We start from the raw sequence: 72,089 nt of genomic DNA, 5'->3' as shown, positions 1-72,089 counted from the left end.
ATATAGGTTCTACCTCAAAAATCAATTCTATAAAATGATCTTAACCCTCCAATCTGTAGAGGTTTTTATTTTAGAATCATCCTATGTAGCATGTTATTTTACACATCTTTCAAATGAGCAATAGGACCAGAAGGTACAAAACCATGTGGGTTGCCTCATGATGGTCTACATAGATCAATGGTCTAAATGAAACATACATGTCTCCAAGTGGGACCCAAGACCTGATCTCGACGGTGACAATCAGCCTAGTCCGTCCCTTATTTTGATCGACTATAAGAAATACTGACCTATACAATATAACTGAGTAGGTGAAGAGACCCAACCCATTTACACTTGAAATTCCATCAGTTGAGACATTTCGATTGTGTGGAATGGCTTTGGAAAAGATGGAGTTCGAGCAGAGAACTTTCCAGAGATGTGTTGCATGGGTGGCCGAGTTTGTGGATTTGCATTTACGCACACGAGTGCCATTGATACTGCCAGAAAAACTTCATTTCCAACTTGGTCTTCAGGATTTGGGAGCCGTGGGTCTAACACATCCTGTAGCCGTAGAGTTTGGCCAACTTCAGATGATGATGTTAACAAGGAGGAGATGATATCTCCAGGGTGCCTTCCCATTATCACTTCAAGTGCTAAAACCCCAAAGCTATATACATCGCATTTCTCCGTCACTCTCATTGTGTAAGCAAGCTCTGCCAGACAAAAAAAGAAAGAAAAAGAAGTCAAATGACATAAAATTTCTAGGTTAAACAATGCTCTTACCATTCAAAAGAGAGAGAAAATTCTCTTAATTGTATAACATGAAACAAGTATTTCATCAAAAAGAGACTTCCATGTAAAATGAGCGTAAAACGAATTTTATGCCCATTTTTAAGTGGGGAAAAGGAGGTAAAATTTGTTTCACGCCCCTTAACATTTGCTAAGGCACATTGAAACCGTACATTGGCAGACCCTGACGAGAGATGTTTGTACATGAGTTTTACTTTGATTCTCGCCTAACCGTTGGATCAGGTCAGTGCTGGCTAGCAACTTATCATCTGGCCAAAATATGCTGAGAGATGGCAGATGAAATGTGACCCATTAGTCACAATCGAGGTACAATAAAAAAAATAGGGTAATACTTTGTCAAAAAATTCTAAATCTAAACACTAGAAATTAAGCTAATCCATTTCCTAATCTACCATTTTGAAGTTACAAAATTTACAAAAATCATGTTGGATAAAGTCTCCTTGTAAGGAATACCCAAAATTTTGGATAATTATTAGTCACCAGTAACTTGCTCAGAGTGACTTAAAGAAAAATTTCCTCCGATTTTAACATAGTTTTTTGTTTTGGTTGAGCAAGAAATAGGCCTTGTTTATTTTGGACTTTTGAGAACCGATTGTGAGACCAAAAACTGAATATTGGACTTAAATGTAAGTGTAATTTTGAGTCCAATAATAAAATAATGTAAGTGTAATTTTGAGTCCACAAACAGAGACTTAGGATATGGGGCCAAATGACATAACAATAAAATAAGACACAATTTTCTAGACAATTATACCGCAACAATAAAGGAGGCACAATATAGGAGGAACTAACCTGGAGCAACATATCCACGAGTGCCTGCAAGTTCTGTCCAGTTGGATGAATCCGGCATTAGAATTCTAGCAGTACCAAAATCAGATACGTGAGCCTCAAATTCTGAATCCAATAAAACATTTTTGCTTGAGATATCTCGATGAACTATTGGCGGGTCGCAATCATGGTGCATGTATGATAAAGAATGTGCCACAGCTTTAATAATATTAACCCTCTTCACCCAATCCAACTCCATCGCCCCTTCGTCACTGCTTAGTATATTAGCCAAATTTCCTCTTTCTATATACTCATAAATGAGAAACATACATCGACGGTGGGAGCAAAACCCGTAAAGCTTGACAACATTGCGGTGACGGATTTCTGTTAATGCACGTACCTCATTTCTAAAACTTCTCTGATCAATTTGCTCGCCATCTTCCAATTTGTGAAGTTTTTTTACAGCTACTGTTTGCCCTATTGGCAGATATGCTTTGCAAACTCTCCCATATCCGCCTTCCCCAATGCAGTATCTGTCATCAAAATCCTCTGTTGCATCAATGATATCTTCATAAGAAATACACCCATCCCAATTCCATATCGAAAATAGGTCTTTATTCCTTTCATTTCTTTGTCCCTCTGCATTTCTTGTTCTGAGGCAAAAAAGGGAAGAAATGCCAAAAACTAGAAGTACAAGGAATAGTGCGCTCAAAAGAGGAAGAATGATCAATATGATAACGTTGTGTCTCTTTTTTGGTTCACCATTGTTTATTGGCGTGGAATTGCATGGTTGCAAACCTTGCGCTTTGCCGCATAAACCTTTGTTGCCGACAAATGTCCCTTGTTGGAAGGCTTTGTTGTTAGGAAGGCTACCCACCAAATTATTGTATGATAAATCAATCGATGTCAAGCTGAGCATATTTTCTAGAGAAGATGGAATTGACCCAGAAAGCTTGTTGTGGGAGAGATTTAAGATTTCCAGCATGTGTAATTTTTGCAGTTGGGGCGATATTTCTCCTGTGAGCATGTTAAAACTAAGATCTAGCATAATTTGCAGCTCTGCTAGATTGCCAATTTGAAATGGAATGCTTCCATTCAAATGATTTCTGCTTAAGTTCAAAGAATGCAATTTCGAGCAATCTTCTAGTTGTTCTGGTATCGATCCAGTTAGTTTGTTTGCTGATAGGTCCAGGATCTCCAAATTGGACAGTTTTCCCATTTCTGATGGTATCCGACCAGAAAGTTGGTTACCATTTAAACTCATCTTATATAAAGTTGTCAAGTCCCCCAATTCCTTTGGAATCTCTCCGACCAAAAGGTTTGAAGAAAGGTCGAATAGTGCTAGTTGAATCAACTGTCCAAACTCCGGTGGTATGTTACCAGCTATCAAGTTCCCTGAGAACTTTAAACTTGTCAAACTTTTACACTTGCCCCAACTTGGAGAGAGTTCACCAGACAAACGGTTGTGGCTCAAGTTAATATATGTTAGATTTGGACAAACTCCAAAGATTTCGGACATATTTCCGGTGAGCTGGTTTCCTTGGAGAAAAAATCTGGTTAAGGACGTGCAGTTTCTCCAGCTTTTGGGGATGTGACCCGAAAGTTGATTGTCGGATAGAGATATATTGGCTAGCCTTTTAAGATCACCCAAAGAGGATGGAATTGGACCTATTAGAAGGTTGAAGGCCATGTATAGTTCACCCAAAAATTTCAAATTTCCTATTTCTTTAGGGATGGGGCCAGAGAGATTATTGTTGTGGAGGTACAACGTGACAAGGTTGGTCAAGTTTCCTAATGTGGATGGAATGGAACCTGTTAGAATGTTATGGGACATTTCTAGATCAGCCATATTTTTCAAATATCCTATTTCTTCAGGGATGAGGCCAGAGAGATTATTGTTGTTGAGGTACAACGTGACAAGGTTGGTCAAGTTTACTATTGTTGAAGGAATGGAACCTGTTAGAATGTTATAAGAGATTCTCAGATTAGCCATATTTTTCAAATTTCCTATTTCTTTTGGGATGGGGCCAGAGAGCTTATTGTTGTAGAGGTACAACGTGACAAGGTTAGACAAGTTTCCTAAGGTCGAAGGAATGGTACCTGTTAGAATGTTAGAGTACATGCCTAACTCAACCATATTTTTTAAATCTTCAATTTCTTTGGGGATGGGGGCAGAGAGATTATTGTTACCTAAGTACAAATAGGTAAGGTTGGTCAAGTTTCCTATTGTGGAAGGAATAGAACCCGTTAGAATGTTATAGGACATTTCTAGATCAGCCATATTTTTCAAATATCCTATTTCTTCAGGGATGGGGCCAGAGAGCTTATTATGGTGGAGGTAAAACCTCACAAGGTTGGTCAAGTTTCCTATTGCGGAAGGAATGGAGCCCGTTAGAATGTTATGGGACATTTCCATATGAGCCATATTTTTCAAATTTCCTATTTCTTCAGGGATGGGACCAGAGAGATTATTCCTGTAGAGGTACAACGTGACAAGGTTGGTCAAGTTTCCTATTGCGGAAGGAATTGTTCCGAAGAGTGCGTTGTTGCTAAGATCAAGATTGTCGAGTTTTGGAAAGGAAGAGAATTTGAAGTTGTAGAGCTTACCTTGCAAACCTACAGCTGTTAGGTTTATTTGAGTGACACTTCCTTCATGGTTGCACGCTATTCCCCTCCAATTGCATGGGCTTTTATTGGTGGCATTGTGAAGTGACCATGAATTGAGAGGAGCTTGGTTAAGGAGGCTAGCTTTCCAGCCGATGAGAGCCTCTGCTTCTACTGAAATTGCCGTTGTTGAATGGCAAGAAAGCATCAGAAAGCAGAAAAGTAAAGAGAAGAGGGAGAGAGATTTCTCCAAGGCCATGGTTGTCGGTGGTGTTTGAGTTTTTTGGCTCATGTTGGATGTAGATTTATAGTGAAAAAGTCATGTGTCCTTCTATTCTTGTAGCAGACAAGATAATTAAGGTGGCCCCACTCGTATTTTTCTAAGCGTGTAAGAACCGTAGTCTTTTCTTCTTCTTGATCATTCACCACATAAACTTATCTTATTAGCTCACGCTGTGTTTTACCCTGAAGAGCTTGAGGACACATGTATGATCCTAGCCGTTTAATTTTTGGGACAAGTGGTTGAAAGATCGGGACGCCATTCCATGGAGGTCTGCAGATGTTGTAAAGGAGATTCTTGCCATACGGCATGTCTCGCTCCGTTCCAAGAAATAGAGAGCTGAGTCATCACTTCCCTAAATTCCAAGTGAGCCAGTGAGCCTACGTGGCTGCTCTCACATGCAACAACCAGCCACAAAATGCCTTCATGCAATGGACCCTAGCAAATCCCATTCTATTATTTTGTGATGACAAATAATAGAAATTTTCTATTATTTATACTCAGAGTGCCCCTCAACGTCCCATATTTGTCAAAAAGTACAGTGAAACCCACTTCATAGGACTAATCCAAACCATTCATTTGTTGGGCCACATTGTAAATAGGCTATATCCCATAGATCGTCTCCATAGGATGATTCTAACCATCTCCCTCTATAGATCAGAGGGTTAGGATCATCCTATGGAAACAATCTTGGGTTCCATATAGTTGGATGACCTAATCTAGCATTTGTTGGGCCCTAAAAATGATCATAATCAGCCCATCACTTATTGGTGAATGGCTAAGATTAATCTAACTGAAAAATAGGTTATTCAATCTCAGCCATTCACCAAAAAGTGGATTGGATGATTTTGGGCGAGGGCGAGGGCGAGGGCGAGGGCCAATGTACATAGACATTATTACCTTTGGAATGTCCGGTGTGAGGAGATAAGAAGAGACGACTAATGTGGGAGTGGTCCTCAATGTATTAAGTTGGATAAAGAATTAAAGAGCAATGCTAACTGAATATGATGAAACCATTATGGGAGGAGTCCATGCATGCTGCGTTTATAATGGCACACAAAAATGTTACATTAAATGAATAAAAAATGCTCTTCGGCAAGTTGGTCCAATGGGAGAACTCTTGTAGGTATTTTTTCTGGGGTGCCCTTCTGTTTAACATTCTTCTTATAATTATAAGTACAGAACGATTAAGCTATCTTTGGAATCAATGACTCTGATCAATTCTAGTATTCCAGATGGGAATCTGTATATATAATCAAGTATTCCATTGGATCCACACCACCAAAGTAGATTATTGGCCTCATGGTGGGTGAGTCATCAGATACCAAGTAAATGAAATTGTTTTCTCGGTAGTCTTACTCATCTCTTGGGTTGTTACTCTTCTCAACTACCTATCATCTGATCGGAAGACCCATATTAAAACAAAAGTGTACGAACGGCATCGATGGATGCGATTTGTCCCAAAAAGAGTTGCAAAAAGTAGGGAAGACGGCTGAGCATTTCTAGGAATATGAAATACCAAATGTTGTTTGGTTGTCATTTTTTAGCTCAAATCCCATTGGACTTCTAGACATGAAAGAGACATAATTATTAGCTTTTGGCTTAGGTGGCGCCTATGTGGCGGGATTGTCCCCTCCTCTACTTTTCCAATGCCAAACCTTGTTTTTGGTAAATTTTAGAGGGGAGAAGAGTAGAATATGAAATGCCATGTGTAATCATTACTTTTTTCTCTCTTTCTCTCACCTCTTTCTCCAAAACCATGTGGGTTGCCTAACGATGGTCTACAAAGATACATGTCCCCGTGTGGGACACAAGACTTGATCTCGAGGTGGCTATCAGCCTAGTTTACCTCTTATTTCTATCAAATACACTGACCTAATAAGAAAAAGTGAGTAACTTGCAAAGTGTTTTTTTTTCCTTTGCATAAAAGCAACTTAGCAAGATTTGAAAAGGTGAGAATTTATATAATGGCCGACCGTGAGATTTACAAGGGCAGGGTGGCAAAACCCTACCCTTTGGTTTTTTATCCAGTCAAACTACCTTTTTTGACTTCCCCTTGAGATCAAAAATCAAAAGGGCAGGGTTTTGCCACCCTGCCCTTGTAAATCTCACGGTCGGACATCATATAAAAACTCTGAAAAGGTTATGTAATGTGACAATAAATATAGTGACCATGAACAGAGTCACGTTAAATCTCTCGGTGGGCCTTGATAGATGTGCACAGTCGTGTCAAGAGCAGGAGCCATGTATTTACTTGGCTGAGGATTGGAATCATAAATAAATGTATCGATCAAATAGTACTAACTTAGAAATTATAATCAACACATCTTATTGAAACAACATATTTAACAACGTAGGTGATATATTCGACCCCTTTTCTTATTTGGGACAGCCCCTCTGGTGTATTTACAACTACGCTTTTACATTAGAGGAGGCTGTCCCGATTAAGAAAAAGGGATGAATATATCATTTCCCTCTAACTATAGTTTATTTGGAGGCCCCCCCTCACTCATTACTTTTCTTCTACATGCGTGACGCCTTCAAGGTAGAGAGATAGAGGGGGCATATCTTGCAATAGAATTGCTCTCGTTTCATTTATTTCCAAACCATGACTTTTCCAAGGCAATGGAGAAAATGGATAAAAAAAGGGGAGTGGTAAATCGACACCCAAATATCTTAAAGACACATAGGGAGTCGATTTGACCCGGCAAGTTTGACCTGTTTCTCCATGATTTAGAGGGAAATGATGTGATTATGAGAGACTTTATAGATAGTGTAAGTCCTTAAAGTGAGTATTGTTCTTCAAAAAACACAGTATGGCTTACATCTTAGGATGATCCAAACCGTCCATTTGATGGGCCACAATGTAAGTAGGTTGTGTGCCAAAATTCATTTCCATAGGATAATTACAACCTTCCAATCAATAAATGTTTCCTAAATATGCCGTTCCTCTATAGATTGCATGGCTAGGATCATCGCATGGAAATGTGTTTTTTGGAAACATCCTATTTACGATGTGGCCCATCAATTGGACGGTTTGGATAATCCTATGGTGTAAGAAATATGTTTTTGGTTTGCAAGCTTTGTCACAAAATTCTTGTTACAATACGTATGGTGTAAGCCCATGTAGTGAACTATTTTTTAATAAGCCGGTAGGGGTCCCCACAAAACCCCAACTTACCTATAAAAAATTGAGTGAATATTTTACCGCCTACACCATAGGATGATCCAAACCGTCCATTTGATCATTCCGAAATGATGATCGCATCCCCTACAATCTATAGATAAATCACATAATTTGGAAACCCCGCAACTGTGTTGGGATCATCCTATGGAAATGATTTTTGGCATACAACCTATGGCCTAAGTCTATACAATCAAGTATTTTTCAAAAGAATCGTACGCCTTGTATCATAGGATGATCCAAACCGTCCATTTAATGGGCCACAGTATAAATTGATTGTTCCAAAAAAATAATTACATATGATAATTCCATGCCCTTCTTTTAGAAAAACTTCATACTGTATCCTATTAGCTGGGGTCATTTAAGTCATTTTGATGCTAGAAGTTTCTCGGAATGAGAAATGATTTGAGGGTACAATTGTCAATTGCATACGAAAAGTACCGACATATGGTACCTGTCTACGACAATTACGAAAAAAACTACCAAAAAGAGGTATAGACATATGACAATGACAAAAAAACTACGTTATATGACGCAATCGGGACAAGTTATAAAAATTGACGGATGCCGAGCACCTGAAGAGGAACAACAATTATGGAAACCTCTATCGATTGGAGGGCTACGATCAGCCTATGGAAATGATTTTACGGGCACAACCGATTGATGTTGTGTTCCATCATATGAACGGTTTGGATCAACCTATAACCCTCTATAGATCGGAGGGTTAGGATCAACCTATGAAAATTATTTTTAGGGCACAACCTATTTAGGCAGTGGCCCATTTAATGGACGGTTTGGATCATCCTATGGTACGGGCCATACTGTACATTTTAACAAAGTGAGGAGTGCGATCATCAAAATACGGTGAGTAGTGCCATTATAAAATATGGCAATGAGGACATTAGCACTATAAACAATTTGAAACCATCGATGTTCTTAGATATTCCCACGCGGGTTGGGTTCAACCCGAATTTGGGTTGGGTCGGGTTAAGATTTTTGCAAATCGGGTTGGGTTGGGTTGGGTTGGGAAAAATCAACAAGAATTGAAAATCGGGTTGGGTCGGGTTGGGTTGTCGGGCAACCCAACCCGACCCGAAACCCGAATTTGGGTTCCATCTGAAGAAGTTTAGTATATGTGTTTTTCTTTTTCAACATTGAAATAGTTTCCACAGTCCACAATGGACGGTTTGGATAATCCTATGGTGCGGGCCATACCGTACTTTAATCAAGTGAGGACTGTGATCATCAAAATATAGTACTGCGGATAACATTTCCCTTTGTTAATTGTTAGTCCCTGTTTGTTTTGGATTTTGAGAACTGATTGTGAGTTAAAAACTAATTATTGGTGACTCACTATCGGTTCCCAAAATCCAAAACAACCCGGCTTGAGTTGAGGTGGTCAACAATTGGTACCATATCAAATTGGGTCAACCCGACCCAACCTTGCCCGAATTGGAAATTGGGTTGGGTCGGGTTGAGGAAATTGCAAATCGGGATGGGTCGGGTTGAACCCAGCCGGGTTGGGTCGGGTTGGGTTGGAAAAATGGGTTCCTTAGGTTGGCCTCAACCCGACCCGAGTTACATCTCTAACGATGATGAAAAAACTACTTTTCCTTATTCACTATGTGAGGGTCAAATTACGGAAAGTTTGATATTACGAATGTAGGACACTTGTAAAAATATTGACGAATTCCGAGCATCTTAAGAGGAACAACAATTATGGAAACCTCTATAGATTGGAGGGCTAGGATCAGCCTATGGAAATGATTTTACGGGCACAACCTATTTATGTTGTGTTCCATCACATGGACGGTTTGGATCAACCTATGATGTGGTCTGTACAATTCTTTGTCGGCCCGTGCAACGCACGGGACCCTTGCCTTCAATGCTGCAATGTCCCTGCCATTTCACTAAGTCGGATTTGTCTATGGTACTTTCGCCATTTCACTGCTGCAATGTCCCTGCCATTTGCCATGTTATTTGTGGGAATTCTTATTTCTGTATATTTTTTTATTTCTCAGTCGGAAATCCTGATCAGGTGCCTATGGTTTTCAAAAGAAAATCCGTATAGACTGTATAATATCTATTCTAAATTGATTTACATTTTATTTTTATCAATCTTAGTAGGTAAAATTGTTACTAAGAGCCCAGTCTCTCCGATGGATCAAAAGCTTCGGGAAGAGTTATGCGTGTTCTGCTGATGTTTTGAAATAGGGTTTGGAGATTTTTATCATGCTTTTTGTTCTTTGGTTCTTAGAAACCGCTAGATAGCGAGATCTTGTTCGATGGTGGAAACTGGCAATTGAAGAATCGCATGTTGATATGTTGCTGAAATGATAGAATTAGGTTCTGCTGGAACTATCATTATGATTTGATTTTTTATAGATTCGAGACTTGATGCAGATCTGCTTAGGTTTGTGATATGTATATGATACGTTTTCTGTCTTATCTCTCTGCCTCTCAAACACTCTCTCCTCCTTGCAAAAAAAATCCCCTTTCTTTCAAGAAGAATGCTGAATTGAAGGAAGCCTCTGGAAAAACTCAGTTTCAGGCAAACATTCGATCCATGCCACCCAACAACATTAAAATTTCTTCCTCTAATAAATCAGAAAAGTTTATTTGTTATTTTAAAGAAATTTTTTCCCTGTTTCTTCTACTAATTGATCATGTTGCCATTTCTTTGATTATTCTAATATAAAATTTCTTCTGAAATTAGCAATAATTATGTTGTAATATTGAACAATATTTTAAAAAAGTTATACTGATTCATTAATAAATATTAAAATAAATAAATTGTAAAATACCTTAGTGGCACGTGCTGTGCACGTGCATATTTTACTAGTGGATACAAAAAGGGAGTGGTAAATCGACCCCCAAATATCTTAAAGACACATAGGGAGTCGATTTAAGATATTTGGGGTTCAATTTAACACTCTCCTAAAAAAAACTAGCTACTTGCAATGTGTTATTTTCAACAAATAAAAGTGAGATTTGACAGGCGAAAGCAGTAGCATTCATCCGACGGGCGTCATAGTGAGTCGCCAATGTACATAGACATTATTACCTTTGGAATGTCCGGTGGGAGGAGATAAGAAGAGACGACTAATGTGGGAGTGGGTCCTCAATGTATTAAGTTGGAGTGTGTTTTTCCTCATCTTCTTATTGTTGTTGATGTGTTTTTCGTCCCTCTATGCCTGGTTTTTTTTCCATGGAGATTATATGGGACCCACTTGGATGATAATGCCTCATCAGTCCCATGCAACTAATCTGACTAGTTCTATTTTGTGTTGATTACCAGGTCTAATTAATTAAGTGAATGATGTGTGTGAGTTGGTGTGTGATGTGTGTTGAACAGATGGACGTTTCAATTTGTAAAGTAAATAACCAACATACTAAGGGCAATCGACTTCGGTCTCCTGGATTGGATTTCAGGCAATTGAGAAGAAGAGGACAACCAAATTTCTTTCTTGGGACCTAATGCCTTTTGTTTAACAAAATTAAGGACATTCGAAGGGGCAAGATGCCTGAGTGATGATGGCTTTATCCTCAATGCACACAAAATACAAACGACTCGACAGAGATTGACATGAATAGATTAAATTCTTAATAGATGCCAGTGCAATGGATAAAGATTAAAGAGAAATGCTCACTGAATATGATGAAACCATTACGGGCGGAGTCCATGCATGGTGCATCTATAATGGCAAACAAAAATGTTAAATTAAATGAATAATAAAATGGAGTTTTTATATGATGCCCGACCGTGAGATTTTCAAGGGCAGGGTGTCAAAACCATGCCCACTTGATTTTCCATCTGGTCAAACTACCTTTTGACTTCCCACTTGATGTTCCCAAAAGAGCCTATAAGTTTTTGGGGGAGGACTATGAGTCTTTTGTGAGTACGCGACTTTTCCACATCTTCTCCCATCCGATGGAGTCAATGTACAGCGGTTGAACATTCATGTCATGGGCCTCATGGTGGGTGAATCAATAATGTACATAAATGGTAGCGGTTGAACATTCATGTTATGGGCCTCATAGAGATTAATTGGGCCAAAGTACATAGATTTTATTAAGCTTCTATGCCGTGTGTTCATGGGAGTTGAAATATTGTCCCTCCCATATAAGATAATCCGAACTTATATTTTTCCACGAACATCCATCACCCTTATCTTTTCTTCTGCATCATTGAAGCTATAAATCCCTTAAATTACGTGATTCTACACTATATCATTATTTATTTAGGCAATTGATATTACCACTACCATGTTTTCATAATTACACTAACTCACTTCTCTTTTCTCTATCAATTGGCTTGTGACTGCTTTTTGGGACTTGTAATAACTTTGACAGCGGGTTAAATAATAAAAGACAAGATGACTTAGTGCAATTATAAAAACATGGGGTGCAAATATAAGTGACACTTATTTATTTACAGTCGCAAAGCTACATGAAGCATAGGGGGACAGCTGCCCCTGTTGAGTTGGGCCAAACTCCTTCATAAGCCAAACTCAATTGGGCTTAGCCTTACGTATAAGGTGCCCCCTTATGTATAAATCCTGGCTCCGCCACTGTTTATTTATATGATTCCTCACCCAAAGGAGCAAAGAGCAGAAGGTCATTTTCACGGAGCATAGCTGGAGTAAATAGATGAAATGTTCAATGGTCCAAATCTGTTTCGACCCGCAGATAGCCCATTCGATGGGTCTCATGGTGAGTGAGTCAATGTACACAAAAGGCAGCGGTTGAACATTCATGCCATTGGCCTCATTGTGATTGGGCAAAAGTAGATTGATATTATTGATTTTGGCGTGCCCGGTGGTAGGATATTACACGAGACGACTAATTCGGGATGGGTCCTCGATGTATTGAGTTGGGGTGTTTTTCCCCTCATCTTCTTGTTACTATTGATGTCACACTCCGACCCTGGAATTTGGGGTTTGGCGCACATGACAGACATTGCACGCTCATAGGATCGCCCCCATAAGCATGCAAGGCTCCATCACAACCAATTGTTAACAATATATACGGAAGTTTTAGTCTCAATTAAAGCTCAAATGGAATACATATATAGGTCTATATAAGTCTGAATCCAATAATACTTATTCAACCACAATCACCTTAATCAAGTAATAAAAATCTCAAAGCTGGAATACTGAAAGAAAGCAGGAGATCTCCTCGGCTCCAATCGAAGCACCTAAATTCCTCACCAAGTCTACTGCCACCTCGGAATCTAAAAATTGTTAAGAACACATAATGAGCTAACAGCCTAGTCGGTTTTCCAAATCCATGTCAGCTAATAGGAAAACATATACATGCTAGTGAGGAACACGAAATAAAATGCCATAAAATTTTAGTCTATGCAGAAATTTGTAGAAAGAAAGAAAATCGTTTCAACATAAGTTGCATAAGAAAAATACATATTTTTACTAAAAGAATTTTCAACCACTCGGTTTACAATTTTCATTTTTTTAATCAATAACAAAAAGCACATATCAGTCTTCTCTGAGGCCAACTTCCAACCTTATTGGCAAGTAGTGTGTTGGATATTTATCCTACATGACCGTACACGAATGACGGCAACTGAAAATTCATGCCATGGGCTTCATAGTGATTGGGCCAATGTACATAGAAATTATTGGCTTTGGCGTGTCCGGTGGGAGGAAATAAGAAGAGACAACTAATGTGGTTACATCTTTTTCTCTACGGTACGTCTTCTAATATGCCTGCCTAATCTAACACCACAATCATCCGACGGTGAGATCTAAACGTAATCCAACGGTGAGATTTCACATGTTCTAACAGGTTTGGCCTAAAAGTTGCCGACTTGAATGATCATAGACAGGAGTAGGACCCACTGAGATGATAATTTCTCATCAGTCCAATGCAACTAAAATGACTATTTCTGATTGGTGTTGATTAGCTGGTCTAAATTAAGTGAATGGTATGTGTGAGTTAGCGTGTGATGTGTGTTGAATGTGCAGGCACAATGGTTTGTGAAGTAAATGAGCAGTATACAATTGTAAGGGCAATTGAATTCTGTCCCCTTGGATTGGATTTCTGATAATTGAGGGAATGCCACTTCTTTTTTGGGCTCTAAGGCCTTTTTAGAGAAAAGGCGTACATGATGCCAAAGTGATGGCTTTATCATCGATGCATGCAGAATGCAAATTAACTCGGTGATCGACTGGAATCCGATTAAATTCTTATTAAAAGAAACACAAACAGAGGCGCTGGTGCAATGGATGGATAAAGAATTAAAGTGAATTACTCACCAAAGAGGATGAATCAAGTCTAGGGGACTCCATAGTGCATTTATAATTAAATGTAAAATTAAATGAATAATAAAATGCACTTTTGTGAGTTGGTCCAATGGGGTGGGCCTTGTAGCTGGTTTTTGCTAAGGCACCCTTCAGTTTAACATTCTTAAATTTTCATTTATGGTAGTTATGGTTGTAATTTTCTGTGCCAATGCCTATGCATTGGCTTGTAGTGACACCTTGCACCCTTGCCAATAGCCAAAATGGGCCTAGGGAGTTAGGCCAATATGAAACAAGGTGGGAAGAAGGCCATGGGACCGAGGCTTTGGCATGGGATAGAGCATAGGCATGGGCTATGCATAGCTTGAACGGGCAAGGATCGGTGGGCACTGGATCCGTGGGCACTGACTGGGTAGGTGGCCGGTGGGCAATGGATTGGCAGGCAACTATAAGCCAATAAGCATGTGGCAAGTGGCCAGCACCTAGGCGTAGTGCCCAAGCTTTGCACATGGAGGCAGCGGTTACAAATGGTTCAGAATGGGCTACCCGCATGCTTGGACTGGAATGCAACAGTTGGGCGGTTTTGGCACTGGAATGGATACATGGCAGCAAGGCAATAGGCAAAGTGGTGTTGCACATGCGGATTTTGGAGGCAAACCAATGCATTTTGAATAGACAACATGGCTGGACGGTTTTGGGTGGTTTTGCCAAGTGTTGACTCATGATTTGTAAGTGCAAATGCACATGGATTGTTGAATGTGTTGTACATTGGCCAATAGCCTTTAGGCACTATGTGAATGGGCCAATGGCCTTGAGTTGGTTGCGAAAACGCCCAAGCACATAGGAAATGGATTTTTGTGTGTATTGTGAGAGAAAAGCTTCCTTGTAATGGCTTTGGTCCAACACATCCTTTAGCCGTAGATGTTGGCTACCTTCAGATGATGATGATAAGGAGGAGATGATATCTCCAGGGTGCCTTCCCATTATAACTTCAAGTGCTAAAACCCCAAAGCTATATACATCGCATTTCTCGGTCAGTCTTACTGTGTAAGGAAGCTCTGCCAAAAAAATCAAAAAATCAGAAAACATAAAATTTCTAGGGATTTGGTGGGAAATTTCGCGGAAAGCCATTTCGAGGTTGGCTTTTGCACTTGAGAACTGCCACACATGTTGACTTTTTGGCAGATTTTGTCTTATTTATTTAATTCATCTCAAGTGGCTGTTCTATCATGCAAAAGCCAGCAACGAAATAGCTTTCCATGAAATTGCCCAATAAATCCCAAATTTCTATGTTAAACAATCCTCTTAGTTGTTTAAAAACTTAGGGCCACTTTGAATACTTCCAAACAATATATATGCATCGGAAAAAAAAGACTTGCCTGGTCTAGCAAGAATGATTTTTTCCAAGAAAATGTAGAAATTTTGTTTTTAGGGAAATGTTATCAGCACCACTGTATTTTGATGATTGCACTCCTCACTTTATTAAAAGTATGGTATGGCCCTCACCACAGGATGATCCGAACCGTCCTTTAGATTGGTCACAGCCTAAATAGGTTGTGCCCCAAGAATGAATTCCATAGGTTGATCCTAACCCTCCGATCTATAGAGGGTTAGGATCAACCCTCTAACATTCAGATCGGAGGGTTAGGATCAACCGATGTAAATGATTTTGGGGGCACAACTTATTTAGGCTGTGGCCCACGAATGGACGGTTTGGATCATCCTATGGTGCGGGCCATACCGTACTTTTAATAAAGTAAGGAGAGCCCTCTGCAAAAAACAGTAGTGCTGATAACATTTCCCTATTTTTAATATGGCTCTGTTTCTTTCCACATAAATGGCATAAGAAGAATTTTATGCCAAACATTTTATGTTGAAAGAAAGCCTATGGAAGGAAAAAATTCTACGGAAAATGAGTATCCAAACATTAGATAAGACAATTTTTAGGGAAAGTTTTTACCAAAAATTCCATAAGGTGTTCTTCTGACCGTTGGATCAAGTCAGTGCTGGCTAGCAACTCATCATCAGGCAAAAATATTCCAGGAGATGGCCGGCTAAAGGTGGCCCATCAGGCACAATAATGTTACACATATAAAAAGAAATGTTCTAATATTTCGTAGAAAAATTCAAAATCTAAACACTCCATATCCTAATCAAACATTCTAAAGTTGGATAATTTACAAAAAATTTGGATACATACTCGTTACCGTACCAGTAATTTTCTTATAGAAAAATTTGTATTAAATTTTCTTATATTGTTTTGGGTGACCAAGAACTATGATAGTGCATCTCTGCTGTATCTCTTGAACACAGGCCCAATAGCATACTCGTTACACCTGCCCCAGAACATGACAATAAATTAACATGCAATTTTCCAAATAATTATACTTCTACAGTAAACTAAGCAATGTATGTGGGGAACTAACCTGATCCGTAAGTGCCTGTAAGTTCTGAATCCAATTAGATGAACAAGACATGGCAAAAATTTAATGAAATTCCAAAAACTAGAAGTAGTATCAGGGTCATCGGTTGTCTTGAAGCATGTGAGGAGGGCGGGCAATGAGAAGGTTGATCTGTTAGCCAAGAGGGGTGTGAATAGTGACTCTTTACAATGGTTTGATTATCTTCCCCCTTGATCAGCCATGTCTTGTTCTGTCGATGCTGTGTATTTTCTGTTTATGCTTTCTTATCTTGTAATCTGTTCTATTGGGCTGTCCCTTCTCAGGCTTCCCTTTCCATTCTAATATGATTCACGATTTCAAAAAAAAGAAAAAAAGAAGAAGGAATAGTTTGCTCAAAAGAGAAAGAATTTTTTTTTTTGGCAACTAATTGCCAAGCCGCAAGCGAAGATTCTTGTCAATTAGTTAACAGGAAGAAAGGGAAATTCCTTCATATTATGAACACCTTGCCTGTATCTAGAACCCCTTTTAAAGGGCCTCATCCCTGGAAAATCTTGATTGGTTCGGGAGCTTGGTGTTTGAGGGGTTTTTTTGGCTCTCTTGTTGTTGTTGGCTCCTCTGGGTTAGGCTCTCTTTGCTTGTTTTGGTGCTATGTTTCTCTGCTTTGTTGCTCTCTTTTGTTTTTTGTTGGCTTCTTTGTTTCCCTTCTCTATGAAGTTGTGGGTTGTTCTTTCTGCTTATGTTTTTGTAGCCCATGTGGCCTTTTATTGGTTTGTACTCTTCTTCATTATCAATATATCTGGTAGGGGTCCTGCCTAACCCCAGCTTACCTATAAAAAAAAAAGAGAGAGAAAGAACTTTCAATATTTAGTGACAGGGCTTGCACGATTCCAAACCCTGCGCATTGCCGCATAAACCTTTGTTGCCAACAAAAGTCTCTTGTTGGAAGGCTTTGCCGTTAGGAAGTCACCCACCAAATTATTGTATGATAAATTAACAAATGTCAAACTGCTCATATCTTCTAGAGAAGATGGAATTGAGCCTGTAAGCTTATTGTGGTACCCCGCACTGGGGTACCGTGATTTGATGGGCGAGTAAAATCATGACCTTCACCACCACAACACCCACCTTCAACTCTGTCGAACGAAGGGCGATGTTTCCCTCAAAATTGGAGCCGAGGATGATCTGCCCGCGTCGACCCTGGACAGGTCGGAAGTCTTGGCGAAAGTCGGGTCGGTGTGGTCCGACTCGGTCAGTGTGGGTCCTCCATCAGTGGTGGGACCTGGGAAGAAGGGTGTGGATGAGTGGATTTAGTGACGGACGAGGATGGTTCGGTTTTGAAGGAGTGGAGAATTGCGACGGAGGATCTGAAAATGAATCTTGAGTGGTGGCAGATTGACCTTCTGCCGATAAATGATGGGCCGATAAATGTTGAGGGGTTCGGGAGATTCCAGTCGGCGACAAAGACAACGGGGCGTGGCGGAAGAACATGGAGGGAGGAGGGGGTTTGTTCTCTTCCTTGGGTGATTCGTTCGGATGCGAGTGTTCCATCTCCTGTGGTTTAAACCCAAGGAAGAAGTAGGTGCAATCACACCTGCACAAATGCACTGGATCCCATTAAAACTCCAAAATTAAGCCCTCGCTAGAGGAGGGAGGGTCCACCTCAGTTCCTCCTGTGTTACATGGCCCGCTCTTTCAGCATATAGCCTGGCGGATGTCCGATGGAGGCTGTCCACCGGACTTTTGCTTGATAATGCATGTGTAAATGTGTTGTGACCGTGTGGGAATGTAAGCGAGCAATGTGGTTCTTTTTAAAGTAATTTATTATTCTTTATTTTAAAGGATTTGCTCGCGTCCATCGCATAAGGCATCTTGTGGATTGGCTGTTGCATCCACAAAATGCCCTGCGACTCTAAAGTGATTTTAAGAGTAAAAACTATAATCTATAAGTTATATTCCAATTAGTCATCAAAGATTATGATTTAGCCAAAAGTTTAACAGTTAAAATTTTTTCTAATAAATCTGTTAATTCTACTTATCTTAACGTTGCAATCAGGCCCGTTGAATCCTTCCCACGTGAAGAAGATTAGCCTCTCTTCAATCATAGATACACTGAAGTTGGCTGTCCCAAGTAGGAGGAAATATTTTATAGGGAGAAGAACATGTGTCCCCATGTAGGCGGAAATATTTTATATGAGGGCACATATATTTCCACCTACATGAGGGCACATATAAAACCTTATAAATGTAAATTCTTTAATTAAATATCCTATAAATGTAAATTTCAAAATATACCATAAATGTAAATTTCTCTAGATTTATTGATTTTATATGTGATCGCATGTAAGTGTAATATTTTAAAAAATAAAAAATTACATCGGAGCTCATATGGTTTGATGATCCAAGTCGTTCATTTGTTGGGCCTTCACATATATAGGTTCTACCTCAAAAATCAATTCTATAAAATGATCTTAACCCTCCGATCTGTAGAGGTTTTTATTTTAGAATCATCCTATGTAGCATGTTATTTTACACATCTTTCAAATGAGCAATAGGACCAGAAGGTACAAAACCATGTGGGTTGCCTCATGATGGTCTACAAAGATCAATGGTCTAAATGAAACATACATGTCTCCAAGTGGGACCCAAGACTTGATCTCGACGGTGACAATCAGCCTAGTCCTTCGCTTATTTTGATCAACTATATGAAATACTGACCTATACAATATAACGGAGTAGGTGAAGAGACCCAACCCATTTACACTTGAAATTCCATCAGTTGAGACATTTCGATTGTGTGGAATGGCTTTGGAAAAGATGGAGTTCGAGCAGAGAACTTTCCAGAGATGTGTTGCATGGGTGGCCGAGTTTGTGGATTTGCATTTATGCACGCGAGTGCCATTGACACTGCCAGAAAAACTTCATTTCCAACTTGGTCTTCGGGATTTGGGAGCCGTGGGTCTAACACATCCTTTACCCGTAGATTTTGGCCAACTTCAGATGATGAAGTTAACAAGGAAGAGATGATATCTTCAGGGTGCCTTCCCATTATCACTTCAAGTGCTAAAACCCCAAAGCTATATACATCGCATTTCTCCGTCACTCTCATTGTGTAAGCAAGCTCTGCCAAAAAAAAAAAGAAAAAAAGAAAAACAAGTCAAATGACATAAAATTTCTTGGCAAACATTTTGTCCTTCCGTAGGTGAGCCAAATGACATAACAATAAATAAGACAATTTTCTAAACAATTATACCGCAACAATAAAGTAGGCACAATATAGGAGAAAATAACCTGGAGCAACATATCCACGAGTGCCTGCAAATTCTGTCCAGTTGGATGAATCCGGCATTAGAATTCTAGCAGTACCAAAATCAGATACGTGAGCCTCAAATTCTGAATCCAATAAAACATTTTTGCTTGAGATATCTCGATGAACTATTGGCGGGTCGCAATCATGGTGCATGTATGATAAAGAATGTGCCACAGCTTTAATAATATTAACCCTCTTCACCCAATCCAACTCCATCACCCCTTCGTCACTGCTTAGTATATTAGCCAAATTTCCTCTTTCTATATACTCATAAATGAGAAACATACATCGACGGTGGGAGCAAAACCCGTAAAGCTTGACAACATTGCTGTGACGGATTTCTGTTAATGCACGTACCTCATTTCTAAAACTTTTCTGATCAATTTGCTCGCCATCTTCCAATTTGTGAAGTTGTTTTACAGCTACTGTTTGCCCTGTTGGCAGATATGCTTTGTAAACTCTCCCATATCCGCCTTCCCCAATGCAGTATCTGTCATCAAAATCCTTTGTTGCTTCAATGATATCTTCATAAGAAATACACCCATCCCAATTCCATATCGAAAATAGGTCTTTATTCCTTTCATTTCTTTGTCCCTCTGCATTTCTTGTTCTGAACCAAAAAAAGGAAGAAATGCCAAAAACTAGAAGTAGAAGGAATAGTGCGCTCAAAAGAGGAAGAATGATCAATATGATAACGTTGTGTCTCTTTTTTGGTTCACCATTGTTTATTGGCTTGGAATTGCATGGTTGCAAACCTTGCGCTTTGCCGCATAAACCTTTGTTGCTGAGAAATGTCCCTTGTTGGAAGGCTTTGCTGTTAGGAAGGCTACCCACCAAATTATTGTATGATAAATCAATCGATGTCAAGCTGAGCATATTTTCTAGAGAAGATGGAATTGACCCAGAAAGCTTGTTGTGGGAGAAATTTAAGATTTCCAACATGTGTAATTTTTGCAGTTGGGGCGATATTTCTCCTGTAAGCATGTTAAAACTAAGATCTAGCATAATTTGCAGCTCTGCTAGATTGCCAATTTGAAATGGAATGCTTCCATTCAAATGATTTCTGCTTAAGTTCAAAGAATGCAATTTCGAGCAATCTTCTAGTTGTTCTGGTATCGATCCACTCAGTTTGTTTGCTGATAGGTCCAAGATCTCCAAATTGGACAGTTTTCCCATTTCTGATGGTATCCGACCAGAAAGTTGGTTACCATTTAAACTCATGTTATATAAAGCTGTCAAGCTCCCCAATTCCTTTGGAATCTCTCCGACCAAAAGGTTTGAAGAAAGGTCGAATAGTGCTAGTTGAATCAACTGTCCAAACTCCGGTGGTATTTTACCAGCTATCAAGTTCCCTGAGAACTTTAAACTTGTCAAACTTTTACACTTGGCCCAAGTTGGAGAGAGTTCACCAAACAAATAGTTGTGGCTCAAGTTAATATATGTTAGATTTGGACAAACTCCAAAGTCTTCGGACATATTTCCGGAGAGCTGGTTTCCTTGGATATAAACACTGGTTAAGTACGTGCAGTTTGACCAGCTTTTTGGGATGGGACCCGAAAGTTGATTGTGAGATAGAGTTAGAAAGGCTAGCTTTTTTAGATCACCCAAAGAGGCCGGAATTGCACCATTAAGATGGTTATAGGACATTTCCAGATCAGCCATATTTTTCAAATTTCCTATTTCTTCAGGGATGGGGCCGGAGAGATTATTGTTGTAGAGTTGCAACGTGACAAGGTTGGTCAAGTTTCCTAATGTGGAAGGAATGGAACCTGCTAGAATGTTATCGGTCATTTTTAGATCAGCCATATTTTTCAAATTTCCTATTTCTTTTGGGATGGGGCCAGAGAGCTTATTACTGTGAAGGTACAACGTGACAAGGTTGGTCAAGTTTCCTATTGCGGAAGGAATGGAACCTGTTAGAATGTTATCGGACATTTCTAGATCAGCCATATTTTTCAAATATCCTATTTCTTCAGGGATGGGGCTAGAGAGATTATTGTTGTTGAGGTACAACGTGACAAGGTTGGTCAAGTTTCCTATTGCGGAAGGAATGGAACCTGTTAGAATGTTAGAGTACATGCCCACCTCAACCATATTTTTCAAATTTCCTATTTCTTTAGGGATGGGACCAGAGAGCTTATTGTTGTAGAGGTTCAACGTGACAAGGTTGGTCAAGTTTCCTATTGTGGAAGGAATGGAACCTGTTAGAATGTTATTGGACATTGCCATATTAGCCATATTTTTCAAATATCCTATTTCTTCAGGGATGGGGCCAGAGAGATTATTGTTGTAGAGGTACAGCGTGACATGGTTGGTCAAGTTTCCTATTGTGGAAGGAATGGAGCCCGTTAGAATGTTATCGGACATGTCTAGTTCAACGATATGTTTCAAATATCCTATTTCTTTGGGGATGGAGCGAGAGAGCTTATTGTTGTAGAGGTTCAACGTGACAAGGTTGGTCAAGTTTCGTATTATGGAAGGAATGGAACCTGTTAGAATGTTATCGGACATTCCTAGATCAGCCATATTTTTCAAATATCCTATTTCCTCAGGGATGGGGCCGGAGAGATTATTGATGTGAAGGTACAACGTGACAAGGTTGGTCAAGTTTCCTATTGTGGAAGGAATGGAGCCCGTTAGAATGTTATCGGACATGTCTAGTTCAACGATATGTTTCAAATATCCTATTTCTTTGGGGATGGAGCCAGAGAGCTTATTGTTGTAGAGGTACAACGTGACAAGGTTGGTCAAGTTTCCTATTGCGGAAGGAATTGTTCTGAAGAGTGCATTGTTGCTAAGATCAAGATTGGCAAGTTTGGGAAAGGAAGAGAATTTGAAGTTATAGAGCTTACCTTGCAAACCTACAGCTGTTAGGTTTATTTGAGTGACACTTCCTTCGTGGTTACATGTTATTCCCCTCCAATTGCATGGGCTTTTACTGGTGGCATTGTGAAGCGACCATGAATTGAGAGGAGCTTGGTTAAGGAGGCTAGCTTTCCAGCCGAGGAGAGCCTCTGCTTCTACTGAATTTTCCGTTGTTGAACGGCAAGAAAGCATCAGAAAGCCGAAAAGTAAAGAGAAGAGGGAGAGAGATTTCTCAAAGGCCATGGTTGTTGGTGGTGTTTGAGTTTTTTGGCTCATGTTGGATGTAGATTTATAGTGAAAAAGTCGTGTGTCCTTCTATGCCGTGCGTTGAGGGGAACAATTGTGTAGCACATCTATTCTTGTAGCAGACAATTAATGTGGCCCAACTCGTAATTTTCTAAGCGTGGAAGAACCGTAGTCTTTTCTTCTTCTTGATCATTCACCACATAAACTAATCTTATTAGCTCACGCTGTGTTTTACCGTGAAGAGGTTGAGACACATGTATGATCCTAGCCGTTTAATTTTTGGGACAAGTGGTTGAAAGATCGGGACGCCATTCCATGGAGGTCTGCAGATGTTGTAAAGGAAATTCTTGACATACGGCATGTCTCGTTCCGTTCCAAGAAATAGAGAGCTGAGTCATCACTTCCCTAAATTCCAAGTTTCTCTCAACAAAGCGACTGATCTGACGGTTAGGATCATCTTATGGTATAGATATTTTGGGAGAAAGAGGTGTGGCACCTAAAAGCCCATATTAATATAGTAGGGAATCAAATTAGAACGTAAAGAGTTTAGACTCCCTCCCGGGCTCCACGGCCCATATCCGATAGCTATGGAATGCTCTTCACTTATTCTCCACCTCTATTTCTACTTATGCCTCGCCTCACATCCCTGCAAATAACCGATAGCCAGTCCTTCCCAACCTTAAAGGATCAAAAGACAACTCAGTTTATTTTGACTATCTAAAAGTCACTTTCTATTTCGAATATTTGAAATAATAATTCACAGATTTATTGTAACTTATCTTTCTTGTCCCAAGCTTATGTATTTTACAAATTATCACAAAACCAAGAAGTTATTAACAAGTATGATAACTTATATGCTTGAATGAGTTAGAAATGACTGAATTGCTTGAATGAGTTAGAAAAAAATATCAATGAGTTAGAAAAAAAATATGCCAGCCTCGAGAGCATAGATAGTACGCAAGCTAGCAAGAAACAACCTAAGGGCAGGTTAGGCTTGAGTACATAGGCAACAATGCTTTAAAACGAAATTGCATAAGTGAACAAGTAAGCTAAAGGCAGACTTTCATTTTTCTTCTAGGACGACCTTGAAGGAGTGAGTCGTACGCGCTTTAGGGGGGTAAAGACCGGTACAATCCAGACAAATAGAAGCAAAACCATCCATATCTGCTTTCAGTCCCTCTACCCGGTGTATGTCGGTCTTTTCATATACTTTGAATCGTGATTCGGTAGGGGTGCAGCGGTGAACAGAACCTTCCAATGAGAAGGTAAACTCAATCGCTTAGGAGGCAACTGTAGTCTTCCGGGCCTTTTCCAAGCAAGGAGAGTTGAGTTCGGAAAGCTGCTTCTACTTCCACTTCTCTCTTACAGCAACACGGGAAGTTGCAATTGCAAGTCAGAAGCTGGCAATCCCGCCTTTGGGAAATCCCTCCTTTGAAGTGAAAGATGTTGTTTTCCGGAGGGGGTGCCTCGGGTCCCGATGGTTTTTCTGGGGGGTCGATCATGAGTGATAGAAACAACCCTCGTAAGGAGTCCAATTAAAACAAGGAAATATAGGCCTGCCTGCCATCCACACCAGAATAGATGGAGTTTTCCGAAAAAATCTGCTAGTGGAGGAAGACCTCCTAGGGATAAGAGACATAGGGCTGAAGAGAGAGCCAAAAAAGGATCTTTCGTGTATAATCCTGCATAATCTCGAATGTTATCAGCTCCGGTATGTAGACCAAATAAGACAATACGAGCAAAAGTTCCTAGATTCATGGAGATATAGAACAACATATAAGTTATCATGCTTGCATATCCATCATTTGAGTCTCCAACAATTATTCCAATAATTACATATCCGATTTGACCTATGGACGAATATGCAAGCAAATGTTTCATGCTTGCTTGAGAGCATAGAAGTTATCATACTTGTTAATAACTTCTTGGTTATTGATATTTTTTTTCTTCCCTCAATGCTGCTTTGTTTCACCTCTTTACCGCTCAATCAATACTTCTTAAATCTTTTTGTGGATGCATGAGCAGGATTTCAAAAATAAGTATGGTCAGATGGAAGCAAGGCTCAGTGATGCTCACGAGAGACTCAGGTGATTAAGATGTTATTTTAAAAAAAAAACTTAGAAAAATATTTGTGGAATATTTGTTTACCCAAGGTCCACAACAAAAAAGATTTTTTAGGGGCGGTTCTGATTAAGATTTCCAAATGTAATAATCCAATCGTGTGTACAAAAACGTTAAAAACTTCGTAGTTCAAAGGCGTTTCTGCAACAAACGATCAGTTTGGATCTTCCAACAGGGTGGGCCCAATGTAAACCATTCAGTTTTTGAGCTCCAACAGCCCAACCTAAGTAGCACGTACCCCAAAATTTTTCTATGTAGGATGATCCTAACCTTCCTATCATTCGGTAGAGTTTTCTATACGGTGTAGTTTGTTTATTTTTATTGGCAAAGATTTATTTTACTTTTCTAATGGGTGTAGTTTATCTACATATTAGAGGGTTAGAATAGTAAGATGAAGATGATTTTGGAGCAATGCATATCTACATTGGGCCCAACAAATGAACGGTTTACTCATAACCGAACCATGTGCAATCGGTTCTCAGAATTTGGAACCAAAACCAAACCAAATAGTTTGGTCGGTTCGGTTTGGTTTTGGGTATATCCAACCTTTATTTTTTTTCCTTTGCATAAAAGCAACTAAGCTGAGGATAGTGACAATGAACAAAGTCACTTTACATCTCTCGATGGGCCATGATAGATGAGCACAGACGTGTCGAGCAGGAGCCTTGTATTTACTTGGCTGAGGATTGGAATCATAAATGTACCAATCAAATAGTGCCAACTTATAATCAACACATCTTATTGAAACAATCGACATTTTTAATTAGGTAGGTGATATATTCGACCCCTTTTCTTACTTGGGACAGCCCTCATGTGTATTTACAACTACCTTTTTACATTAGAGGAGGCTGTCCCGATTAAGAAAAAGGGGTGAATATATCATTTCCCTCTAACTATAGTCTATTTGGAAGGCCCCCTCACTCATGACTTTTCTTCTACATGGGTGACGCCTCCAAGGTAGAGAGATAGAGGGTTCATATCTTGCATAAGAATTGCTCTCGTTTCATTTATTTCCAAACCATATGGCTTTTCTAAGGCAACGGAGAAAGACACATAGGGAGTCGATTTAAGATATTTGGGGGGTCGATTTATCATTGGCCTAAAAAAAAAACTAGCTACTTGCAATGTGTTATTTACTTATTTTCAACAAATAAAAGTGAGATTTGACAGGGAAAAGCAGTGGCATTCATCCGGGCGTCATAGTGAGTCGCCAATGTACATAGACATTATTACCTTTGGAATGTCCGGTGTGAGGAGATAAGAAGAGACGACTAATGTGGGAGTGGGTCTCAATGTATTAAGTTGGAGTGTGTTTTTCCTCATCTTCTTACTGTTGTTGATGTGTTTTTCGTCCCTCTATGCCTGCTTTTTTCCATGGAGATTAAGGGTATGGTCCCAAAGTTGACTACTTGAATGAACATATATGGGACCCACTTGGATGATAATGCCTCATCAGTCCCATGCAACTAATTTGACTAGTTCTGTTTTGTGTTGATTACCAGGTCTGTAATTAAGTGAATGATATGTGTGAGTTGTTTTGAACGGATGAGCGTGCCAATTTGTAAAGTAAATAACCAACATACTAAGGGCAATTGACTTCTGTCCCCTAGGATCGGATTTCAGGCGATTAAGAAGAAGAAGAGGGCAACCCAATTGCTTTCTTGGGATCTAATGCCATTTGTTTATAGTCAATGCACGCAAAATACAAACGACTCGACAGAGATTGACATGAATCGATTAAATTCTTAATAAAACAAATAGAAATAGATGCCAGTGCAATGGATAAAGAATTAAAGAGAAATGCTGACTGAATATGATGAAACCATTATGGGAGGAGTCCATGCATGGTGCATTTTCAGTGACGTGGATCCATTGGGGGCGCACTTGCTGCCGGTGTTTGCAAGGACACCCTTCAATTTAGCATTCCTCTAATCATGAAGTGTGATACCAAGTAAATGAAACTGTTTCCTCAAACTCATCTCTTGGGTTGTTTCTCTTCTCAACTACCTATCGTCTGATCGGGAGGCCCATATTAAAACAAAAGTGTACGAACGGCATCGATGGATGCGATTTGTTCCAAAAAGAGCCAATAAGTTTGGGGGAGGACTATGAGTCTCTTTTGTGAGTACGCGACTTTTCCACATCTTCTCCCAGCCGATGGGCCTCACGGGGAGTGAGTCAATGTACAAAAATGGCAGCGGTTGAACATTCATGCCATTGGCCTCATTGTGATTGGGCCAAAGTGGATTGATATTATTGATTTTGGCATGCCCGGTGGTAGGATATAAGAAGAGACGATTAATTTGGGATGGGTCCTCGATGTATTAAGTTGAGGTGTTTTTCCCCTCATCTTCTTGTTATTATTGATGTCACGCCCCGAACCCGGAATTCGGGTCCGGCCAAGTGACAGCCGCTACATGCTCATAGGATCACTCCCACAAGGATGCAAGGCTCCATCACAACCAACTATTAACAACATTCAGAGCGTCTAATAAATACAAAAGTTTTAGTCCCAATTAAAGTTCAAATGAAATACATATATTATAGTCTATTTAAATCTGAATCCAATAATACTTATTCAACGACAATCACCTTAATCAAGTAATAAAATTCTCAAAGCTGGAATACTGAAAGAAAGCAGGAAATCTCCTACGCTCCAATCCAAGCGCCTGAATTCCTCACCAGGTCTACTACCACCTCGGAATCTGAAAATTGTTAAACCACATAATGAGCTAACAACCCAGCCGGTTTTTCCAATCTAAGTCAGCTAATAGGAAAACATATACATGCTAGTGCGGAACAAGAAATAAAATGCCATAAAATTTTAGTCTATGCAAAAATTTGTAAAAAACAACGAAATCGTTTCAACATAAGTTGCATAAGAAAAATACATATTTTTACTAAAAGAATTTCCAACCGTACCACTCGGTTTTACAATTTCCATTTTTTTAATCAATGACAAAAATCACATATCAATCTTCTTTGTGGCCAACTTCCAACCTTATTGGCAAGTAGCGTGTTGGATATTGACCCTACATGACCGTACACGAATGGCGGCAATTGAAAATTCATGACATGGGCTTCATAGTGATTGGGCCAATGTACATAGAAATTATTGGCTTTTGCGTGTCCGGTGGGAGGAGATAAGAAGAGACGACTTATGTGGGAGCGGGTCTTCATAGTGATTGGGCCAATGTACATAGAAATTATTGGCTTTGGCGTGTCCGGTGGGAGGAGATAAGAAGAGACGAGTTATGTGGGAGCGGGTCCTAATATATTAAGTTGTGGTGTGTTTTTCCTTGTCTTCGTGTTGTTGTTGATGTGTTTTTCTTCCCTCTATCCCTGCTTTGATCAAGGGTATTGACAAAATATGAGAAGATTTCTAGTAATCTTACTTAATTATAATCAAGTACATAGAAATAATTTCTATGGTCTTCATAGTGATTGGGCCAATGTACATAGAAATTATTTGGCTTTGGCGTGTCCGGTGGGAGGAAATAAGAAGAGACAACTAATGTGGTTACCTCTTTAAGTGAATGATCATAGACAGGAGTAGGACCCACTCAGATGATAATTTCTCATCAGTCCAATGCAACTAAAATGACTATTTCTGATTGGTGTTGATTAGCTGGTCTAAATTAAGTGAATGGTATGTGTGAGTTAGCGTGTGATGTGTGTTGAATGTGCAGGCACAACAATTTGTAAAGTAAATGACCAGTATACAATTGTAAGGGCAATTGAATTCTGTCCCCTTGGATTGGATTTCTGATAATTGAGGGAATGCCACTTCTTTTTTGGGCTCTAAGTGATGGCTTTATCATCGATGCATGCAGAATGCAAATTAACTCGGTGATCGACTGGAATCCGATTAAATTCCTATTAAAAGAAACACAAACAGACGCGGGGACTCCATAGTGCATTTATAATGGCACACAAAAAATGTAAAATTAAATGAATAATAAAATGCACTTTTGTGAGTTGGTCCAATGCGGGGCGGCCTTGTAGCTGGTTTTTGCTATGGCACCCTTCAGTTTAACATTCTTAAATTTTTTGTGCCATCTTAAGTGCAAATTGACTAGGGGTGTCCTATACTCTCTTTTTTGCAAGGGTGCCTGTGAATCTAGCATTCCCCAAAATCATTGAAAAGATACAAGGCAATTTTATAATTTTAATGAAGTTTATTGGCATGCATTTGATTTCCTTTAATATTTTGTCGCTGTTTAATTTTTTTTCTTCTCTATGAAATTTAAAAAAAAAAGAGTGATCCATTTTGAAAAGAAACTATTTTATTAGTTTTAGTTATTGAAGTTGAGGGTGCTATTTTTAATAAGACCCTAACCATTCAAACTATGGAGGCAAAAAATGGACTAATTTGTGAAGGTTTATACACGTCCATTTTACCTCCACAAATCGTAGGGTTGGGATGATCCTATGGATCTGATTTTTTGTGGACACCCTATCTATGTGAGGACCATTCAAATGAATTGTTTGGATCACCCAAACAATGTGGGCCCCCACTGTATTTTAAGGTAGTGCGTAGGTAACTTACCTACACAAGTGTGTAGGAAATGTTCTTTCATTTATAATATCCATTCACATCCGAGAGTATTTTAATCCATTACCTATAAATTCGCGCTTCAGATCAGTATTTTAACGTGATAGAGCAAATGTAAAGTAACTAGCTATTGGACCCTAAAACCAATGTGGCATAGGCATTAGCTTGTGGTGGCACCTTGCACCCTTGCCAACAGCCAAGATGGGCCTAGGGAGTTAGGCCAATAAGAAACAAGGTGGGAGGAAGGCCATGGGACCAAGGCTTTGGCATGGGATAGAGCATAGGCATGGGCTATGCATAGCTTGCACGGGCACGCATTGGTGGGCACTGGCTGGGTCGGTGGCTGATGGGCACTGGGTTGGTGGGCAACGATAAGCCAATAAGCATGTGGCAAGTGGCCAGCACCTGGGCGTAGTGCCCAAGCTTTGCACATGGAGGCAGCGGTTACAAATGGTTCAAAATGGACTACTGGCATGCTTGGACTGGAATGCAACAGTTGGGCGGTTATGAATGTTTGAAAACAAGGAAGGCAACAATTGGGCGGTTTTGGCACTGGAATGCATACATGGCAGCAAGGCAATGGGCAAAGTGGTGTTGCACATGCGGATTTTGGAGGCAAACCAATTCATTTTGAATGGACAACATGGCTGGACGGTTTTGGTTGGTTTTGCCAAGTGTTGGCTAATGATTTGTAAGTGCAAATGCACATGGATTGTTGAAAGTGTTGTACATTGGCCAATGGCCTTGAGTTGGTTGCCAAAACTACTCTATATGAGGCAAAAACGCCCAAGCACATAGGAAATGGGTTTTTGTGTGTATTGTGAGAGAAAAGCGTCCTTGTAATGCCTTTGGCCTAGAGTAAGAGTTTGGGAAAGATGATGGCAATGGAGTTGCTCGTGGAGTAGATATTGATTGGAAGAACCACGTTAAAAATTGGTGTCCCTTGTGTATGCTTTTGTATGCATTTTGTGTGCTGATTTTTCCTTTGTGTGCGCTGTCCCATTTCTTGAGAGAGCCTCATTGTGTACTTGAGGGAGGGTTTGGCTGACTAAGTTGTGAAGACTTAGTGCCATCACGGGTTGCTTTGTGGAGGAGCAATTTGACCCCCTCACACTAGCCCGGGTGAGAGAGAAAAAGGACGCTCAAATAACAAAGCATGTAAATGGATGAATATGACATCAAAATGTAAGCGGCATATATAAAGTATTTACCATCTAGACATAGGGATTTAATAGGCAACTTAATAGAAAGCCATTTCGCAAGTCACTTTTTCATGAGCGAACATCACGCTCACACAGGCTCACTTATTAGCAGGTTTTGTCTTATTAATTTAATTCATCTGAGGTGGCTGTTCTCTCCCGCAAAAGTGAGCCGTGCCTATCAAATTCCTCTATACATACTATGAATTTTAAGACTCTGTGAGTCTTGGGTAAGGGATGGCAACCCATGTTTTTCACGTGACATCAAGTAGGAAAATTGGACAAATGGTCCAATTTGCCAAATGCAATTCTCCGATTTGCTTTTTTTTCCCCTAAAATAACAAAACCTCAGGAGATATTGAATTCCATTTAGAATAAGAAATTTTAATTACTTTCCTTAATTAAATAACTATAGGGTACTTGCTAGACAATTTCACAGAAAGCAAATATTTCATCGCTCAACTTTTTTAAGGAGAGAACAACCACCTCATGATGGTCTACAATGATCAACAGTCTAAATTAAACATGCATGTCCCCAAGTGGGACCCAAGACTTGATCTAGACGGTGACTATCTGCCTAGTTCGTCTCTTATTAAAACTGACCCATATATAGAAGGGAAATGATAAATGCACCCTTTTTCATCACACGTGACACCAAACTGCAGTGTACGTGGCAATCAAATCCATTGAATCCTTCTGACGTGAAGTACATCAGCCCCTCTGCAGTCATTGATACTGCCAGAACAGCTTCATTTCCATCTTGGTCTTCGGGATTTGGGAGCCGTGGGTCCAACACATCCTTTAGCCATAGATGTTGGCTACCTTCGGATGATGATGATAACAAGGAGGAGACGATATCTCCAGGGTGCCTTCCCATTATAACTTCAAGTGTTAAAACTCCAAAGCTATATACATCGCATTTCTCGGTCACTCTTACTGTGTAAGCAAGCTCTGCCAAAAAAATCAAAAAATCAAAAAACATAAAATTTCTAGGGATTTGGTAGGAAATTTCACCGAAAGCCATTTCGAGGTTGGCTTTTGCACTTGAGAACTGCCACACATGTTGACTTTTTGGCAGATTTTGTCTTATTTATTTAATTCATCTCAAGTGGACTTTCCATGAAATTGCCCAATAAATCCCAAATTTCTATGTTAAACAATTCTCTTAATTGTTTAAAAACTTAGGGCCACTTTGAATACTTCCAAACAATATATATGCATCTACAATAAAAACCATTTAAGGGAATACTATAGGAACCAATGTAGTGAGGAAAATTTAATTCATTCAAAGTATTTTATTTTAGTGAAAAGGAAAGAGAACGCATACAAACAGTTTGTATTCTTAAAGTAGTAATCCTCTTACGGGCCATTTGGATCTAGGTAAAAGTTTATATAGAAGACTTCCATATAAACTTCCCTGGTCTAGCAAGAATGATTTTTAAAGTAGTAATCCTCTTAGGGGCCATGAAAAAAATATTCCATCGGAAAAAAAGACTTCCCTGGTCTAGCAAGAATGATTTTTTCCAAGAAAATGTAGAAATTTTGTTTTTAGGGAAATGTTGTCAGCACCACTGTATTTTGATGATTGCACTCCTCACTTTATCAAAAGTATGGTATGGCCCTCACCATAGGATGATCCAAACCGTCCTTTAGATTTAGTACCAAAATCAGAGACATGAGCCTCAAATTCTGAATCCAATAAAATATTTTTGCTAGAGATATCTCGATGAAGTATCGGCTGGACGCAAACATGGTGCATGTATGATAAAGAATGGGCCACAACTTTAATAATATGCACCCTCTTAACCCAATGCAACTCCATTGCCCCTTCCTCGCTGCTTAGGATATTAGCGAAATTTCCTCTTTCCATATTCTCACAAACAAGAAACATACATCCAGGATGAGAACAAAACCCGTAAAGCTTGACGATGTTGCGGTGACGGATTTCTGTTAATGCCCTTACCTCATTTATGAAACTTCTGTGGTCAATATGCTCACTATCTTCTAATTTGTGAGGTTTCTTTACAGCCACTACTTGCCCCGTTGGCAAAGCTGCTTTGTAAACTCCCCCATATCCTCCCTCCCCAATGCAGTGTTTTTCATCAAATGTTTTTGATATTTTTAAAATTTTTCAAATGTTTTTGATGTTTTAAATTTCTCAAATGTTTTTTATGTTTTAAATTTCTAATGTTTTCGGATTTTTAAATATTCCAATGCTCTGAACATTTAAATGTTTTCAATCTTAAAGGGAACACGCAAGCGCAACCACAAACTAGGGCAAAGCCCTAAATCCAAAAGAGGAAACCCCGAACAAGCAACTAACGCCTCAAAGAGATGATCCACAACAAGTAACTGGTGCCCCAAGAAAAATGAAAACGATCTAAGATCCCTAGCACTGAAGGCTCTAATAAGACTGAGTTAGTCTCAAACGAGGATGAATGACAGCAACTCTAAAGGCGAACTCCTAACTAACACACTAAAGAAAGGAGTCCTCTGTTGCATCGATGATATCTTCATATGAAATACACCGATCTCTTCGTTTCATTTCTCTCTTCCTCTGCATTTCTCGTTCTGTGGCAAAAATTTAATGAAATTCCAAAAACTAGAAGTAGAAGGAATAGTGTGCTCAAAAGAGAAAGAACTTTCAATATTTAGTGACAGGACTTGCACGGTTCCAAACCCTGCGCATTGCCGCATAAACCTTTGTTGCCAACAAAAGTCTCCTCTTGGAACGCTCTGCCGTTAGGAAGTCACCCACCAAATTATTGTATGATAAATTAACAAATGTCAAGCTGCTCGTATCTTCTAGAGAAGATGGAATTGAGCCTGTAAGCTTATTGTGGGAAACATTTAAGATTTCCAGCGTGTGTAATTTTCCTAGTTGGGGCGATATTTTTCCTCTAAGCAAGTTAGAACTAAGATCTTTTTTTCCTACTTGGGCAATAGATTTGTTCTTTTTTTTTCTCACATGAAAATCATTCTTAAGTATGTGCATGACCTATGAAATTTAGGCGACACTCCACATGTGTTAGATAATTAATTCAAGGTAATACCAACCCCTTTCTGGAATTTATTATATACCTTCCTCGGTTTGGGCACTTAAAAAGTCCTTTTTGGAATGTATTATAATATACATTGCTGGGCACTTGAAATGAGCAATTTCCTAGCTAGCTGGGCACTTGGTTTGTTTTTTGGCATTACTGATGCGCTTTGGAAATGTCGACAAAATGGTAAAATACTTAGCAATCAATTTCCATGGTTTAACATGATTGGAGTAGCACTAGTTTTTCTAACATGGTCTGTTTTTATTCCTCTGGCCTCTGGGAAATTACTAAAACTGCTCTTTATTTTTACTATTTCAGATATATTGCCCATCTCTGATTCAATAAATCTGCCGCACTCAAAATGTTTGGACAAGAGGAAGGGGCCGAGGCAGGGGTGGTTATCAGATAGAGACTCCTAGGGGCCGCTTAGGTGCCCGAACTTTTGGGCGGGGAAGCGGACAAGACGGTAGCGACAGGGACTACGGTAACAAGCCAAGGGGAAATGGTTTCCACCAGCGTGGTCTGCAGCAAGAGAGGGGCATCTTGGGGAACCAATTTTCAAGGAATGGTCTGAACCCATCCGAAGCCTCAGATTCTTAGTTGATATCTTGAGGGAGAGCTCTAGTTTTGAGGTGCAGTACTTTCTCATTTATTACATTTTTATTGTTTTCAGGAAATATTTATTCATAATTTTGCGGAGTCTCATTTGACTGGTTAGCTGGTTTAGACAGGTAGCACCCCTGTTTCTTGGGGTGTGAATCCTTGTTTTTGGTTTTTTATTGTTATTTTTTCTCCTCTATTTTGTTGTTTATTAGGGTTCTTGCATATAGTCTTGGTGCCAAAACTAGGAATTAACATAAGTATATCATCAAAACCAACTAGAACTAGGATTAGAGCCGGGTAGATTCCTTTTACCTTCTTCATGAATTTTTAGCAGACCCAACTAGTTTGGGACAAAGGCTTTATTGAGTTGAGTTGAGTTATTTCACCAAAAGAGTGCTTTTGGTCCTTAAATTTTCTGTTCTTGTATGAAATAAAAAATGTGAGGTTTGTCTCAGAAACAAATGGGATAGTAACAAGAAAAAAGAGAACCATGTTACCTTGTTGATCAGTTTTAGACCTGGCAAAAAGCGACCCGTGCCCGCGGGTCGACCCGACCCGCCCGCAAATTTGCGGGCACGGGTCTAAGTTTAGTGACCTGTCAAAATCTAACCCGCGGGTGACCAACCCGCAAAAACACGGGTCGGGTCGGGTCAACATGCCCGCGGGCACCCGCATTTTTACTGTATTTTTTTATTTTATTTTTAGAATGTTATCTGCACTCTGTTTTAGTGTTTTTTACGAGGGAACTCCTCACTTTATAAAAAGTATGGTATGGCCCGCACCATAGGATTATCCAAACCGTCCATTAGATGGGCCATAGCCTAAATAGGTTATGCCCCAAAATTATTTCCATTGGTTGATTCTAACCCTCCGATCTATAGAGGATTAGGATCAGCCCTCTAACATTCAGATTGGAGGGTTAGGATCATCCTATGGAAATGATTTTTGTAGCATAACTTATTTAGGCTATGGCCCATCTAATGGACGGTTTGGATCATCTTATGGTGTGGGCCATACCATACTTTTAATAAAGTGAGAGTGCGCTCATAAGAAAAGAGAGTGTTGATAACATTTCCTTCTGTTTTTTATTTTATAATAATTTGCTACCAAACTTCTCTTCGGGCAACTTCTCGGCATGTGGCCGTGTGGGTGCAAAGTTTCTCAATGGCAAATGTTGGTAGCAAAAAAAAAGAAAAAAGTAAAATAGCTAAAGTTTATAAAGTTTTAAATAACAAATTACGTAGAAAGGGTTATAAAGTTGTAAAATTACAAAAAAAAACTAATAAAATATAGAAAGTTATGACGATTACTGTAAAAACAGATACGGTCAAATCAGATAATTATTACAATATATATATTTGCGGGATTTGCGGGTGACCCGAGGGTTGACCCGTACCCGCATGGGTGCGGTCTGGTACATGAAATGGCTACGCGCAGAATCGCGGGTATTTTTTACCCGTACCCGTTGGGTCCGTACCCGCACGGGTCGTACCCGTACCCGCGCGGGTTACCCGTTTGCCAGGTCTAATCAGTTTGCTAAGACCCTGTTCAGGTTCGTAGTTCACAAGTCACATGAAACCAGTATATTAGGGTTGATTTTGTTATGCCATTCTAATTACTACTAGTAGATTATTGTTTAGTACATATGTGGAGCCATTATTTATTGGTCATTATGCACTTTATTTGGAGCCAATAGTAGCATGCGACTCGTTACTATAGACGGGCTCAATTGGATTTTGGTTATTGGACCATTCATCTTATCCCAACGAAGGTTTTAAATTTCGGTTTAAGCCAAAATTTCAGGGGTAACCAAAACCGAAATTTTTGACGAAATCCCCGAAATTCGGTAAAGGCGCATGAAATGTTTTTTTTGAGCCGAAATTTTGGTAATTTCAGCTGAAATTCACTAAAGGAATAAATAATTAATAATTTTTTCCAAATTTCACTGAAATTGCCGAAATTTCTGAAATTTGGTGAGTTTCGGCCGTTTCGGTGTCGGTGTTGACCGAAATCCAAAATTCGGTGGCAAAATTCGGAATTTGGATTTCAGTCGAAGTTTAAAACTATGATCCCAACTATACCTGTGGGCTCCATTACTTTTTACCCATAAATACTAGTTTTCTTTCAATGTAAATAAAAAAATTATTGAACTTGATAAGAAACAGATAATTAAAGTCTCAAGCATTAGCCCATGTCAGAGATGGAAGGCTATTTAGTCATAAAAGCACGTATTTTTAATGTTTTCATGTAAATTATTAACGGCTAGTTAGTTTAATAGTCTTACAAAGCTAGCTGTAATACACCCACCAAATTAGACAAGCCCCACCTGTCATTCAAAACCTAATCACGGTTAAAACCATAACCGCCCTCCTCTAAAACCACCTTTACTCCCTCCACCCATTTAACCATTATCCCCCACCCTCTCTCTCCGTTCTCCTCTTCCTCTCTCTAGACCTGGCAAACGGGTAACCCGCGGGTACGGGTAAAAAATACCCGCGATTCTACAGGTAGGTGTGGACCCCGATCCCGAGGACGGCGAATGTGCGAGGGGGGACACGAGATCCCATCGCCTGTCCTCTAAGATCTCCACAATGTGAAGGAGAGCTCTACCAAGGAACTCTCGAAATGGTGCCACTCACAGCATGGGTGGCGATATAAATGAGATACCTCTCGATTCAAGGACTAGCCCGGAACCAAGATGTACCTATAACAAAGAAGAGTCGTCATCCAGGGAAGTAGGCCCTGGATCCCATGAAATACTCTGTTGCAACGGATAACCAGAGATACAAAAGTCCGTGCCTGATGACGAATGGGGAAGGTGTTAAGCGCCCTCAATTCGCCCAAGTGCAAACACCTGGTCTCTTATGCCATTTTTAATTAATTTTGAAGAGTTTTGGGCTAAAATCATATGAAATGGGAACGAGTATCCCCGAGAAAACGCCTATCTATGCATGCATGACCCGGGGATGGGCAGAAGAAAATAAACATCCAAATCCTAACTCACCGCATCTAATCCTAACCCATCACATCTAGGAAAGCAATAACATCCGCATGCACAACTACAGCTAAGCAAGTAATAGCAGATATGATAAGTAGAAAAGCGGTAACTATCTACAGCTAAGCATATGATCATGATAAGTAAGCCAATAAATGTCACAGCTAAGCAAGTAAATAAGCAGGTGAAACTAAACGCATAAGAAACAAGCAAGCTGAAAGTAAACACACACGGAACCAAAGACAAACACATGATAAGCTAAAAGATGCGAGGAAAGAAAGGAATCCGAAAATAGACGGTATGCGCAAACCCAGGATGCCAGGGAAAAGAAAATGGGACATACGATAGACTCAGGGAGCGATTCTAAAGGAATCGAGCTCAGCGATCCTGGTCCGCTAAAATCGGACAAGTCTCGCGATCATCATAGCCTATCGTTGGGCTGAGCGAGGACAATCCCTGTAAAGGGGCCACGCTACGTCGTCGCCCGTCCCAAAACCCGATAAAACGTCGGAAAACCGATAAAACCGGCAAACCACGATCAAAACCGGTAATGAGATAAAAAGAAGGCTCCGAATGACCTGGCAATCATCATCCTTGCCTATTTTGGTTTTTGTATTGTTGAGAAAAGCTTGAAAGATATTTTTGGATGCTGAAATAATTTTTTTGAAGGGTTTAAATGATTTTATTGAAAAGTTTGACTGAACTTGGGATGACGATCCCAAGCTGCCTACGTACCCTGTAGAAAGGGATCAAGCCAACGTAGTTCGAAACAGCTTTTCGAAAAACGCTTTGAGTGTTTTTTTTATGTTATTTGATTTTTATGTATTTTTATCCATTTTGATCGAAAGGGGGTTTTGGCTCAAGAGGTTGCCGTCCGTCATCGCCTAAACCCGATGGAAACTCTGAAAATCGATGAAGATCTCGAAAACCGAATGAAATCCCGAAATGCAAGAACTCGAAGGAGAAAACGGAACGGAAGGAGCCCCAAAATGAAAGAAAATCCCAAACTCTAAGGAAAGTCGAAAGCGAGGCAAAGGAAGAGTATTACCTGTTTGGAGGGAAATTGCCAATGCAGAGGATTCCTTGGAACTTTAGTGTCGGCACCGGAAATGGGTTGAGTCAACTAAGGGGAGAGTCCAATCGGTTAAAGAGGTTGAGCATACTCCACTAGAGAGTTGGGTCAACTCGACTAGGGAGGTTGGCTAGGGTTAACTCAGTTGGAATTGGGTTGGGATCCCACTTGGTTGGATTGGATTGGGTTAATGGTTAGGGTCAAGTGAGTCGGGTCTAAGTTAGGAGCAAACCCGAGACTAGCCATGGTCTAACCAGGGGGAAGCAGGGTACGAACCAGGGTGCGGACCAGGGTGCACCAGGGTGCGAACCAGAGTACAACCAGGGGCTAGCCAGGGTGCGAACCAAGGGGTATAAGTCGGGTTGGGTTTGATTAGGTTGGGTGGAATCTATAGAAGATGGTGGTGGGTTTTGAAATGGAGAAGAGAGGGTTTAATAAGAAAATGGGTCAAAGCAAGGTGGAAATGGCGGAGGAGCTAGGTGGTGGAGATGGATTTGGGTCTTGGATTTTAGAGGTCAAGATGACCGGAATAAGTGGTGGTTGGTCGGATTTAGATGGGATCGGAGAAGAATGGGTTGAGGTCGGAAGTTGCAGAGATGGTAAAGGGGAAGCTTTCGGTGGGTTTCGGTGGAAGAGGCTTGGTGGAGGTACGGCTGATGGAGGTGGTGGCTGGGTTTTTGGGTTTTCGAAATGGGTTTTGGGTTTGGGTGGTGCGGTGATTTGTGGGTTTGGGAGTTGCAGAGGTGAGGGAGGTGGGAGTTGGCCGGTGGGAGCCGGAGATGGAGGTGGTGGGATTCCGGCCGGGAATTGGGTTTAATCGGAGAACGGGTCTGGGTTTGCAGAGGGTTTGGGTTTGGGTTTTGATGGGTTTGGGTTTGCAGAGAGTTGTGGGTTTGGGAGTTGCAGAGGGTTTGGGTTTGGGGAGATGGTGGAGGTGCGGTGGTGGGAGGATGCCGGAGAGGGTGGTTGGAGATGGTGGCTCGGGTGGAGGCTGATGGTGGTGGTGAGTTTGGTGGAGGTGGCGGCTGGCGGTGGAGGTTGCAGAGAAAGGGGAAGATGGAGGAGGAGGTGGCGGCTGTGGGTGGCCGATGGTGGTGGAGATGAAGGTAGAGGACGGTGGTGGTGGTGCCGGATTTTTCAAAATGCAGAAATGGGTTTCGGTGGTTGGGGTTGGAAAAAATGGTTTGGGCTTCGGTGGTTGGGGCTTTTGGTGTTGGGAATAAGGTGAATCGCTTGGCTGGAGATGGTGGCTCGGCAAAGGTGGAGGAGTGGCCGGAGAAGAAGCGGCAGTGGTGGTGGTTGTCGGGGTTGCAGAGCAAGGTGAAGGCGGCGGGTAATGGTGATGGAGGTGGAGGTGGTGTATGGTGATGGATGTGTTGGTAGAGCTCAAAGGAGGGTTGGTGGTGGGATTCCGGCAAGCTCGCCGGAATCAATGGGGATGGTGGTTGCTGCAAGTGAAAAATAAAAAATAAAAAACAAATGGATTTGAAGGTGAGGTGGGTTTAGATGGTGGAGATTGGTGGTGGATGGGGTAGATGAAGGTGGTGGCAAGATAGATGGTGGTGGTGGTGGAGTTCGTTTGGCCTCTCTCCCTCCTCTGTTTCTCTCCTCTTCTCTTTTTTTTTTATAGAAAAATCTCTCTCCTCTCCTCCTTGCATGCAAGAACTCCCTTTGTTTTATACTTAGGGTTGTATCCCTAACTCTAATCATAACCCTCTATGTAGCATCTTCCTTTCCTTGGTTGTTCTCAACCCTTGATCCTCTCCCTCTTGCCCTAATTCTATCCTAGAAACCCTAGAAACCTAGAATGTCTAGTTTATCTAAGCCCTACACTTCACCTCCTTGATCCAATGGCCTATGCTTGTGGCTTGTTGAGAAAGAAATGCAAGCTTCCAAAAATGCCCTCCTTAGAGGAGGATTTTACACTTTTATCAACATCCCCATTACCCCCTTTTTTATTTGCTTTAATGGGCACCCATGCTCGGCTATCCCACCCCTTTTTTATAAAGAGAAACATATATTTGCCCTCTCTTTCTTCCATGGACAACCCTTCTTAGTACACTTATTACCAATCCTTACGCACAACAGGGTGGTCCCTGGTGAAAACGAAGGGCAAATAGAGGAGGCCTTGGTGGTTACCAAACTGGTACAGGCACATCTCTTCAGGAATTTCGGGATTTGGTTCGGGAACTCGACTCAACTTCGGGATTGGGACTTTATTCGATTTCGAGAATTTATTCGATTTTGGGGAAAATGGTCCGGTCAAAATGGGGTGTCTACAGTAGGTTTTCCAGGTACCCGGACCCAACCTGCGCGGGTTGGGTTAACCCGCGGGTAACCCAATAAATTTATATTTATTTTTAAAAAAAGTTTAACAGTTTAAATTTTTTCTAATAAATCTGTTAATTCTACTTATCTTAACGTTGCAATCAGGCCGTTGAATCCTTCTCACGTGAAGAAGATTAGCCTCTCTCCAATCATAGATACACTGAAGTTGGCTGTCCCAAGCAGGAGGAAATATTTTATAGGGAGAAGAACATGGGTCCCCATGTAGGCGGAAATATTTTATATGTGGGCACATATATTTCCACCTACATGAGGGCACATATAAAACCTTATAAATGTAAATTCTTTAATTAAATATCCTATAAATGTAAATTTCAAATATGCCATAAAGGTAAATTTCTCTAGATTGTATAGATTTTATATGTGATCGCATGTAAGTGTAATTTTTTTTTTAAAAAAGAAATACATCGGAGCTCGTATTGTTTGATGATCCAAGCCGTTCATTTGTTGGGCCTTCACTTATATAGGTTCTACCTCAAAAATCAATTCTATAAAATGATCTTAACTCTCCAATCTGTAGAGGTTTTTATTTTAGAATCATCCTATGTAGCATGTTATTTTACACATCTTTCAAATGAGCAATAGGACCAGAAGGTACAAAACCATGTGGGTTGCCTCATGATGGTCTACAAAGATCAATGGTCTAAATGAAACATACATGTCTCCAAGTGGGACCCAAGACTTGATCTCGACGGTGACAATCAGCCTAGTCCTTCGCTTATTTTGATCAACTATATGAAATACTGACCTATACAATATAACTGAGTAGGTGAAGAGACCCAACCCATTTACACTTGAAATTCCATCAGTTGAGACATTTCGATTGTGTGGAATGGCTTTGGAAAAGATGGAGTTCGAGAGAACTTTCCAGAGATGTGTTGCATGGGTGGCCGAGTTTGTGGATTTGCATTTACGCACGCGAGTGCCATTGACACTGCCAGAAAAACTTCATTTCCAACTTGGTCTTCGGGATTTGGGAGCCGTGGGTCTAACACATCCTTTAGCCGTAGATTTTGCCCAACTTCAGATGATGATGTTAACAAGGAGGAGATGATATCTCCAGGGTGCCTTCCCATTATCACTTCAAGTGCTAAAACCCCAAAGCTATATACATCGCATTTCTCCGTCACTCTCATTGTGTAAGCAAGCTCTGCCAGACAAAAAAAAGAAAAAGAAGTCAAATGACATAAAATTTCTAGGTTAAACAATGCTCTTACCATTCAAAAAAGAGAGAAAATTCTCTTAATTGTATAACATGAAACAAGTATTTCATCGAAAAGAGACTTCCATGTAAAATGAGCGTAAAACGAATTTTATGCCCATTTTTAAGTGGGGAAAAGGAGGTAAAATTTGTTTCATGCCCCTTAACATTTGCTAAGGCACATTGAAACCGTACATTGGCAGACCCTGACGAGAGATGTTTGTACATGAATTTTACTTTGATTCTCGCCTAACCGTTGGATCAGGTCAGTGCTGGCTAGCAACTTATCATCTGGCCAAAATATGCTCAGAGATGGCAGATGAAATGTGACCCATTAGGCACAATCGAGGTACAATAAAAAAAATAGGCTAATACTTTGTCAAAAAATTCTAAATCTAAACACTAGAAATTAAGCTAATCCATATCCTAATCTACCATTTTGAAGTTGGAAAATTTACAAAAATCATGTTGTGTAAAGTCTCCTTGTAAGGAATACCCAAAATTTTGGATAATTAGTAGTCACCAGTCACTTGCTCAGAGTGACATATAGAAAAATTTCCTCTGATTTTAACGTAGTTTTTTGTTTTGGTTGAGCAAGAAATAGGCCTTGTTTATTTTGGACTTTTGAGAACCGATTGTGAGACAAAAACTGAATATTGGACTTAAATGTTAGTTTAATTTTGAGTCCAATAATCAGTTTTTGACTACCACACAGTTTTCAAAATCCAAAACAAACAGAGACTTAGTATATGGGGCTAATCACATCAATGGTCTAAAACATTTTGTCCTTCCGTAGGTGTGCCAAATGATATAACAATAAAATAAGACACAATTTTCTAGACAATTATACCGCAACAATAAAGTAGGCACAGTATAGGAGGAACTAACCTGGAGCAACATATCCACGAGTGCCTGCAAGTTCTGTCCAGTTGGATGAATCCGGCATTAGAATTCTAGCAGTACCAAAATCAGATACATGAGCCTCAAATTCTGAATCCAATAAAACATTTTTGCTTGAGATATCTCGATGAACTATTGGCGGGTCGCAATCATGGTGCATGTATGATAAAGAATGTGCCACAGCTTTAATAATATTAACCCTCTTCACCCAATCCAACTCCATCGCCCCTTCGTCACTGCTTAGTATATTAGCCAAATTTCCTCTTTCTATGTACTCATAAATGAGAAACATACATCGACGATGGGAGCAAAACCCGTAAAGCTTGACAACATTGCGGTGACGGATTTCTGTTAATGCACGTACCTCATTTCTGAAACTTCTCTGATCAATTTGCTCGCCATCTTCCAATTTGTGAAGTTTTTTTACAGCTACTGTTTGCCCTGTTGGCAGATATGCTTTGTAAACTCTCCCATATCCGCCTTCCCCAATGCAGTATCTGTCATCAAAATCCTCTGTTGCATCAATGATATCTTCATAAGAAATACACCCATCCCAATTCCATATCGAAAATAGGTCTTTATTCCTTTCATTTCTTTGTCCCTCTGCAGTTCTTGTTCTAAGGCAAACAAAGGAAGAAATGCCAAAAACTAGAAGTAGAAAGAATAGTGCGCTCAAAAGAGGAAGAATGATCAATATGATAACGCTGTGTCTCTTTTTTGGTTCACCATTGTTTATTGGCGTGGAATTGCATGGTTGCAAACCTTGAGCTTTGCCGCATAAACCCTTGTTGCCAGCAAATGTCCCTTGTTGAAAAGGGTTGCTGTTAGGAAGACTACCAACCAAATTATTGTATGATAAATCAATGGATGTCAAGCTGACCATACCTGCTAGAGAAGATGGAATTGTACCAATAAGCTTATTGTGGGAAATATTTAAGATTTCCAACATGTGTAATTTTCCCAGTTGGGGCGATATTTCTCCTGTAAGCAAGTTACAGCTAAGATCTAGTACATCTTGTAGGTATGCTAGATTGCCGATTTGAAATGGAATGCTTCCATTCAAATGATTTCTATTCAATTTCAAATATTGCAATTTTGAGCAGTCTCCTAGTTGTTCTGGTATTGATCCACTCAGATTGTTTTCTGATAGGTCAAGGATCTCCAAATTGGACAGCTTTCCAATTTCTAGTGGTACCCGACCAGAAAGTTGGTTACTATTTAAAATCAGGTCAAATAAAGATGTCAAGCTCCCAAATTCCTTCGGAATCTCTCCTACCAAATGGTTAAAGGAAAGCTTGAGTACTCTTAGTTGAATGAAATTTCCAAACTCTGGTGGTATTTTTCCAGCAATCAAGTTCCCTGAGATCTTTAAACTTGTCAACATTTGACACTCGGCCCAACTTGGAGAGAGTTCACCAGACAACTGGTTGTAGCTCAAATCAATGTATGTGAGATTTGGATAAACTCCAAAGTCTTCAGACATATTACCTGTGAGTTGGTTTCCCTCAAGCCGAACTCTGATTAGCGCCGTGCAATTTCTCAAGCTTTTTGGGATGGGTCCTGTAAATTGATTGTTGTAGATCGTAAAATATTTAAGTGATCCACCTTGACAAATTTGTTGCGGCAAATATCCTGAGAGGTTGTTGTCCCCCAAGTCGAGTCTGTGCAAATTTATTAGACTTGATACTTCATGAGGAAGTGAACCAGAAAGGTGATTTTCAAATAGGCATAGAACATTTAGCTTCTTAAGATTAGCTAAAGTAGAAGGAATGGAACCTGTTAGAATGTTAGAGTACATTTGCAGGTTAACCAAAATTTTCAAATCTCCTATTTCTTTAGGGATGTGACCAGAGAGCTTATTACTGAAGATGTGCAAGATGGAAAGCTTAGTCAAGTTACCTAATGTGGAAGGAACGGAACCTGTTAGAATGTTAGAGGACATGTCAAGTTCAACCATATTTTTCAAATCTCCAATTTCTTTAGGGATGGGGCCAGAGAGACTATTGTTACCGATGTACAAATGGGTAAGGTTGGTCAAGTTTCCTATTGTTAAAGGAATGGAACCTACTAGAATGTTATAGGAGATGACTAGTTGAACCATATTTTTCAAATATCCTATTTCTTCAGGGATGGGGCCAGAGAGCTTATTATGGTGGAGGTACAACATGGCAAGGTTGGACAAGTTTCCTAAAGTTGAAGGAATTGTTCCGAAGAGCTCGTTGTTGCTAAGATCAAGATTGGCGAGTTTTGGAAAGGAAGAGAATTTGAAGTTATAGAGCTTACCTCGTAAACCTACATCTGTTAGGTTTATTTGTGTGACTCTTCCTTCGTGGTTGCATGCTATCCCCCTCCAATTGCATGGGCTTTTATTGGTTGTATTGTGAAGAGACCATGAATTGAGAGGAGCTTGGTTCAAGAGGCTGGCTTTCCAGATGAGGAGTGCCTCTGCTTCTACCGAATTTGCCGTTGTTGGATGGCAAGAAAGCATCACAAAATAGAAAAGTAGAGCGAAGCGGGATAGAGATTTCTCCAAGGCCATGGATGTTGGTGGTTTTTGAGTTTTTTTGTACATGTTGGATGTACATTTATAGTGAAAAAGTCATATCTCCTTCTATGCCGTGTGTTGAGGGGAATAAGACCTTTTAATCCTTAGAAGTTACCGAGGACATGTAAATGCAAGTACAGCAAAAAATGCAGTGGAGCCCACATCATTGGGTGATCCTAGCCGTTTAATTGTTGGGCCTAGGTTTTACATATCTTAAAATTCATAGTCATTGGATAATCTAAACTCTCTCATCTCTATGGATGTCTATACTTTGCCGTCGATTATAAGCATTACGGATCTCAACTGTTTGGATCATCTGATAATGTGGGAGTGGGTCCTCAATGTTTTTCCCCTAAATTTCACCCAAAAAACGTGTTTTTTTTTAATTATTTTAATATTTTACCGTGAAGAGGTTGAGGACACATGTATGATCCTAGCCGTTTAATGTTTGGGACAAGTGGTTGAATTATCGGGACGCCATTCCATGGAGGTCTGCATATGTTCTAAAGGAGATTCTTGACATACGGCATGTCTCGCTCCGTTCCAAGAAATACAGAGCTGAGTCATCACTTCCCTAAATTCCAAGTTTCTCTCTACAAAGCGACAGTGAGCCTACGTGGCTGCTCTCAGATGCAACAACCAGCCACAAAATGCCTTCATGCAATGGACCCTAGCAAATCCCTTTCTATTATTTTGTGATGACAAATAATAGAAATTTTCTATTATTTATACTCAGAGTGCCCCTCAACGTCCCATATTTGTTAAAAAGTACCGTGAAACCCACTTCATAGGACTAATCCAAACCATTCATTTGTTGGGCCACAATGTAAATAGGCTATATCCCACAGATCGTCTCCATAGGATGATTCTAACCATCCGATCGATCCCTCTATAGATCAGAGGGTTAGGATCATCCTATGGAAACAATCTAGGGTTCTATATAGTTGGATGACCTAATCTAGCATTTGTTGGGCCCTAAAAATGATCATAATCAGCCCATCACTTATTGGTGAATGGCTAAGATTAATCTAACTGAAAAATAGGTTATTCAATCTCAGCCATTCACCAAAAAGTGGATTGGATGATTTTGGGCGAGGGCGACACATCACAAAATTTAGAAAATTCTGTATATATAATCAAGTATTCCATTGGATCCTCACCACCAAAACCACCAAAGTAGATTATTGGCCTCATGGTGGGTGAGTCATCAGATACCAAGTAAATGAAATTGTTTTCTCGATAGTCGCACTCATCTCTTGGGCTGTGACTCTTCTCAACTACCTATCATCTGATGGGGCGACCCATATTAAAACAAAAGTGTACGAACGGCATCGATGGATGCGATTTGTCCCAAAAAGAGCCTATAAGTTTGGGGGAGGGCTATGAGTCTTTTGTGAGTACGCGACTTTTCCACATCTTCTCCCATCCGATGGAGTCAATGTACATAAATGGCAGCAGTTGAACATTCAGGTCATGGGCCTCATAGAGATTAATTGGGCCAAAGTACATAGATTTTATTAAGCTTCTATGCCGTGTGTTCATGGGAGTTGAAATATTGTCTCCTTCTATGCCGTGGGTCGATGGGAGTTGAGATAAACTTTGACATCTATTCCCGTATAGGGACTTGCTAGGCCATTTAGCGGAAAGCCATTTCGCAGCTGGCTTTTGCATGTGAGAACAGCCACATCATCAGATACATTAATGCATGAGACAAAATCTTCCGAGAAGTGAACATGCGGCCGGCTGTTCCCGGCTTCCCGTATGCAAATGCAATAACTTCCGCGAAATTGCCTATCAAGTCCCTCCCGTATAACATAATCCGAACTTATATTTTACAATTAACATCCAACAGCAGACTGATCCAACAGTTGACTGCTGTTGGATCAAATATCAAGGGTGGTACTGCTACCAAGGTACTTGAGGGTCGGCACCATTTAACAATATATCAAAATACTTTAACCTATGCAGATGATGTTTATATAATATTGTAGCATGTTATTTTACACATCTGTCAAATGAGCAATGGGACCAAAAGCTCCAAAACCATGTGGGTTGCCTAACGATGGTCTACAAAGATACATGTCCTCGTGTGGGACAGAAGACTTGATCTCGAGGTGGCTATCAGCCTAGTTTATCACTTATTTCTATCAAATACACTGACCTAATAAGCAAAAGTGAGTAACTTGTGTTAGTGATTTTGGATTTTCATTTTTAAAATCATGTATTAATGTTTTGGAAAAAGTTTTATCAAAAGCATTTGGGAAAAAGAAAATATTTTCTTGGAAAAATTTGCTTTTACAAAAGGATGTAGAAGTGTAGTTGAAAAGATAGTCCCGTACCGGATGAGAGAAAAGAAAGAGAAGAGCTTATAAAGCACTACCATTTTCTATTACTTCTTTGATTGCACATTGGGTTGAACCCATGGTTGGACCTGCGGGACGGTGCAACGCACCGTTCGCACACGCTCACGCGCGCGCGCGGCGTGGGCAATGGGCTATAGGGCGCATAGTGGCTCTTTATTGGCGCACTTTGCACTTCGCGGGCCAAATGGTTCGTAAGCCCATCAAGCCGACCGGTTGGGTTGGGCTTCGGTTCGGGCCTAACGGTTGGCCCAACGGGCCCATAACTCCAACGGTCAAAGGGTGTGATCAAATGGGTTGTGTCCCTTTCCCCAACGGTCGAGTGCCAAGGGGGTGCGATCCACACCATAGATGGTTGATCTAACGATGACTGGGTTGGAGAGAGGTTTTACTTAAACCAACAGTCACATCTATGATCGATCAGGACCGTTCAATATCAATGGGTGCGATCTAACGGTCAGATTTCAAATATTCTGGAAAGGTGCCCTGTAGAGGTGTTTTTCACACTGAAAAGACACCGGTGGTCTATAAAATATGCAGAATTCGATCATTTCAGATAGAAATCGAATTGGCAATTCTGACAGACTTTACACTCTCTTCTACACTCCTACAAAAATCCCTAAGTATTTCTACATACTGTTTTTCTTTTGTTTACTGTTCTAGATACTGTTTTTCTGCAGAAACAGAATCTAGAGTTTCGGAAGGGCATTTCGGATTTGATTCCGCTAGTGCTACGCGTCATCAAACATTAGTAGGGCTTCCCTACTAGGCTTCATTGTATCTTGGAGGCAATTCGCGGATCCCCTTTGCACACTACTAGTGGGGGCGAATCTTGTCTTAAGGAAAGTGATATCACGCCTTGAAGCAACAAGTTTCTGTTTTCTATCATCACCAGTACCCTCAACAAGTTTTTTTTTTTCAACAATAACAACTTGCAAAGTGTTTTTTTTTTCCTCTGCATAAAAGCAACTTAGCAGGATTTGTAAAGGTGAGAATTTATATAGTGGCCGACCCCTTTGGTTTTTTATCCAGTCAAACTACCTTATTTTACTTCCCCTTGAGATAAAAAATCAAATGGGCAGGGTTTTGCCTGCCACCCTGCCCTTGTAAATCTCACGGTCAGACATCATATAAAAACTCTGAAAAGGTTATGTAATGTGACAATAAATATAGTGACAATGAACAGAGTCACGTTAAATCTCTCGGTGGGCCTTGATAGATGGTCACAGTCGTGTCAAGAGCAGGAGCCATGTATTTACTTGGCTGAGGATTGGAATCATAAATAAATGTACCGATCAAATGGTACTAACTTAGAAATTATAATCAACACATCTTATTGAAACAACATATTTAACAACGTAGGTGATATATTCGACCCCTTTTCTTATTTGGGACAGCCCCTCTGGTGTATTTACAACTACGCTTTTACATTAGAGGAGGCTGTCCCGATTAAGAAAAGGGGATGAATATATCATTTCCCTCTAACTATAGTTTATTTGGAGGCCCCCCCTCACTCATTACTTTTCTTCTACATGCGTGACACCTTCAAGGTAGAGAGATCGAAGGGGCATATCTTGCATTAGAAATGCTCTCTTTTCATTTATTTCCAAACCATGACTTTTCTAAGGCAATGGAGAAAATGGATAAAAAAAGGGGAGTGGTAAATCGACCCCCAAATATCTTAAAGACACATAGGGAGTCGATTTGACCCGGCAAGTTTGACCTGCTTCCCCATGATTTAGAGGGAAATGGTGTGATTATGAGAGTTTTTATATATAGTGTAAGTCCTTACATTGAGTATTGTTCTTCAAAAAGCACTGTATGGCTTGCATCTTAGGATGATCCAAACCGTCCATTTGATGGGCCACAATGTAAGTAGGTTGTGTGCCAAAATTCATTTCCATAGGATAATTACAACCCTCCAATCAATAAATGTTTCCTAAATATGCCGTTCCTCTATAGACTGCATGGCTAGGATCATCGCATGGAAATGTGTTTTTTGGGAACATCCTATTTACGATGTGGCCCATCAATTGGACGGTTTGGATCATCCTATGGTGTAAGTTATACAGTACTTTTTTTAATAGGGAGTGTAAGAAATATGTTTTTGGTTTGCAAGCTTTGTCACAAAATTCTTGTTACAATATATATGGTGTAAGCCCATGTAGTGAACTATTTTTTAATAAGCCGGTAGGGGTCCCCACAAAACCCCAACTTACCTATAAAAAATTGAGAGAATATTTTACCGCCTACACCATAGGATGATCCAAACAGTCCATTTGATCATTTCGAAATGATGATCGCATCCCTACAATCTATAGAAAAATTACATAATTTGGAAACCCCGCAACTGTGTTGGGATCATCCTATGGAAATGATTTTTGGCATACAACCTATGGCGTAAGTCTGTACAATCAAATATTTTTCAAAAGAATCGTACGCCTTGTATCATAGGATGATCCAAACCGTCCATTTAATGGGCCACAGTATAAATTGATGTTCCCAAAAAATAATTACATATGATAATTCCATGCCCTTCTTTTAGAAAAACTTCCTAATGTATCCTATTAGCTGGGGGCATTTAAGTCATTTTGATGCTAGAAGTTTCTCGGAATGCGAAATTATTTGAGGGTACAATCGTCAATTGCATACGAAAAGTACCGACATATGGTACCTATCTACGACAATTACGAAAAAAAACTACCAAAAAGAGGTATAGACATATGACAATGACGAAAAAACTACGTTATATGATGCATTCGGGACAAGTTACAAAATATTGACGGATGCCGAGCACCTGAAGAGGAACAACAATTATGGAGACCTCTATCGATTGAAGGACTACGATTAGCCTATAGAAATGATTTTACGGCACAACCGATTGATGTTGTGTTCCATCACATGGACGGTTTGGATCAACCTATAACCCTCTATAGATCGGAGGGTTAGGATCAACCTATGAAAATTATTTTTAGGGCACAACCTATTTAGGCAGTGGCCCATCTAATGGACGGTTGGGATCATCCTATGGTACGGGCCATACCGTACATTTTAACAAAGTGAGGAGTGCGATCATCAAAATACGGTGAATAATGCCATTATAAAATATGGCAGTGAGGACATTAGCACTATATATAATTTGAAACCATCGATGTTCTTGGATATTCCCACGCGGGTTGGGTTCAACCCGAATTTGGGTTGGGTCGGGTTAAGATTTTTGGAAATCGGGTTGGGTTGGGAAAAATCAACCCGAATTGGAAATCGGGTTGGGTCGGGTTGGGTTGTCGGGCAACCCAACTTGACCCGAAACCCGAATTTGGGTTCCAACTGAAGAAGTTCTGTATATGTGTTTTTCTTTTTCAACATTGAAATAGTCTCCACAGTCCACAATGGACGGTTTGGATAATCCTATGGTGCGGGCCATACCGTACTTTAATCAAGTGAGGACTGTGATCATCAAAATATAGTACTGCGGATATCATTTTCCTTTGTTAATTGTTAGTCCCTGTTTGTTTTGGATTTTGAGAACCGATTGTGAGTTAAAAACTGATTATTGGTGACTCACTATTGGTTCCCAAAATCCATAACAACCCGGCTTTAGTTGAGGTGGTCAACAATTGGTACCATATCAAATTGGGTCAACCCGACCCAACCCAGCCCGAATTGGAAATCGGGTTGGGTCGGGTTGAGGAAATTGCAAATCGGGTTGGGTCGGGTTGAACCCAGCTGGGTTGGACACCTGGTTGGGTTGGGTTGGGTTGGAAAAATGGGTTCCTTGGGTTGGCCTCAACCCGACCCGAGTTACACCCCTAATGATGACGAAAAAACTACTTTTCCTTATTCACTATGTGAGGGTCAAATTACGGAAAGTTTGATATTACGAATGCAGGACACCTGTAAAAATATTGACGAATTCCGGACATCTTAAAAGGAACAACAATTATGGAAACCTCTATCGATTGGAGGGCTAGGATCAGCCTATGGAAATGATTTTACGGGCACAACCTATTTATGTTGTGTTCCATCACATGGACGGTTTGGATCAACCTATGATGTGGTCTGTACAATTATTTGTCGGCCCGTGCATCGCACGGAGCCCTTGCCTTCAATGCTGCAATTCCCGGCCATTTCAATAAGTCGGATTTGTCTAGGGTACTTTCGTCATTTCACTGCTGCAATGTCCCTGCCATTTGCCATGTTATTTGTGGGAATTCTTATTTCTGTATATTTTTTTATTTCTCAGTCGGAAATCCTGATCAGGTGCCTATGGTTTTCAAAAGAAAATCTGTATAGACTGTATACAGTCTTATCTCTCTGCCTCTCAAACACTCTCTCCTCCTTGCAAAAAAAGTCCCCTTTCTTTCAAGAAGAATGCTGAATTGAAGGGAGCCTCTGGAAAAACTCAGTTTCACGCAAACATTCGATCCATGCCACCCCACAACATTTATTTCTTCCTCCAATAAATCAGAGAAGTTTATTTGTTCTTTCAAAGAAATTTTTTCCCTGTTTCTTCTACTAATTGATCATAGTGCCATTTCTTTGATTATTCTAATATAAAATTTCTTCTGAAATTAACAATAATTACGTAGTAATATTGAGCAATATTTTTAAAAAGTTATACTAATTTATTAATAAATATTGAAATAAACAAATTGTAAAATACCTTAGTGGCACGTGCACGTGCATATTTTACTAGTGGATAAAAATAGGAGAGTGGTAAATTGACCCCCAAATATCTTAAAGACACATAGGGAGTCGATTTAAGATATTTGGGGGTCGATTTACCACTCTCCTAAAAAAAACTATCTACTTGCAATGTGTTGTTTTCAACAAATAAAAGTGAGACTTGACAGGGGAAAGCAGTAGCATTCATCCGACGGTCGCCAATGTATATAGACATTATTACCTTTGGAATGTCTGGTGGGAGGAGATAAGAAGAGACTACTAATGTGGGAGTGGGTCCTCAATGTATTAAGTTGGAGTGTGTTTTTCCTCATCTTCTTATTGTTGTTGATGTGTTTTTCGTCCCTCTATGCCCCTTTTTTTTTCCATGGAGATTATATGGGACCCACTTGGATGATAATGCCTCATCAGTCCCATGCAACTAATCTGACTAGTTCTATTTTGTGTTGATTACCAGGTCTAATTAAGTGAATGATGTGTGTTGAACAGATGGGCGTTTCAATTTGTTTCACTTTGTAAAGTAAATAACCAACATACTAAGGGCAATTGACTTTGGTCTACTGGATTGGATTTCAGGCAATTGAGAAGAAGAGGACAACCCAATTTCTTTCTTGGGACCTTATGCCTTTTGTTTAACAAAATTAAGGACATTCGAAGGGGCAAGAATCCTGAGTGATGATGGCCTTATCGTCAATGCACACAAAATACAAACGACTCGACAGAGATTGACATGAATCGATTAAATTCTTAATAGATGCCAGTGCAATGGATAAAGAATTAAAGAGAAATGCTCACTGAATATGATGAAACCATTATGGGCGGAGTCCATGCATGGTGCATCTATAATGGCAACCAAAAATGTTAAATTAAATGAATAATAAAATGGAGTTTTTATATGATGCCCGACTGTGAGATTTTCAAGGGCAAGGTGTCAAAACCATGCCCACTTGATTTTCCATCTGGTCAAACCACCTTTTTGACTTCCTACTTAAATGAAAAATCGTGTGGGCAGGGTTTTGACATCTGCCCTTGAAAATCTCACAGTCGGGCATCATATAAAAACTCAATAAAATGCACCTCGGCAAGTTGGACCAATGGGAGCACTCTTGTAGGCATATTTTCTTGGGTGCCCTTTAGTTTAACATTCTTCTTATAATTATAAGTGGAGAATCATTAAGCTATCTTTTTTTTTTGAAATAGGTAAGAGAATCATTAAGCTATCTTTGGGATCAATGACTGATCAATTCTAGTATTCCATTGGATCCACACCACCAAAGTAGATTATTTATTGTTTTACGCTTACATTTTCCGTGCTATTATAAACACGATGGAATAATTATTCCACTTCAGTGACGTGGATCCATTGGGGGCGCACTTGCTACCGGTGTTTGCAAGGACACCCTTCAATTTAGCATTCCTCTAATCATGAAGTGTGATACTAAGTAAATGAAACTGTTTTCTCGATAGTCGCACTCATCTCTTGGGTTGTTACTCTTCTCAACTACCTATCATCTGATCGGGTGGCCCAGATTAAAACAAAAGTGTACGAACAGCATCGATGGATGTGATTTGCCCATTTGTTCCCAAAAGAGCCTATAAGTTTTTGGGGGAGGACTATGAGTCTTTTGTGAGTACGCGACTTTTCCACATCTTCACCCATCCAATGGGCCTCATGGTGGGTGAGTCAATAATGTACACAAATGGCAGCGGTTGAACGTTCATGTCATGGGCCTCATAGAGATTAATTGGGCCAAAGTACATAGATTTTATTAAGCTTCTATAGGGATGTTCGTTCGGTTATAACCGAACTGAATAGACCGAAATTTGATAACTGAAATAATTTCGATTATCGAATTTCGATAACCGAAACCGAACCGAAATTTTAAAAAACCGAACCGATTAAAAATTCGGTTATTCGGTTATAACCGAATAATGTGAGAAAAAGAGGAAAAAAAGTAAAATCTCAGTTTGGATCGGAGGACTAGGATCACCCTATCAAAATGATTTTTTGAGTACAACCTAATTAAGTTGTGATCAATCAAATGGACGGTCTTGATCATCCTACGGAGTGCCCATATAGCACTTTTTTTGAAAAAATAATGGTATTTATCCATAATTTTGGTTATTCGGTTAACTGAATTTTTTTTTGAGATAACTGAACCCGAACCCGAATAACCGAATTTCCCAACAAAAAAAAAAACCAAAACCGAACCGAAAAGGAAAAAAACCGAACCGAACCGACCCAACCAATTCGGTTCGGTTCGGTTATTCGGTTATAACCGAATAATGAACACCCCTAAGCTTCTATGCCGTGTGTTGATGGGAGTTTAAATATTGTCTCCTTCTATGCCGTGGGTTGATGGGAGTTGAGATAAACTTTGACATCTATTCCCTTGTAGGGACTTGCTAGGCCATTTAGCGGAAAGCCATTTAGCGGAAAGCCATTTTGCAGCTGGCTGGCTTTTGCGTGTGAGAACTGCCACATCATAAGATACATTAAATGCATGAGACAAAATCTTCCAAGAAGTGACCATGCGGCCCGCTGTTCCCGGCTTCCCGCATGCAAATGCAAAAACTTCCGCGAAATTGCCTATCAAGTCCCTCCCATATAAGATAATCCGAACTTATATTTTTCCACGAACATCCATCACCCTTATCTTTTCTTGTGCATCATTGAAGCTATAAATCCCTTAAATTACTTGATTTTACACTATATCATTATTTATTTAGGCAATTGATATTACCACTACCATGTTTTCATAATTACACTAACTCACTTCTCTTTTCTCTATCAATTGGCTTGTGACTGCTTTTTGGAACTGGTAATAACTTTGACAGCAGGTTAAATAATAAAAGACAAGATGACTTAGTGCAATTATAAAAACATGGGGTGCAAATATAAGTGACACTTATTTATTTACAGTCGCGAAGCTACATGTAGCATAGGGGGGCAGCTGCCCCTGTTGAGTTGGGCCAAACTCCGTATTGAGTTGGGCCAAACTCCTTAATAAGCCAAACTCAATTGGGCCTAGCCTTACGTATAAGCTGCCCCCTTATGTATAAATCCTGGCTCCGCCACTGTTTATTTATATGATTCCTCACCCAAAGGAGCAAAGAGCAGAAGGTCATTTTCACGGAGCATAGCTGGAGTAAATAGATGAAATGTTCAATGGTCCAAATCTGTTTCGACCCGCAAATAGCCCATTCGGTGGGTCTCATGGTGAGTGAGTCAATGTACACAAATGGCAGCGGTTGAACATTCATGCCATTGGCCTCATTGTGATTGGGCAAAAGTAGATTGATATTATTGATTTTGGCGTGCCCGGTTGTAGGATATAACACGAGACGACTAATTCGGGATGGGTCCTTAGCTCGATGTATTAAGTTGGGGTGTTTTTCCCCTCATCTTCTTGTTACTATTGATGTCACACTCCGACCCTGGAATTCGGGGTTCGGTGCACGTGACAGACGTTGCACGCTCATAGGATCGCCCCCAGAAGCATGCAAGGCTCCATCACAACCAACTGTTAACAATATATACGAAAGTTTTAGTCTCAATTAAAGCTCAAATGGAATACATATATAGTTCTATATAAGTCTGAATCCAATAATACTTATTCAACCACAGTCACCTTAATCAAGTAATAAAAATCTCAAAGCTGGAATACTGAAAGAAAGCAGGAGATCTCCTAGGCTCCAATCGAAGCACCTAAATTCCTCACCAAGTCTACTGCCACCTCGGAATCTAAAAATTGTTAAAACACATAATGAGCTAACAGCCCAGTCGGTTTTCTAAATCCAAGTCAGCTAATAGGAAAACATATACATGCTAGTGAGGAACACGAAATAAAATGCCATAAAATTTTAGTCTATGCAGAAATTTGTAGAAAGCAAGTAAATCGTTTCAACAAAGTTGCATAAGAAAAATACATATTTTTACTAAAAGAAATTTCAACCACTCGGTTTACAATTTCTATTTTTTTAATCAATGACAAAAGGCACATATCAGTCTTCTCTGTGGCCAACTTCCAACCTTATTGGCAAGTAGTGTGTTGGATATTGATCCTATATGACCGTACACGAATGACGGCAATTGAAAATTCATGCCATGGGCTTCATAGTGATTGGGCCAATGTACATAGAAATTATTGGCTTTGGCGTGTCCGGTGGGAGGAAATAAGAAGAGACAACTAATGTGGTTACCTCTTTTTCTCTACGGTACATCTTCTAATATGCCTGCCTAATCTAACACCACAATGATCCGACGGTGAGATCTAAACGTAATCCAACGGTGAGATTTCACATGTTCTAACAGGTTTGGCCTAAAAGTTGCCGACTTGAATGATCATAGACAGGAGTAGGACCCACTTAGATGATAATTTCTCATCAGTCCAATGCAACTAAAATGACTATTTCTGATTGGTGTTGATTAGCTGGTCTAAATTAAGTGAATGGTATGTGTGAGTTAGCGTGTGATGTGTGTTGAATAGGGCTGCAACTCGGGTCGGGCGGGTCGGGTTGGTTTTTTTTTTTTTCGGAAAACCCACGATTCCCAAACCCGGCCCTACCCATGATAAATCTCGGGCCGGGTCGGGTCGGGTTTTTTCACATTGACGCAATTTTTTAAGGAAAATTCTTGTTTGGCAAGGCAACTCAATTCATAGATGTAGAAATTACACTCACAGTACACTTGAATCAAACAATGATGTAATTACACTCACATTACACTTGAATCAAACAATGCTGTAATCAAACAATGTTGTAATTACAATCAAACAATGCTGAATCAAACACTTGAATCAACTCAACTCCTAGAAGCAGAAATTACACTCACATACAATAACAGTGGGTGCGTGGGTTTTCACTTTTAACTTTTAACTAACAATAGAAAAAAATGTACATACTATAACTTATGTAACTCGGGTCGGGCCCCTTCAAACCCGGCTCGACCCGAGATTTATGCGGGCTTTTGAATGCTCAACCCGGCTCGACCAGAAACCCATGAAACCTGAACCCAACCCAGGTTATTTTCGGGTCGGGTCAATGCGGGTCGGGTAAAACCCGGCTCAAGTTGCAGCCCTAGTGTTGAATGTGCAGGCACACCTATTTGTGAAGTAAATGACCAGTATACAATTCTAAGGGCAATTGAATTCTGTCCCCTTGGATTGGATTTCTGATAATTGAGGGAATGCCACTTCTTTTTTGGGCTCTAAGGCCTTTTTAGAGAAAAGGCGTACATGATGCCAAAGTGATGGCTTTATCATTGATGCATGCAGAATGCAAATTAACTCGGTGATCGACTGGAATCCGATTAAATTCTTATTAAAAGAAACACAAACAGAGGCGCTGGTGCAATGGATGGATAAAGAATTAAAGTGAATTACTCGCCAAAGAGGATGAATCAACTCTAGGGGACTCCATAGTGCATGTATAATGGCACACAAAAATGTAAAATTAAATGAATAATAAAATGCACTTTTGTGAGTTGGTCCAATGGGGTGGGCCTTGTAGCTGGTTTTTGCTAAGGCACCCTTCAGTTTAACATTCTTAAATTTGTTGTGTACTTGAGGGAGGGTCTGGCTGACTAAGTTGTGAAGACTTAGTGCCATCACGGGTTGCTTTGTGGAGGAGCAATTTGACCCCCTGACACTAGCCCGGGTGAGAACAAAGCATGTGAATGGATGAATATGACCTCAAAATGTAAGCATCTAGACATAGGGTTTTAATAGGCAACTTATCATAAAGCCATTTCGCGACTCAGTTTTGCATGAGAGAACATCACACTCAACACATGCTTACTTTTTAGAAGGTTTTGTCTTATTAATTTAATTCATCTGAGGTGGCTGTGCTCTCCTGCAAAAGTGAGCCGTGGAATGGTTTTCAGTGAAATTGCCTATCAAATTCCTCTATACCTACTATGAATTTTAAGACTTTCAGGGATGGCAGCCCATGTTTTTCGCTTGACATCAAGTGGGGAAATTGGTTGAAGTGACTTCATCATTTTTGCAACTAAAGATGCAAAAATTAAACATAATTACTTTCCTAATTAGAATAAAAAAATTTAATTACTTTCCTTAATTAAATAAGTATAGGGTACTTGCTAGACAATTTCACAGAAACCCATTTCATCGCTCAACTTTTTTAGGAGAGAACAACCACCTCATGATGGGAGTCAACACTTGATATAAACGGTGACTATCGGCCTAGTCCGTCTCTTATTAACACTGATCCATATATACAATATCCAATATAACCGAGTAGGTGAAGAGACTCAACCCATTTATGACACTGCCAGAACAACTTCATTTCCGATTTGGTCATCAGGATTTCGGAGCCGTGGGTCCAACACATCCTTTAGCCGTAGATTTTGGCCACCTTCAGGTGATGATGATGATGACAAGGAGGAGATGATATCTCCAGGGTGCCTTCCCATTATGACTTCAAGTGTTAAAACCCCAAAGCTATATACATCACATTTCTCGGTCACTCTCATTATGTAAGCAAGCTCTGCCAACAAACGTAATTTTCTAGATAAGACGTAATTTTCTAAGCAATTATGCTGCAACAATAAAGCAGGAACAAAATATGAGAAACTAACCTGGAGCAACATATCCTCGAGTGCCCGCAAGTTCTGTCCAATTGGATGAATCAGGCATTAGAAGTCTAGCAGGACCAAAATTAGAGACATGAGCCTCAAATTATGAATCCAATAAAACATTTTTGCTAGAGATATCTCGATGAACTATTGGTGAAGCGCAATCATGATGCATGTATGATAAAGAATGTGCCACAACTTTTATAATATTCACCATCTTCACCCAATCTATCTCCATTGCCCCTTCTTCACTGCTTAGGATACTAGCCAAATTTCCTCTTTCCATATACTCATAAATCAGAAACATGCATCAGCGATGGGAAATATCCACCTTGGCAAATTTGCATACAAAGAGATTTAAGTGATCCACGTTGGCAAATTTGCTGCGGCAAATATCCTGAGAGGTTGTTGTCCCCCAAATCGAGTCTTTCCAAATTTATTAGACTTGACATTTCTTGAGGACGTGAACCAGAAAGGTGATTTTTATATAGGTGTAGAACCACTAGCTTTTTAAGATTAGCTAAAGTAGAAGGAATGGAACCTGTTAGAATGTTAGAGCACATTGTAGGTCAATCAAAATTTTCAAATCTCCTATTTCTTTAGGGATGGGGCTAGAGAGCTTATTACCGAAGAGGTGCAAGATGGAAAGCTTAGTCAAGTTTTCTAATGTGGAAGGAATGGAACCTGTTAGAATGTTGGAGGACATGTAAAGTTGAGCCATATTTTTCAAATCACTAATTTCATTAGGGATGGGGCCAGAGAGCTTATTACTGAAGAGGTGCAAGATGGAAAGCTTAGTCAAGTTTACTAATGTGGAAGTAATGGAACCGTTTAGAATGTTAGAGGACATGTCAAGTTCAACAATAATTTTCAAATAACCAATTTCTTTAGGGATGGGGCCAGAGAGACTATTGTTATAGAGGTACAAGCGGGAAAGGGTGGTTAAGTTTCATAATGTGGAAGGAATGGAACATGTTAGAATGTTCGAGGACATTGCCAACTCAATCATATTTTTCAAATCACCAATTTCCTTAGGGATGGGGCCAGAGAGACTATTGTTACATAAGTACAAATGGGTAAGGTTGGTCAACCTATTGTTGAAGGAACGGAACCTTCTAGAATGTTATAGGAGATGGCCAGTTCAACCATAATTTTTAAATATCCTATTTCTTCAGGGATGGGGCCAGAGAGCTTATTATGGTGGAGGTACAACATGGAAAGGTTGGACAAGTTTCCTAATGTGGAAGGAATTGTTCCGAAGAGTGAGTTTTTGCTAAAATCAAGATAGGCGAGTTTTGGATAGGAAGAGAATTTGAAGTTATATAGCTTACCTTGTAAACCTACACCTGTTAGGTTTATTTGAGTGACGCTTCCGTTGTCGTTGCATGCTATCCCCCTCCAATTGCATGGGCTTTGATTGGTTGTATTGTGAAGTGACCATGAATTTAGAGGAGTTTGGTTCAAGAGGTTGGCTTTCCAGATGAGGAGAACCTTTGCTTCTACCAAATTTGGCATTGTTGGACGGCAAGAAAGCATCACAAAGCAGAAAAGTAAAGAGAAGAGGGATAGAGATTTCTCGAAGGCCATGGTTGTTGGTGGTGTTAGAGTTTTTTCGTGCATGTTGGATGTACTTTTATAGTGAAAAAGTCGTCTCTCCTTTTTATGCCGTGCGTTGAGGGGAATAAGACCTTTTAATCCTTAAAAGTTACTGAGGACATGCAAATACAAGTACAAAAAAAATGCAAGGGAGCCCACATCATTGGATGATCCCAGCCGTTTAATTGTTGGTCCTAGGCTATATATATCTTAAAATTTCCTAAGGGTTATTGGACCTCATGTAATCTTTTTTTGCAGGAATGAGATTAAAGTGCATGTTATGCCCTTTATTTTGAATGTTTTGGGGTAATTTTGGGGAAACCTTTTGTTGTCTACCCGACAAATGGGTGTTGTGAAGAGCATGATATTGTAGATGTATTTTCCGGGAAATGATTTCAACGAGCATGTAACACATTTCACGCAACAAGATGCTTTCGTGCAACTTTGCAGTGTTGAAATCATTTCCCTTCAATAATTGTAGATTGCATGTGACATATAAAAGATCTGCTTTCTCCTTTCTGCTTTCTGTGATGAATGCGACAATAAATATAAAGACGAGGACCATGTAACACATTTGAGAGGGATTTCAGCACAACCATGTTTTGATACAAGACGCTCATGTTTCTTGTCTTTTAGTATATAATTACCATCTAAGTGCTCTTTAAATACTAAAAGACAAGAAACATGAGCGTCTTGTATCAAAAATGTTTGTGTTGAAATCATTTCCCTAAATGTATAGACGAGGACCTTGTAAGTTGTAACACATTTCAGAGGGCTCCAAACCCATTGAAGATTCGCCTATTCATAGATGTCTACGGGGAGCATGTAACATATTTCGGAGTTATTCGTGTGCCTCACACTCTTGGTAGCATACGTGTGAGCCCTTATTCAGAAGCTTCTCCTACACTATCCAAAGGCCCCTACCTGCCCTTGTCTTATTGGCCTTGACCTATCATTCAATTCGTTTTCGATTTTTTCTCCCAAACAAGGAGACTTCTTCCATTTGATCCATTGGAGTAGTGCCCTGTTAATGCATAAAATTTCTAACCGTAGCCATTACCTCATATGAAAAGGAATTGATGTCAATCACTAAACCATACTCTAGAAACAACACTGGTTCAATTCGTTTCCATTATCTTTTTTTACATCTTAGTCCATCTGTTTAAATTGGATTTTCAGTATTCAAATATTTAAAACATAGTACTGACTTATTGAATTGAACGTTACAGATTGAATCATAACTCAAAACTATGTGGAACATAAATCTGTGGATAACACAATCATTTCACAATCAGAATTTTCCAATGAATTTAAGAAAAACTTTTCATGATCCCTTTGAGTCACAAACTGATAGAAGGACCTCATTTGCATAAATCATTTGAAATATTTTAACCAATATAATATGTTATGAAACCCGAATCAATTAAATCAATATAATGAATTTCAGTTCATAACAATGAAAGTAAGCTATCATATCTTTAAACAAAATCTCTCAATCATCATAAAGATAACAGATTACAAGACTCTTCAATTTATTTCAGCATGGATAAGCTAAATAAGTTTACTTCCTGCAAATCATTTGGACATCAACGTTTTCTTGTATGTACTGATAATGGGGATAATATCTTGTGTTAATGTCTTATAATAATACTAGAACTTTTCATCGAAAATATGCTAGGATTTACTCCTTCTGTAATATTATTTACACGATGCAGAATTATCTTCTCAATTAATGTGTGATATGAAAATGGGGTTTTTGAGATTGAAATTCATTGCCAGGATCTATGGTTTTTGTAGAAGCTAATGAGATGTAATTTCAAATGGTCATGAACTGTTCTTGGTTGTACAAATCAGTTATGAGAAATGCCTATTGAATGTTTTCTTTAAAGGTCATTAATCTAAAGTTATCATTAGCTTATGGGAGAGCATAAACCCAAAGAGCCATTAATATGATGATAGATGAGTATAGATTCTAAGTTCGACTCTAAATTAGAATAAATTTTGTCAACGAGATATTTCTTTTCCTTGATCAGGCAACATCAATTACCATAATTTTTCTATTAGAATTTATCCTTTCTTTCGCCTCATCTCTTGTCATTCTGAGACTAACTAAGTCTCATTAGTATTCTTTACTCATTCATTGCAAGGGCGATAGCCCAAGCCCATCCTTAGAGGGATTTATTGGATCATGATAGTATCCTTTCCCCTCTTCTTTCCTCTTATTTAGGTAAAGAATCCTCAGTCTTTCAGATACCCTGAAACCTTTAGTTCTTCATTGCAAGGGTAATGAAAGAGTTATCTAGAGCCTTTTTAGGTAGACAAGTTATGTCTCAGCATGAAATGTCTTACCCTGTTAGGAGACATGCTTTGTCTCATAGAAAGTCACACCCTTTTAGAGAGACATGCTTTGTCTCGTAGAAAAGCTTACCCTCAGGGAGACATGCTATGCCTCATGCAGAGAAAGTTATATCCTTTAGAGACAAGCTTTGTCTCATTAGTGAATCCATCCATAGGAGACATGCCATGTCTCGTTAGCACCTCTCTTAGAGTCACCAGTTTGAGAGTCAGTTCTTTAGCAAAGGAGTCTGTCTTTAGCTAGAGAATCAATCTTTCAGAAGTCTGTCCTATCATCATAGGGGTTAGGATTATGTCCAACCTCTCATCAAGTCATGTGATTTTTATCCACTCCTGCAAGGTATAGGATGCTGCCCAACCCTTGCAGAGATGTGATTCTATCCAGCTCATTCTTAAATTTTCATTTATGGTAGTTATGGTTGTAATTTTCTGTGCCATCTTAAGTGCAAATTGACTTGGGGTGCCCTATACTCCCTTTTTTGCAAGGGTGTCTGTGTATCTAGCATTCTCTAAAATCATTGAAAAGATAGAAGGCAATTTTATAATTTTAATGAAGTTTATTGGCATGGATTTGATTTCCTTTAATTTTTTGTCTCCGTTTAATTTTACATTTCCTTCCCTATAATACCCATTCACATCCGAGAGTATTTTAATCCATTACCTATAAATTCGCGCTTCAGAATCAGTATTTGAACGTGATAGAGCAAATGTAAAGTAACTAGCTCTTAGACCCTAAAACCAATGGCATAGGCATTGGCTTGTAGTGGCACCTTGCACCCTTGCCAATAGCCAAGATGGGCCTAGGGAGTTAGGCCAATATGAAACAAGGTGGGAAGAAGGCCATGGGACCGAGGCTTTGGCATGGGATAGAGCATAGGCATGGGCTATGCATAGCTTGCACGGGCAAGGATTGGTGGGCACTGGATCAGTGGGCACTGACTGGGTAGGTGGCTGGTGGGCAATGGATTGGCGGGCAACGATAAGCCAATAAGCATGTGGCAAGTGGCCAGCACCTAGGCGTAGTGCCCAAGCTTTGCACATGGAGGCAGCGGTTACAAATGGTTCAGAATGGGCTACCCGCATGCTTGGACTGGAATGCAACAGTTGGGCAGTTACAAATGTTTGAAAACAAGGAAGGCAACAGTTGGGCGGTTTTGGCACTGGAATGCATACATGGCAGCAAGGCAATAGGCAAAGTGGTGTTGCACATGCGGATTTTGGAGGCAAACCAATGCATTTTTAATAGACAACATGGCTGGACGGTTTTGGTTGGTTTTGCCAAGTGTTGACTCATGATTTGTAAGTGCAAATACACATGGATTGTTGAATGTGTTGTACATTGGCCAACAGCCTTTAGGCACTATGTAAATGGGCCAATGGCCTTGAGTTGGTTGCCAAAACTACTCTATATGTGGCAAAAACGCCCAAGCACATAGGAAATGGGTTTTTGTGTGTATTGTGAGAGAAAAGCTTCCTTGTAATGGCTTTGGCCAAGAGTAAGAGTTTGAGAAAGATGATGGCAATGGAGTTGCTCGTGGAGTAGGCATTGATTGGCCGAAACACATTAAAAATTGGTGTCCCTTGTGTATGCTTTTCTATGCATTTTGTGTGCTGATTTTTCCTTTGTGTGTGCTGTCCCATTTCTTGAGAGAGCCTCATTGTGTACTAGAGGGAGGGTTTGGCAGACTAAGTTGTGAAGACTTAGACTATTTCAAAAAAAGAAGTTGTGAAGACTTAGTGCCATCACACATCACGCGGGTTGCTTTGTGGAGGAGCAATTTGACCCCGTGACACTAGCCCGGGTGAGAGAGAAAAGCATGTAAGTGGATGAATATGACTTCAAAATGTAAGCGGCATATATAAAGTATTTACCATCTAGACATTTTGCGACTCAATTTTGCATGAGAGAACATCACACTCACACAGGCTCACTTTTTAGCAGGTTTGTCTTATTAATTTAATTCATCTGAGGTGGCTTTTCTCTCCTGCAAAAGTGAGCCGTGGAATGGCTTTCAGTGAAATTGCCTATCAAATTCCTAGAAATTTTATGTTTTTTGATTTTTTGATTTTTTTGGCAGAGCTTGCTTACACAGTAAGAGTGACCGAGAAATGCGATGTATATAGATTTGGTAGGAAATTTCACGGAAACCCCAGAGCTATATATAAACTTGCCGATCCACACCGGGGTCGTTATCTTCCGGGTTAAAAAAAAAAAAAAAAAAAAAAAAAAAGTGCAAATGCACATGGATTGTTGAAAGTGTTGTACATTGGCCAACAGCCTTTAGGCACTATGTAAACTAGGAAAAGTGCACGTGCGTTGCACGTTTGACCCAAGACCTTAAGTATAATACCATTTTAAAAAAACATGAGAGTACAAGTATATTATTCTTCTGATTTCATTGGACCCACAATGTACCACTTCATTGCCATGTGCTTCTTACCATATTTCTCTCTGTATAGAAATGTTGAGGATGCAATATCATGGTTAAAAAACACAATTGAGTTCAAGCATTACAATCATTATGATAGATAGATACATTCATAAGATGTTGTTACATTACAATCATTATGATAGATAGATACATTCATAAGATGTTGCTAAATTACAATCATTATGTTAGGTAGGAAACAACTTACAAAATTACCTAGGAGGAGATTATGAAGTGAAAATAACAGAAATTTAAGACCAATGTCATTAGGAAAGTTTGGAAAGGGGAAATGGAAATTCAGCTAAGATTAGACAAGCAACATGGTGGATCTTCCCAATAAGTCTATTTCCTTGAAGCTAACTTGGAACCCATGAGAGAGGGAGATCCAAAACTCAAAATAGACAAAATATGGATCACTAAACCTACAGTTCTAGCAGATCAATTGTCTTGAGTCACATAATCAGCAAGGTTGAGTCCACAACTTTACTTTAAGCTAGCAACATACAACAAACAACATCAACTGCTAGAGATAAGGGTTGATGAGAGCAACGGAAAGTGCTGGACAGACACTGGAACAATGCGGAATTGAGTTTCTCGTCCGTTGGACCTGACCTATAGTTAGGGGGCCATACATACCAAAAGGTTAGAAGAAGGAATGCACATATAAGATTATATAACCAACCCACCCAGCTGCACGTCTTGCCCAGTGGAAGGAATTGATTGGCGAAGTTTGAAATGGGTCTTGCATGGGGCACCATTGTCCCTCTCATTTGTTTCACTGCCTTCTCTTCTTCCATTTGCAAAACATAGCTTCAAAATAAATTAAAAAAATAAAGCAAAAGACAGAAGTGTTTTTTTTTGTTCCAACACAATCTAGCAGTTGCAAAGCAACACACGGTGAAACTGAGATATGGGCCTAAGCGGCCTAGCAGAAAGAATAACTAATTGACTACATGCATGTTTGTTGAAAATGCATATATATAACAGACATGTTACAAGCTTGTACCTCTTATACATCATTTTTTTCTCCTTGATCTGCACAAAAATGTAGGTTGTAAAATTGGACAGCCATTGCAGCCACATACAACCATTTTTTTGAGGTTATTATATTCAAAGCAACCATATTTACATATAAACCATATTCAAAACAACCATATTTACATATAAACCATATTCAAAGCAACCATATTTACATATAGACCGTATTTAAAGCAACCATATTTACATACAAACAGAGTTCAATTTTTAAAATATGCAAATTTAAGTCATCGTTTGTTCTGGAGAAAAAGTTTGATTATATCAAAAAACACTTGTAAGTTCGTCATCCTCCTTTGCCTCCACCTAATTTTGCATATCCTGAAATAAATTAGTTGAAAATAATAAATGATTTGTACAAATAAGAACTTAAAGACAAATAATAAGAATTAGGGACAAAAAGTTACTTTCCATCAAAAAAGATTCGTAATCTTCATGTGCCATTGAGTTCATTTCAACTTTGATACCCTGGAATCCATCATTTGAAAATGATAAATCAATTGTAGGAGTGAATATTGCCAAAAAATAATATGAAAGAGTTGAAGTTTTAATGATTTGCAAAAAGAAATGGATGAGCTACAAACTAATACAATCTAGTTATCTGGCAGAAGTGCAGCTATTTCTGCTGGAGGCTTTTTCCACTCTTCATCATCTATTTCTTCAATGTCAACACACGTGTATTGCCGTGAAGATTCATCCTTAACTTGTCTTTCCGAAATCTTTATGGTAAAAGCATATGACGTCCACAAGCATTTCTCTACACGATTAATGAAGTTGATACTGTCTGTTTCCTAAATTAACAAGGAGACAGAGTATTTAAAAATAATATTTAAAAAAAATTAATGGCAAGTTATATAAAGTTCACCTTCATTTTTTTCAGCTCATATGCTTCACAGCCTAATATTTTTTCCACCTGTTTATCAAATACACTTATCCAAAATGTCCCAGTTTTATCTCCAATCTTTATCCTCAGTAAATATCTGTTGAAAGAAATTTTGTGAGCAAAATAATTATATTTTCAAATTCTAATAAAGGGTAAACGCTACCTACCGATCAGTAACCTCAAACTTTTTTGCAAAACAATGTTCACATTTTTCTGCATTAATAAATTTTTCCAATTTCTTTTTGCAAACCGTGCATGCTGGATACCATGGATCTTGTCTATTGTTGATTTCAATAATCCAGGCGTGTACTTTGTAGAGTTGGACCTGAAGTAATGAGACAACAGCTTATAGCCTAAAATGCTGATTTTGAATCATAATTTTCATACACGGTAATACTGACATTGTAAAGTATATTGTAATACCTGTTTATCAAGCAGTGTACCATTAATAATTGCATTGATGTTGGTTGGAGTAGAAGCCCTACGTATCGATGGTATCTGACTTTTTTGTTGTTCTTTGTGCATCTCAACTAATAGCGGATGAGTGCTTGCCCTGTTAGAGAATATAGAGTTAGTTATAGTGTTTAAAGTTTTTTTCTTCAAATTTAAGCAATATTTAAAAATGAATAAATAATATTACCATTCTTTTAAGACTTTAGCTTCTTGTATTTCTGAATCTATCTGTATGATTGTATCTCCAGTTGTGCAAAGGGATGTTCCTATATTTCAAATGAAGAAGATAAGTCTAAAAAATAAAGCTATTTGATATAGTCATAAATATAAGCTTAAATATGGATAAAAATGCAATGACAAATACAAACACACACAGACACACATATAGGACATACATAATATTTACCTTGAAATTGTTGAACCTTAATAGACGTCATAATTACAACTGGATTTTCATCTACTTTCTCAGCTATAATTTCTCCTTCCTCAGTTGCCAATCCTCCCCATAACGTTAATTGCATAGGCAATGTGCTTCTACAATGATTAGAGAGATTAATATATTTGGTGAGATTAATATAAATAATGACATACATACCCTGAGTCAATGATCTGAAGTTGTCGTCGAGTAGTTGTTGTCCCATCTCTCTTCCGAGTTGTATTTAATGGTGGACCCATGCTGACCACAATTACAATGATGTCTGTAGAAATAAAACATCGAAGCATATGTCAAATAATTTATTTAAATAATATCCTATTAAATATCTATGAATATGCTCACCTATATAATTGTTCGTTCCAAGATATTGCTCAGCCATCTTCAAGGGTACAAACTTATAGTTGACTGTCTCAGTAATTTGTTCTTCACTTTCAGCTTCTCTTACAATGGTGTGCTTGTTGAAAATGATTTCCTTACCAGACCCAGAATTGTAAGGAGCATTTGACATTTTCACCAAAGCATTTGAAATATAATATGTCCGCCCTATATGTAGCTTGTCGGCAAATAAATTTATAGCTTCGGTGAACAATGCAGCTCGGATTTGTGTACGCTTAAAAAAAATACCAGTAGAGAGAACGTAAGTATACATAAATCAGAAATCATTTGTTTAGTGATAACAACAATATAAAAAATTGTAGAATAATAGCACCTTATTACTTTTTATACCTTCTCATCCATTAAAGTTATATTCATGACAGATCCATATCCTTTTTCAGTGTTAAAGAATCAAATATGTGCTTTATGTAACACAGAGCATTTTAAAGTCCATTTGAAGTCCCCAGGAATCAAGCTTGCTACAGAGTCCTGATCAGCAAGACGATTGCTTTTGTCCTTATCCATATTCAATATCTATCTGTATCACATTAGTAGTTTCTTCCAAATTAATACACTTATAATATAAATAAAATACATGAAATATGTGTGGGGAGAAAATTTACCTTGTAATACGTAATATATCAACCACGAGAAAGAATAACTCTATTGCTTCCACATACACATCATTTATAAAATATTTCTTTGTAAACAATATTTTTAGTATATGTGGATAGTCTTGATACGTCTTTTGTTGGCTTTACCAACACTTTAGTTGTATGCTTTGATACGCCTCTAGATAACGCGACATACAGCTGGCCATGAGAAAAAACTGGCTCTGGTAAGTATACTCCGACATGGTGAATGGTTTGGCCCTGAGCTTTGTTGATCGTCATTGCAAATGCAAGCCGTATAGGAAACTGTTTTCGTTTAAATCGAAAAGGATAAGTTTCATCTTCAGCTGGACATAAAGGTATCCTGGGCAGCAAGACCTTTGTTCCCTTGTGGTTTCCAGAAGAAATTTCAGCAAATATCACATTCGGCTTAAAGCTTAAGCATGCTAACTTCGTACCATTGTAGAGTCCATTCTTTGGATCTAAGTTCCTCAATAACATAATTGGACAATATGTTTTCAATTCCAATTTGTGTGGAGGCAATCCATTTGGAGTAAGTGAGTTGAGAAATTCTTCTGGGTAATAAGTATGTGTATCATCCACAGCAGTATCATAACTGTAGTATGTAACTGCATCACCTCTACAGTTTCCAATAATATTTTTATTCAAATCATCAACATACTCATTCTTTGTGGTCAATATACCTCTTTCTGCAAGGTAATCACTACCCAATATCTGCCTATCCAAATCTGGAAAAATGATGTCAATCAATTTCTTCTTATTATCTACGTTATCTTCGTACTCGATCAACATGTCAACTGGAATTTGGACAAGATTACCAGAAATTGTATCTTCATCACCGTTACCTATTCGTAATAAGTAATCACTGAATTCAGAATCATTTTTTGCACGCATATTTTTGGTGAGTAGTAAAATTTCCATTTCCTTCCATAAATAAGATCTCACCAAACTTGAATTAATTGTTTCTTCTCATGTGGCTCGTGGTACAACCGGAAGAACTTGTCGGAAATCGCCTCCGAAGACAATAACTTTACCACCGAATGGTAACAACGATTCCATAATATCTTGAAGCGCACGATCTAATGCCTCGACTGCATATTTCTTAGACATAGGTGCCTCTGCAACACCAGATGTAGCTGTGGCAATAGCAATGCGACCTGATGCTCTAATTTTGGCAAGCAATGCTCTATATAAAAATGTTTTGCCTGTTCCACCAGGCCCATCAATAAAAAAAATCCCATGCTTACCATCATTGATACGCTTCATTATTATTTGAAAGGCACATTCTTGCTCAACATTCAACTGTGAAATGCCCTCCACATCTTCAGGAGGAGTTATAATAGATTTTTCTTCAAGGATTTCTTTCAACAATGCAGCATCTGAAATGCATTTTCTTGATGGTTTCGGCAAATCATAATTTTTTAACGACTTTCCCATACTTTTGAGGATGGGATCTAGTTCATTTAATACATAGGAAGCCTTTATGCTGGTACAATTCTCTGGAATGATTCTCAAATCTTCGGCCATATGAGGTAATATTGCATCCCACAATAATCTGACATTGTTTGGTTCACAAAAGACCAAAATTGTAGCAAATAATCTTCGTAGGGATGATGGCATCGCAAAAGTTGATGCCTCTTGCAAACAAGAAAAAATGTCAGTGTCGTCCTCGAGAAGCCCATTTTTTTGTGCTGCCTCCCTAAATGTTGTGCATAAATTCTCGTTTACTATCAACAAGCAAGTAAAAGATGTAGCCCCACGAATGTGATTTAGTAGCAGCCTTAGGTAATAAGTATCACCCTCAGATGGATTTGCAGCCCGTATCCGTCCAATAGCTTTTTGGTTTTTTCTTCTGGTCCAGAAACGACCTGTTTCGTTCCAAACATAATATTCAGGGAACTCACGATAAAGATATTTTCTAGCGTCTACATCTACAATATTCATATTAAAATATTCCGTCAACATAGTACGAGTAACATGCTCCTGTTGTAGAAGTTGCGGCAGCTTCTAATTTTCCCAGTAAGTAACAAATTGTTGGTTCGGCAAATGAAGCTGTAAATTTATCACTGACGGATAGATCTTACATAAATCAAACCCATATATTCTCCAAATAGCTTCAGGGGGGGATACCCATCGAGCATTTTGGAAACACTGTATTTCATCAACCGTAGTTTCCACATCAGCTTGCATGACCTGCATTGCAACTCTATCATGTCCCTTGTATATGTATTTATACAAATATTTAACTGCTTTGATACTGGAACAGATTTCAACATTTATGTGGCAGTTATACCGACCAAGCAGATAAGGATTATATGGGACAACCCATCGATTATCCAAGTATCTATTTCGGATATGCACTTGGCGACCATTGCATCTTCTACGATAAGTAGCGTAACCGTCTTTTGCCTGTGTGGTTGTCTCAGAGAATGACCGTGGATAGTGAAATTTGCAGTGGCCATCTACCATACACGGCGAAGTTGTTCTCAAATTTCCACACGGGCCATGCATCATGTGTTTGGTAACCCTTTCAAACAATATAGGTTCATTATCTTCATCTGGGAGTTCGGCGCACACAATTGTATTATACTCATCAGGATTTAACATTTTACTTCCTTTTTCCATTACAAGTAATAAATGAGCATGTGGCAATCCTCTCTTTTGGAATTCAATAACATGAACATGAGCTACTATACGACCAAATTGTTTCTTGAGATCTTCGAGTTTTCCTCGAAATATTCTTGCTGTCATATCAGGTCTATTGTAAGCTTGTTCTATTGGTTTTAATTGCAACACTATCTCTTCCCATTCTGGATTACACGTCATTGTCAAAAAAAGATCAGGTTTACCGTAGCGTTGCACCAAAGCCATTGAGTCCAAATACCTGCGTCTCATATCTCGAGGACCTCCAATAAACGATGCTGGTAACACTATTCTCTTCCCTACTTTGCACCCATGCGTCTCCCCGGAG

At 39.4% G+C, this 72,089-nt stretch overlaps 3 protein-coding genes and 1 pseudogene across 11 annotated transcripts in view; all 4 read right to left on the bottom strand.

Annotated features, from left to right (window-relative positions):
* Nucleotides 1-327: 327 nt before the first annotated feature.
* Nucleotides 328-4,112, bottom strand: LOC143889197 (uncharacterized). The gene is made up of 2 exons (XM_077393389.1): nucleotides 1,582-4,112; nucleotides 328-692 (listed from the first exon to the last, which is right to left on the bottom strand). The coding sequence occupies exons 1-2, from the start codon at nucleotides 3,980-3,982 to the stop codon at nucleotides 328-330; spliced, it is 2,766 nt and encodes a 921-aa protein (XP_077249504.1). The 5' UTR covers nucleotides 3,983-4,112.
* An 8,654-nt stretch (nucleotides 4,113-12,766) lies between these two features.
* LOC143891279 (uncharacterized) lies at nucleotides 12,767-45,280 on the bottom strand (annotated as a pseudogene).
* Nucleotides 45,281-59,468: 14,188 nt separating this feature from the next.
* Nucleotides 59,469-60,511, bottom strand: LOC143891277 (inactive leucine-rich repeat receptor-like serine/threonine-protein kinase At1g60630). Its single transcript, XM_077395893.1, has 2 exons — nucleotides 60,016-60,511; nucleotides 59,469-59,731 (listed from the first exon to the last, which is right to left on the bottom strand). Exons 1-2 carry the CDS (start codon nucleotides 60,509-60,511, stop codon nucleotides 59,469-59,471), a joined length of 759 nt encoding a protein of 252 aa, XP_077252008.1.
* A 5,932-nt stretch (nucleotides 60,512-66,443) lies between these two features.
* The window catches only part of LOC143890161 (replication protein A 70 kDa DNA-binding subunit D-like), a 17,945-nt gene continuing 12,299 nt past the window's right edge, over nucleotides 66,444-72,089 (bottom strand). For 5 of the 9 annotated variants that reach the window (XM_077394732.1, XM_077394736.1, XM_077394739.1 and 2 more), the window contains 10 exons: nucleotides 68,454-68,721; nucleotides 68,271-68,373; nucleotides 68,082-68,209; nucleotides 67,863-67,941; nucleotides 67,646-67,775; nucleotides 67,390-67,547; nucleotides 67,205-67,319; nucleotides 66,930-67,130; nucleotides 66,747-66,807; nucleotides 66,444-66,660 (listed from right to left, as the gene is read on the bottom strand). In XM_077394732.1, coding sequence (XP_077250847.1) covers nucleotides 66,933-67,130; nucleotides 67,205-67,319; nucleotides 67,390-67,547; nucleotides 67,646-67,775; nucleotides 67,863-67,941; nucleotides 68,082-68,209; nucleotides 68,271-68,373; nucleotides 68,454-68,721 — 1,179 coding nt within the window. In that variant the 3' untranslated portion in view covers nucleotides 66,444-66,660; nucleotides 66,747-66,807; nucleotides 66,930-66,932. Of the gene's footprint in view, nucleotides 66,662-66,746; nucleotides 66,808-66,923; nucleotides 67,131-67,204; nucleotides 67,320-67,389; nucleotides 67,548-67,645; nucleotides 67,776-67,862; nucleotides 67,942-68,081; nucleotides 68,210-68,270; nucleotides 68,374-68,453; nucleotides 68,722-68,837; nucleotides 68,894-72,089 lie in introns of those variants that run through there. The other 4 variants (XM_077394738.1, XM_077394734.1, XM_077394735.1 and 1 more) reach the window with 4 other exon arrangements.

The sequence above is a fragment of the Tasmannia lanceolata genome, unplaced genomic scaffold (genome assembly GCF_043159265.1).
Source record: "Tasmannia lanceolata isolate RefF3 unplaced genomic scaffold, GAP_Taslan_0.1 ptg000013l, whole genome shotgun sequence".
NCBI lineage: Eukaryota > Viridiplantae > Streptophyta > Magnoliopsida > Canellales > Winteraceae > Tasmannia > Tasmannia lanceolata.
This window is presented reverse-complemented; position numbering and strand designations above follow the sequence as displayed.

What these genes read in the sequence shown, in the direction of transcription:
- LOC143889197 (XM_077393389.1), bottom strand. Translation starts at nt 3,982, where the DNA reads ATGGCTCATATGGAAATGTCCCATAACATTCTAACGGGCTCCATTCCT. An exon ending in TCGTGGATATGTTGCTCCAG is followed by an intron (nt 693 to 1,581) that starts GTTAGTTCCTCC and finishes TTTGTCTGGCAG; the next exon opens with AGCTTGCTTACACAATGAGA.
- LOC143891277 (XM_077395893.1), bottom strand. Translation starts at nt 60,511, where the DNA reads ATGGCCTTCGAGAAATCTCTATCCCTCTTCTCTTTACTTTTCTGCTTT. An exon ending in TTCCGTTCCTTCAACAATAG is followed by an intron (nt 59,732 to 60,015) that starts GTTGACCAACCT and finishes CTTCCACATTAG; the next exon opens with TAAACTTGACTAAGCTTTCC.